At 38.7% G+C, this 70,775-nt stretch overlaps 6 protein-coding genes across 9 annotated transcripts; 2 read left to right on the top strand and 4 right to left on the bottom strand.

The window, feature by feature from the left end:
• The first annotated feature begins 26,260 nt into the window (after positions 1-26,260).
• Positions 26,261-28,944, top strand: LOC141616921 (cation/H(+) symporter 13-like). The gene is made up of 3 exons (XM_074434082.1): positions 26,261-26,482; positions 26,574-27,587; positions 27,680-28,944. Exons 1-3 carry the CDS (start codon positions 26,261-26,263, stop codon positions 28,847-28,849), a joined length of 2,406 nt encoding a protein of 801 aa, XP_074290183.1. The 3' UTR covers positions 28,850-28,944.
• Positions 28,945-39,787: 10,843 nt separating this feature from the next.
• On the bottom strand, positions 39,788-43,353 carry LOC141623005 (mitochondrial hydrolase YKR070W-like). 2 transcript variants are annotated; one of them, XM_074439038.1, is made up of 11 exons: positions 43,144-43,353; positions 42,918-43,024; positions 42,778-42,813; positions 42,621-42,694; positions 42,209-42,321; positions 41,920-42,121; positions 41,719-41,814; positions 41,561-41,628; positions 40,957-41,149; positions 40,714-40,797; positions 39,788-40,125 (listed from the first exon to the last, which is right to left on the bottom strand). In XM_074439038.1, exons 1-11 carry the CDS (start codon positions 43,242-43,244, stop codon positions 40,066-40,068), a joined length of 1,134 nt encoding a protein of 377 aa, XP_074295139.1. In that variant the 5' UTR covers positions 43,245-43,353; the 3' UTR covers positions 39,788-40,065. The 2 variants fall into 2 exon arrangements, with proteins under 2 accessions (XP_074295139.1, XP_074295140.1); XM_074439039.1 differs by having other exon boundaries at positions 42,918-43,026; positions 43,149-43,353.
• A 417-nt stretch (positions 43,354-43,770) lies between these two features.
• Positions 43,771-49,223, bottom strand: LOC141623004 (ubiquitin-activating enzyme E1 1-like). Of its 3 annotated transcripts, none has more exons than XM_074439036.1 (7): positions 49,023-49,223; positions 48,471-48,669; positions 48,140-48,357; positions 46,819-47,613; positions 45,847-46,715; positions 45,336-45,768; positions 43,771-44,760 (listed from the first exon to the last, which is right to left on the bottom strand). In XM_074439036.1, the coding sequence occupies exons 2-7, from the start codon at positions 48,601-48,603 to the stop codon at positions 44,164-44,166; spliced, it is 3,045 nt and encodes a 1,014-aa protein (XP_074295137.1). In that variant the 5' UTR covers positions 48,604-48,669; positions 49,023-49,223; the 3' UTR covers positions 43,771-44,163. The 3 variants fall into 3 exon arrangements, with proteins under 3 accessions (XP_074295137.1, XP_074295138.1, XP_074295136.1); XM_074439037.1 differs by having other exon boundaries at positions 48,471-48,653; positions 49,023-49,177; XM_074439035.1 differs by lacking the exon at positions 49,023-49,223 and having other exon boundaries at positions 48,471-49,001.
• A 453-nt stretch (positions 49,224-49,676) lies between these two features.
• On the bottom strand, positions 49,677-53,250 carry LOC141623002 (eukaryotic translation initiation factor 2 subunit alpha homolog). The gene is made up of 5 exons (XM_074439034.1): positions 52,656-53,250; positions 52,318-52,551; positions 52,133-52,237; positions 50,231-50,329; positions 49,677-50,111 (listed from the first exon to the last, which is right to left on the bottom strand). Exons 1-5 carry the CDS (start codon positions 53,094-53,096, stop codon positions 49,962-49,964), a joined length of 1,029 nt encoding a protein of 342 aa, XP_074295135.1. The 5' UTR covers positions 53,097-53,250; the 3' UTR covers positions 49,677-49,961.
• Positions 53,251-56,243: 2,993 nt separating this feature from the next.
• Positions 56,244-58,235, top strand: LOC141623001 (zinc finger protein CONSTANS-LIKE 16-like). The gene is made up of 4 exons (XM_074439033.1): positions 56,244-56,735; positions 57,506-57,655; positions 57,796-57,859; positions 57,961-58,235. The coding sequence occupies exons 1-3, from the start codon at positions 56,292-56,294 to the stop codon at positions 57,844-57,846; spliced, it is 645 nt and encodes a 214-aa protein (XP_074295134.1). The 5' UTR covers positions 56,244-56,291; the 3' UTR covers positions 57,847-57,859; positions 57,961-58,235.
• Positions 58,236-58,428: 193 nt separating this feature from the next.
• On the bottom strand, positions 58,429-63,431 carry LOC141623000 (uncharacterized protein At4g19900-like). Its single transcript, XM_074439032.1, has 5 exons — positions 62,243-63,431; positions 61,992-62,141; positions 60,885-61,019; positions 59,659-59,853; positions 58,429-58,948 (listed from the first exon to the last, which is right to left on the bottom strand). Exons 1-5 carry the CDS (start codon positions 63,361-63,363, stop codon positions 58,762-58,764), a joined length of 1,788 nt encoding a protein of 595 aa, XP_074295133.1. The 5' UTR covers positions 63,364-63,431; the 3' UTR covers positions 58,429-58,761.
• Between the last annotated feature and the right edge of the window lie 7,344 nt (positions 63,432-70,775).

Genomic DNA, 70,775 nt, shown 5'->3' with positions numbered 1-70,775 from the left:
TACGAGTCAACAGTTTGAGAAAGAAATAATAGAAAACAAGGTTTACGCACCTGTTATGCAAAGAAGTATACTACCAAGAGAAATTCAGCCATGTTTCCCCGTCTCTTTGAAGTATCGGGCAATATAGTGGGGAGAAAGTGCATGTAAAATTTTGGGATTCCAATGGATTATGTTGTAAAGGCCAATTACAAATATTAAAAATAGCCAAAGTAACACCACAGGGGCAAACAAGAAGGCCATCTTGTGGGTGCCACAATGTTGAAGAGCAAACAAGCCAACCAATACGATGCAGGCAATCACCATGATCTGACCTGCAACATAATAATCCATTAATGAAAGACAACCTATTATGGGTAAAAGTGTGGAACATACGGCTTTTGAGCAATAAAACTTCATCAAAAAATGCCTAATAAACCCCAGAGACAAGAAAGAAAAGATGAATATTGACTAACCTTGCCAGTTATTTTTAGAGAAAATTGTTGATTACAGCCTTTTAAAAATCACTTTTTGAAAATTACAGCCTTATAATTTTTTTTTTTGAAAATTACATCCAAAATATTACTTTTCTTCTAAAATTGCACCAACTTGAGGTTTTTGGTGAATTTTGATGATGTTTTTATGATGTACCCTTTATTATTTGAGAGCTTACTTACCCAGATTTCTTACCTCTCCTTAACACAAACCAATTATTCACCCCAAACATCATAAAAACATCATCAAAATTCACCGGAAACCTCAAGTTGGTGCAATTTTAGAAGAAAAGTAATATTTTGGATGTAATTTTCAAAAAAAAATTTATAAGGCTGTAATTTTCAAAAAATGATTTTTAAAAGGCTGTAATCAACAATTTTCTCTTATTTTTATTTGATTGGAATTTTAATACACAATTAGCTTTGTCAGCAATTTCTGTCCAATGTTAGTCACGATTCCTATATGGTCTTGGCCGACAACTTCCTCAAAGGCCAGTATGGTGATTGTTGCTCTATGTATCCCTCTGTCTCTCTAAATGAGTGAAGCACAACGCTTCTCTCTTTCTTCTTGTTTGACTCGGATTCAAATTTTGATGGCTTGGGGTCTCATAAATATCGAATGGGTTAGGAAAAGGCAGGTGATGATGTTTCTATGGATGGTCAAGTGTATGATACTTGCTTTCAAAATAAGTTCCATATTTCTGCCTCTTGTAATCCCAAAGGGCAGGAATTGGAAGATATTACCATGTCGAACGAGGAGGATCGTACAGGGCATCAAAATGGGATAGTAAGGGGAAAAGGTAACTATTGCCAGGATGAAAAGTTGGCTTCCTGAAGCATCCCTACGTAGTCTACTAAAGCATAAGGGAACGTGTAAGCCATTTGATAAGTGTTGCGGGTCTTAATTTACCGCATTCTGGCAATTGGCTTTACGTATTTAGTATATACTATTAGGAAACGATTATCTTTCTAATCCGTAACTTATTGTTCGTTGCTCGAGGATTTTTTTCTCTACTTCAAGTGGTACTCATCCTATTTATCATTTTAATATAAAAATATTCATAAGACAGAATAGATTTTTTTGTTGTTGAAAGTGGTACTAAATTAAATAAACCAAAGTCCAAACGATACAATCAGGGGAGTTGGGATAGGGAAAAATACAGAAGGTAAACTGAACATTTTAATATATAAATATTCATGAGACAGAATAATTAAAAGCCCTTAAAATTCTGCAGCTGAATTTCTAATAAAATCAACTATATATAAAAGCTAAACAGGTTACCCTCCATATACTTAAGATAAACTGAACAAAATCTTACCAGCAGGTAATGTGGTAGCAACCTTGTGTCAGCTCAATCATTATGTGGTAGCACTGCTAACAACGCCTCCATCTCTTATCCAGAGCCAATTGATGCAAAGTAACATCTAAAGCATCTCGCTCTTATAATGAGAGGTCCTGATATTCTCCACAACTCAAGGAATTATGCTAAGAACACCAAAATTAACACACAGATGGATCTTTCGCAAACAAGACATTCAACACAACTATCACTTGCTTCATCAGACAAGCATTGGCGAGGATCAATTAACGATATATAGATTAAGAAGGGTGCTAAATGCTAACTATATCCCAGGTGCACATGGCCAACCAAGCTGGCTCTAACATTTTGAGTACATTATATTATCCATAATAATATACACATGGGTAAAAAATCTGCTTTGAAAACGGCCATTCTAAAAGCAAATTGATTGACTTTACTTGGTGTAAACACCCATGTTGACATTGACGCTTGGACAGTATGCGTATATATAGTTTATGCTATAGCTACCAGTTTAATTGAATTCAAGCATACAACACGTGAAGCATGGTTTCGTCTCCATCTATAGAAGATGTGACCATTTTGACAAGAACAAATGACTATGTATAACTGATCTTGAAGAAAAACATAGTTCTAGATTAATGACTTTGCTTACCTGAAACTCTGAAAAAGGAATGCCCTACTGAGATTGTCACATGTGAGCCCGTCTTCGTGATAACCCATGTCAAATTTAAAACCGAATGACTGAAGAAATACGAAATAAAATTTGATCGTAAACAAAGTCGAAGGAGAAACCGGCAAGAATAAGATATTCAAAACAGTGGCTACATAATGCAATGCCCTTATATCTCTTTACTCTTTCTTCTACACCTCGAACAGGTGATAGCATAGCTATGTCCTTATGCATCTTGATTTTTACTGAAAAAATCCTTGCACTAACATAAACGTATGCATGTAGATTATAAGAAAGGTCTGTTAGAATATGTCCTATAGCTAGCAAGTTTAATTTCTATAAATTTAATTTCATCGATTGTTCCCATCTAAAATTATTCGCTATTTTACGTAATTAAATCAAGAAGTAATAATCACCAAGAATGCAATGACCAAAAATAAAGAAACAATAATTCACAAATGGTTGGACAGAACCTAAAATTCGCTTACCTAAATTTTATAAAATCATGAGGATGACTATGATTCTATTGCTTGAACCTCCGCCCGATTTGCGTCATAATCACATATATGGGTAATAAAACAAGAACAAGACAACTAAGATTAAATAAATAAAAAATGAGAAAGATCAAGGAATCAAGTGAGTGAATTTAATTTGAAGGGGAAATGTGGAGGAGAAGAGATAAATGCATTTTGAGCGCAACCAACCCACGGCCTAAAAGACATTTTAACAAGCATAAATTGGCTCAAGAGAGAAAAAGCAATAGTAAATACCGATATTTAGCACAATATTTCAATTAGTATGTGTTCGAAAAAAAGGAGGAATGGTAAGAAATATTACTTGCAATCTGAGTGTCCAAGAAATTCATATCGCTCTCTTAGTTACTTCACATCGGCACCGTCGTCATCATCATTTGTCACTCTCTTCAGAATGATCGTCTTCCTCGTACTAATCATCATTATCGTCATCATCATCATCATCTATATCGTCAAAATCGTCACCGTGAAAATTATCATCATTACGTAAATTTTGACAAGGATAATGAATCATTCTGTTTATTGTTATATAGCATTTATATATATATTTACTCTATAGTTCATCTTCTTTCAATTTAACTCGAAATCAAGAGTATATTACCTAAAGTCCTATACCTTGTAAGTTCATTATTAACTGATAAGGTTCAGATACTCAACTTGCTGCTCATGTATGTAATGAGCTGGAATATGTTTTGTTTGAAAACAAGATGGCAAAAAAGTCGAAATGAATCAAGTTAGAGTAGCGGGTCGATAAATATATAACGCCTCACTAAACTTTCTCGATTAACCAAACATACCATAAGATAAAGACTTAGTACTAAACTTGGGTAAAAGTACACTTACGGTAGTACCTGGCTTTCCCCTGGATGGAATGGAATGTCATTGGTGCAGCCAACGTTGGAACCCAGCAGCGGGATCTCCGAGTCAGAACAACAAAATCTACAGTAGAATTTATCAGTACTTTAGAACCAAAAATTCACGCTGTAAAACTTGTGTATACAACATGAATCCAACTTACCACTAAAATGCAAGACAAAACATTGAAAGTCTGCCTTGCTGCCCGAGCAACACCAACAGAAACTCACAACAAAGATGTGTAATGAACCACAAGAGGTGCACCTGCACGTGGGCTTTTCACTGTCAAATAGATGTACTAATTTGAAATTACAGTATTATACACGAAAAAGTAATAGAGATGTTAGAGAAGTGGAAGCTGAATCCTAATAGCTATCAAGTAGGAGTTCACACGTAAAATTCTCGAATAGCTTCAGCCATCAAATGCACAACTCTACATGTTTAACCAATCTAAGTGCAAGCCATACTAACAACAACTCGATAGCAGGAAGAATATATGAGGATTTTGATTGACCTCACTTTTGAGACCGTCTTATACTACCCTAACAGCATATAAATAGTCCACGCACAGCCAGAAGTGAACCATTCAAAGCCGAACTATAATACAAGGATGAAAGGCATAGGAATACAGGGGAAAAGATAAATAAATACAACCTACAAAATTATATTTGGTTTCATTCTAGGTAACAAAATGTTGACATAAGAACTACAAGTTTCTAATTACAAAACTGAACTCGGTGCAATCCCAAACTCTACATAATACGAAGTGACACACAAACAAAGGTTTGCAATATGCTATCCTTCGTCTGGCAGTTACGATTTCCATTCATGCATCACAGTGAATAATAGCCATAAGAAATTAAATTGGGCCCAAAAAATTATTGCATGCAATCAATTTAAACCTAAATAAAGCCCAAATTATTACATGAAATCAATTTAAACCCAAAAACTAAACCCTAATTTATTTATAAAAAGAAAATCACAATAATGAACATGGCTACTTACCTGCTGCGTTTTCGTATCAACCAGAGTCAATTCGTGATCGTCATTGTTGTTAACCTCTGACATGACACACATATGATGAAAAACAAATCCAAGAAGACCAAAAAAAATGCAGTGCTGAGGAGGAATAACAGGTTGAAGATCGTAAACAGTAGGAGGATGAGGAGGAAAAACATGTCGAATTTAATAAGAAAATAAGATGATCGCAAAGAAAATGAGAATTGTAGTCAAAATTTGAAGAGTACAGTAAAGGGAAAGAAAAGGAAAATTGATGAAAGAGAGAAGAGAAGCGGAAGGTAGGCTCGGGATGAGAAGGGAAAAAGAGAAGGGCATAATGGTCAGAAAGTGGCAAAGTTACTGTTACACCTACTGTAGGGGAAGTTTAGATTTTTTAAAGAGTATGGAAGAAAACAAATAGCGTCAGTTTCTCTTCTCTCATTGCTATCAAATCAAAGGGATATGGTTGTCGGATTCCGGAGTTCTTTATACCGTTGTGATTGTCGTATTGTGGTTAAGATTTTTGTACTGTTTTTATGTCAAATCGTTAATATTGTTTAAACCCTAATTGGGTGATTTGGGGGTTGTTGGGTTTGATTGCATTATAGATTATAATTATATGGTTGTTTGATTATAGGAGGTGATTTCGTAGAAGAAGAGTTTTGATCCGCCGCTTGTGGTTGATTATTGTAGGTAGGGTTTCCCTACTCAATTATTGTGTAAATGTTATAAGATGGTTGTTTGATTGATTGACATGTTATTGTATCGTAATTGATTTTGGCATTGTTTACATTGGTATTGTGGTTGGTTGTTGTTTGTCTGTGGTTCGCGAGGTGCGCCCTCGGCTATGTGGAGCTCATGGGTAGAATAAAATAAAAGGAACTGCCTCTCCTAACATGTATCACCAACCAAAGACCGAATGCGTACAAGTATCAAGCAGACTGAATTCATGTTTATGCAAATTGATGTTACATGCCTTATAGAGAGTACTACTCACATCCTACATGAAACTGGTCATGAATGTCACCAGTTTATTAAGCTCTAACCTTAGAATGTAAATGTAGCTTGCCAATATATGAGTCAAGTCTATTCGTTCAGATAAGAGAGAAACAAAAACTCGTAGATTATGCACATTACCATGCCAACAGAATGTCAAGAATATGCAGGGCAAGGGTAAGGACTCAAAGTGGCGTTAAAGTTCAATCGTTCCGACTCAACCTAAATACAGTAATAAACGTGAATTTTTTGATTTTTTTTTTGAATTGAAACGACAATGCATGCGAAAATAAATAAACGTGCAAACAGAAATGCAACAAAACATGCAGACATAGATATGGATGCATACCTCCCCAAACTAAACCGTACAATGCCCTCATTGTACTAAAAATAGGGAAAGAAATGCAAACTGATGAGAAAAGGAGAATTGGAGTCGGAAAACTTACAAGACAACGTAAAGGAGGGACCTCCCCAAACCGACCATGAACATGGGAGGTCATAAGTAACTGCATAGAATCACAACAGGTGAGAAATAGCAGCAGAATCACGCAAGTACTCGATCGAGTAGATCAGAGTGGGCCGATCGAGTGGAAATGGTGCCTGAAGTCCTCGATCGAGGAGATGAGGTACTCGATCGAGAAAAGTGGATTTGCAGGGATTCGATCGGGAGCAGCAGATGCTCGATCGAGAAGATATGCCAACCAAAGTGTTCGGTCGAGTAGAATTTCCACTCGATCGAACTAATTCACCTGCAAAAACGCACTAAAGGAGTACAAGACTAATTCAAGCGGCAAAAGTTCAGCGTATAAAGTTTAAACACACAACATAAAAAGAAAAAACAAGTTCAAACAAAAGTACAATAAAACAATCCGGGTTGCCTCCCGGAAAGCGCAGGTTTAAGAGGTCCCACACGACCTTTCTGGCTTCAATTAGCTGGCTCATCAGGATTGTCGAAGTACAGGACTTCAACTCGGTTATCTGCATCATTTGCCTCACGGTAATGCTTCACATATTGTCCATTTACCTTGAACCTATTTCCCTCGGAATTCTCCAACTCCACGGACCCAAACTTAGTGACAACCGTCACTGTATAAGGACCACTCCATCTGGACTTCAGCTTGCCAGGAAATAAGTGCAGTCGAGCATTAAACAGCAACACCTTCTGCCCGACATGAAATTCTCGAGGTATGATCTGTTTGTCGTGCCATCTCTTTGTCTTCTCTTTGTAGATGCGTGGGCTATCATAGGCATTAACTCCTCCAGTTCATCTAGTTACAATAAACGGTTCTGACCACACAACTTAGGATCAAAGTTAAGTTCACGAATTGCCCACCAAGCTTTACACTCTAACTCAACAGGTAAATGACAGGACTTCCCATAAACTAGCCGATATGGTGATGCACCAATCGGCGTTTAAAGGCAGTCCGGTAAGCCCATAATGTGTCTTCCAGTTTAAGACTCCAATCCTTCCGTGATTTAGAAACTACCTTAGCTAAAATATCTTTAATCTCTCAATTAGAGACCTCAACTTGCCCACTAGTTTGGGTGTGATACCCTAAACCACACCGGTGTTGGACACCAACCTTAGACAAAATAGAAGTTAGTTTCTTTTCTTTAAAATGCATTCCCCCATCACTAATGACGACCCTAGGGACACCAAATCGGGGAAAGATAATCTTTTTAAACATTTTAATCACGGTCTTGGCATCACAATTAGGTGAAGCAATCGCCTCTACCCACTTAGACACATAATCTACAGCTACCAAGATATACCTGTTACCTTTGCTAGACGGGAAGGGTCCTTGGAAATCAATGCCCCAGACATCAAAAACCTCAACCTCTAGGATACCATTTTGTGGCATCTCATGTCTCTTGGAAATATTCCTGGAGCGTTGGCAAGCATCACAAGCTAAAACAAAAACCTTAGCATCAGCAAACAAGGTAGGCCAGTAAAAACCAGACTGAAGTACCTTAGCCACGGTGCACGATGGACCGTGGTGACCACCATAATAAGAAGAATGACAGCCTTCCAAGATCACTCTGGTCTCCTACTGCAGAATACACCGTCTGTAGAGACCGTCTGCACACTCCTTAAATAAATAAGGATCATCCCAGAAGTACTGCTTAGCGTTATAGAGAAAACGCTTCTTCTGCTGATGAGAAAGGTCAGGTGGCAGCGTGCCACTAACAAAGTAATTAGCTAAATCTGCATACCAAGGATCCTGGTTAATAATAGAGGACAAAACAGCAAATAAAGAGTCATCGGAAAAAGAATCATCAATGGGCAAAGAATCTTCTCCTTCTTGCCGTGACAGTCGCGACAGATGATCAGCTACTACGTTCTCAGCACCTTTCTTATCTTTGATCTGCAAATCAAACTCCTGAAGAAGGAGTATCCATCTTAACAGCCGTGGTTTAGCTTTCTTCTTAGCAAGAAGGTATCTCAGCGCTGCATGGTCAGTAAAAACAGTAACTTCTGACCTTATCAAATAAGAACGAAATTTTTCTAGCGCATAAACCACAGTTAACAGCTCTTTCTCAGTAGTGGTGTACTTCACTTGAGCCTCATCCAGAGTTCGGCTCGCATAGTAGATTGCATTTAAAGCTTTGTCTTTCCTCTGGCCTAGCACCGCGCCTAGTGCATAGTCACTAGCGTCGCACATAATCTCAAACGGTAAATCCCAGTCGGGAGGCTGTATAATCGGTGCCGAAATCAAGGCCTGCTTCAACCTGTTAAAAGCAGAAAGACATTCATCAGTAAATACAAAGGGGGCATCCTTAAGCAACAGCTGTGTAAGTGGTTTAGCAATTTTTGAAAAGTCCTTGATAAACCGGCGATAAAAGCCAGCATGACCAATGAAACTCCTCACTCCTTTGACATTAACAGGAGGAGGTAATTGCTGAATCACTTGCACCTTTGCTTTGTCAACCTCAATACCCCTGTCAGAAACTAAGTGCCCTAAGACAACTCCCTCGTTGACCATAAAGTGGCACTTATCCCAATTAAGCACAAGATAAACCTCAATGCAGCGCTGCAACACTTTATCAAGGTTAGACAGACAGTTAGCAAAGTCACTTCCATAGACACTAAAATCGTCCATACAGACTTCCATAATAGACTCAATATACTCAGTAAATATCCCCATCATGCACTTTTGGAAGGTGGCAGGGGCATTACACAAACCAAAAGGCATCCTGCGATAAGCAAAAATACCCTGAGGACAAGTAAAAGTAGTCTTTTCCTGATCATCTGGATGAATAGGGATCTGAAAGAACCCTGAGTATCCGTCTAGATAACAGAAAAACTTATGAGAAGCTAACCTTTCTACCATTTGATCAATGAAAGGAAGAGGAAAGTGATCTTTCTTTGTGGCGGCATTCAGTTGTCTGTAGTCTATACACATCTGCCAGCCAGTTACTACTCTAGTAGGGATTAATTCGTTTTTGTCATTCTTGACCACAGTAGTCCCTCCTTTCTTAGGAACTACCTGAACTGGACTCACCCACTTAGAATGACCAACAGAATAGATAATACCTGCATCAAGCAACTTCATTATCTCAGCCATCATAACGTCCTGCATCTTCTGGTTCAGTCGGCGCTGACCCTGTCTGCAAGGCTTGTGATATTCCTCAAGCTCAATTCTTTGCATGCAAATGTCGGGACTAATACCCTTAATGTCATCCAATGAATAACCCATAGCTTTCCTGTTTTTCTTAAGCACAGCTAACAAAGCGGTTAGCTGATCATCATCAAGTTTAGCACTAACAATGACTGGATATTGCTCTGTATCATCTAATAAAGCATATTTAAGATGAGAAGGAAGAGGCTTACGCTTAGGTACCTTTACCTCTATGGCGCAAAGAGTACTGATCATTTGTTCCACTCTCTCTCCTTCAGCGTCGGTGAGTTCACGCTCATCTAAAGCAGCTTCAAGCAAATCCAACACAGCATCATTGTTATCTGGGTTATCTGCACACTCATCTAAAAGCATCAAAGCTTCTAATGGGTCCTTTATAAAAGTACCCGACCATAAGTCATAAACAGACTCGTCAACAATATCAACAGAATAACAAGCATCCTCTATCATTGGCCGAGTAAGTGTACTGGGCAGACTAAAAGTGATCGCGTCATCCCCTACTGCAAGAGTCAAACGCCCTTGTTTGACATTAATAATGGCCCCAGCTGTACATAAGAATGGTCTTCCTAGTATAATTGGGGTCCGGGTATCTTCAGCTATGTTTAGAACAATAAAGCCCACCGGTATAAAGAACTTGCCTACTTTGACAGGCACGTCCTCTAAGATACCCAAGGGTCGTCTTACAGATCTATCAGCCACCTGTAATGTAATGTTAGTCATTTTAAGGTGACCCATGTTAAGCTTCTTGCAAACAGAAAAGGGCATGACACTGACACTGGCTCCTATATCACATAGAGCCTTGTCTATCACCTCGTTGCCTATAGTACAGGTAATAGAGAAACTACTCGGGTCTTTCATTTTAGGTGGAGCTTTATTTAAAAGTAAATTACTAGACTCTTCCAAAAATACAACAGTCTTAAATTCACTAAGCTCTCTCTTACGCGTCACAATATCTTTCATAAATTTAGCGTAAGTAGGTACCTGGGTAATAAGTTCGGTAAAAGGGCCGGTTACTTGGAGATTCTTGACCACGTCCACAAACTTACCGTACTGTCGCTCGACCTTAGCATCCTTCAGTCGTCCCTGATAGGGAACCCTGGTAGCAATAAGTGGGCCCGCCGCCCGCGACCTTCTCTTTACCTTTATCAGCACGTGACACCTCCACAGCAGGGGAAAATGACACGGTAGCGGAATTAGATCTTGAATTTGAAGTTCCGCTGGCACAGTTGCTCGATCGAGCAGTATTATCACTCGATCGAACAGTTTCATCAGACAAGTCACTCGATCGAGTAACATTCATCTCTCGATCGAGTTTTTCTATTTCATCATGTTTCGATCGAGCTCCAGAATCACTCGATCGAGTAGTATTTTCTGCCAAGTTACTCGATCAAGAGGAATTAACTCCTCGATCGAATCCTTCAAATGGGGCACTTCTCGATCGAGCAGGTATTGTATTCGATCGAGTACTGGTGGAGGTTAAATCACTCGATCGAGTTAAGATATTACTCGATCGAGCTGCAGGATGATGTTCAGCAGGGATATCGTCAATTAACTCCTCCAAATCGCTATCCGGGGTATCATCAGCTGTCACAACCCCGTCTTCCGGCATTTTCGGTCCATCATAAGTAAGACCGCTTCGGAAATTAATAGCATTGATCGGGTCACATGGGGGTGATTGATTCGCTTGATCTTGCGCGAGTGAAAGACGCGCCACTTGATCTTGCAGTTCTACTATAACATTATCACTTTTGTCGGTCCTCTGGCCGAGCTGTAGTGTCAAGTTCAGCACCAGGGACTTCAATTCGGCGAGTTCTTCGTTTGTAGAAGATGAATCAATCGGTTGAGGTATTGGTTCAGAAAGGCCAGAAGTACTTGTTGATGTCAAATCTTCATATAGCTTAGAGAATGACACTCCTTGATTGAATTTTTTTTTTGAGAAAAAAAAAAAAAAAAAAAATTGTCTGTGCTTTGTATGACATGTTGTTGTAATTATCGTTGTCTGTTGATCATCGGAGTATGGAGGTTTTTGTGACAATGTTGGTGTGAGGGGATTGAGATGACTGCGATGTCATGTGATTGTGATTGTGGTGGAGTCACTTGCGGGAGTGGCTTCACACCCTAGTTCGCCCTCCGTGGAACCCGCCACGGGAGGGGATGTGCACATTAAGGGACATGGATCGTTGTCGCTCGTTGAGGAGCTGGACTAGGTGGGATCGGGATCGGTCACCCATTGGCGGCGAGGATTACCTGTTGCGATGGGTAATCTGGCAGGGCTACACACTTTGGTGTGTAGTCGGTTACTGTGTGAGCTTGGATGATTGGGAATTGGTGATGATCAGACAATTATTGCATTTGTTTGTCTTATTAGTTGAGTATTACTGACCCCGTTGTTATTTGTGGAATCTGCGGTGATCCATTCGGGGATGGTGAGCAGGCTTGACAGGTATTGCTAGTGAGAGCTTGGGGATTGTCTTGGGAGATTTGCCACCACGAGTCATAGCATCACCGTCTGAGTCTTAGTGGGTTTTCAATTAATGTTAAGACTTTGAAGTTGTATTTTGTTAAACAGTATTTGGTTTTGGATATTGTAAACTTTACATTTCTCAGTACTTTAATAATTGTGCTCAATTCAGACGCTTTTGGTATGTACTAACCTCGGGCAACCGAGATGGTAACACACTCTCATGGTGGGGTGGTCCTGGTAAGGCACCTTGGTATGAGGGGTGTTCTACAAAGTGGTATCGAGTCAAGATTCCGGCACCTAAACAAATGAAGTTAATGAACTTAGGGAGTCTAAATAAAATGAACCCGGGGAGAGTTGTTTGGAGCTACCGCAAAGACTCGGGAGACGTCCCGGAGTCGCAAATTGGCCCTCACTAACTCGACCCGGTAACATGGGAAAAGTGGTGAGAGTTAGGTTTTGTATGTACATGTATGTGATGATGAAGGTTGGTAAAGGTTGATAGTGGAAAGTATATGTGTTAAAGTTGTGAATGCGGTGATGGGAGGAGAGGGTAGATGAGACGGGTTGTGAATGGTTGTCATGTTAGAACTCGAATAAGCATGAACTGTATGCTGATATGATTACAATGTGGCATTAAAGTTTTAATATTTGCATTGTATGCTGATGTGATTATAACATGGCTTTTAAGTTCTTAAGATTATGTATTTGCTACGGGAATAGTGAGCATGATAGGGAATTGTAATCAGAAACTGTTTATAGCGTAACTCGGCCGAAAGCGGGCGGTACTCGACGAGTATGGAGTACTCGGCCGAGTAACCAAGAACTCGACCGAGTGTTGTTTGATGGAAAGTAGCGATCGCTCTCGTTTGTGATAACTCGACCGAGTATGAACGTATACTCGACCGAGTAGTGTCCACTCGGCCGAGTGTTGTTACACTCGGCCAAGTGTTGTTTTTTGTGTTTTGACGTTAAGCTTCCGGAGTCGATACTTGACCGAGTATCGGGGATACTCGACCGAGTTGACTTTACTCGACCGAGTATGATGTATACTCGGCCGAGTGTTCTTATGGCGGAAGAGTGTTAAATTTTGAGCATGTGTTTACGTTTATTTAATTCTTATCACTCAAATGCCGCCAAAAGAACTCTGCAGCAGATCCAAGCTTCAGAGATGACTCTTGACGAGGTTGCTCGCATGATTGAGCAACAAGAGGCTCTCCTTGAAGCTCTCAAAAATGTGGGAAAAGGGAACGAGAAGTCGATGGATGCAACCCAGCTTAGCATCAACATTGCTTGTTTCCACCCTCCCACATATGATGGGGTAGGTGAACCAAAGCTGCTCGAGAAGTGGCACCGTGAGATTGAAGCTCTCATGGAAATGGTTAAGTGCCCCGAGGACATGATTGTTGAGCGGTAGTAGTGTACTACCTAAGAGGTGAAGCTGCAGTTTGGTGGCGAAATGTCAAGGATGATGCTAGAGCTTACTACCGGGCGGAAGGGGCTATTCCGTGTCAGGTTGAAGAGTGCTATGAGGAGAGCGGTTTGTGCCGGAGCATATCCGACACAAGATGAGATCCGACTTTGATTCTTTCACCATGACGAGGAGATGACAGATCACGATTACTACCATCGGTTTTGGAGCTATCTCGTTATGTTGAAGATATGCAGCTCGGGCAAAGAGGTTTGGCTCTCCGTTTTGAGAGGGGTTTATCTGCTAAGATCGTGAGTCGTATGCCAGTGGGGTTGCTACGACCTCAAGGAAGTGTATCCGAGAGCGGGTAAAGGCGAGAGAATGGTGGATCTCTCAAGAGAGATCGAGGAGAGAATCAAAGAAAAGAGGAAGGGTGATGGTGGAAACAATAGTCGACCAACCAACAAGAAAGGGAATTTCAACCATGCCAAGGCTTTTTCTAGTGGAGCTGGTTTCTCCGGAGGTTCTCGTGGCTGGGGAAAGAATGGAGGTCGGGCTGTAAGTGAAAACACCAACCTTACGTGCTTCAACTGTGGTGGGATAGGCCACAAAGACGGGAATGCACGAGCTACAAGCCCGGCAATGGTTCGGGGAGCTCGATCGGGAATTTTTCTCGGGGGCCGACTCGAGTTTTGCTAGTAACCGACCGGGAGGTTCATGGGGCAACAGAGGTGGACGGGGTAACCAGGGCGGTTACAACCGCGGTGGTGGTGGATCTTATCGGCGCCCGAGAACAACAATCACTCGGGATTCTAAGCTAAGCCAAGTACCTCAAATGCTTGATTCGGGGTGGAGGACGAGAAAAACAGTGGAAAGCTCTTCATGATGGACAAGCGAAAGCACAAGATGATGCTCATGTAGTTACTGGTACCTTTCTTGTTAATAATGTACCGTCCTTTGTTTTGTTTGATTCCGGGGCTACACATTCTTTTGTATCTAAAAGTCATGCTGTGTCTATGGGTTTGGGGAAGTTTGAGGTTGTAAAAGATGATCTCTTCATACCTTCAGGGGAGTATGTGTCGTGTCTCAAGTTATATAAGGGTATATCCATGGTGATTGGAGGGGTAGATTTACCAGTAGACCTGTTAGAGTTTCCTATGGATGGGTTTGAGGTGATTGTCGGGATGGATTGGCTAGGTAAGTATGATGCCAGGATAGATTGTCGACAAAAGAGAGTGTCCTTAAAGGGGCCCAAGGGTGTTAGGGTGTCCTATAGAGGGTTTGTAGTAAAGCCTAAGTGTAGGTTCATAGCTGTGATGACCTTAAAGTCATGTTTAAGGAAGAAGTGTCCCTTGATTCTTTGTCATGTGTGAGAGATCACCGAGTAGAGCCGCCGACGCCTTCGAGATATCCGTGGTGAGAGAATTCGAAGATGTCTTTCCCGAGGAAATACCGAGTTTGCCTCCCAAGAGGGATATTGATTTCAGCGTGGAGCTTAAGCGAACGGTCCTATATCTAAGGCACCTTACCGTATGGCACCTAAAGAGTTGGCGAGTTGAAAAAGCAGATACATGAGTTGTTAGGCAAGGGTTATATCAGGCCTAGTGTGTCACCGTGGGGAGCTCCGAGTCCTTTTGTAAAGAAGAAAGATGGGAGTATGAGACTGTGCATTGATTACGAGAGCTCAATCGGGTCACGATGAAGAATAAGTATCCGTTGCCGAGGATTGATGATTTGTTCGATCGGCTAAGTGGAGCAGTGTGTTTTCTAAGATTGATCGAGGTCGGGTATCATCACCGAGGATAGCGGATGAGGATATTCCTAAAACAAAGATTCCGATCTCGTTATGGTCACTACGAGTACGTGGTGATGCCTTTTGGGTTGACCAATGCGCCAAAGCGACTTTTTATGGATTTGATGAACCGGATCTTTACACCGTTTTTGGATAGGTTTGTGGTTGTTTTCATCGACGATATCTTAGTTTATTCTAAGACTAAGGAAGGGAATGAAGAGCACTTGAAGATAGTTCTGCAGACCTTGAGAGAAAATCAGCTTTATGCCAAGTTATCCAAGTGTGAGTTCTGGTTAGAGGAAGTGGCTTTTCTGGGCCATGTAATATCTAAGAAGGGGGTATCTGTGGATCCTAGTAAGATTGAGGCCGTTACCAAGTGGGAATCGCCAAGAATGTTGCTTTGAGATTCGGAGTTTCTTAGGCCTTGCCGGCTACTACAGGAGATTTGTGAAAGATTTCTCTACCATAGCGCGGCCTATGACATCCTTGATGAGGAAGGAAGCCAGATTTGTTTGGGATGACAGTTGTGAGACGGCGTTTCGGACCTTAAAGGAACGCTTGACCACAGCTCCTATCCTAGCCTTGCCGGAGGGTTGTGAGAACTTTGAGGTCTATACCGACGCTTCAAAGAATGGTCTTGGTTGTGTCTTGATGCGGGGAGGGAAAGTGATAGCCTATGCTTGCGAGGCAAAATGAAGCAATATGAGGAGAATTACCCTACTCATGATCCGGAGTCAGGGTGCGATTGTGTTCGCTCTTAAGATTTGGAGGCACTACCTTTATGGCGCAACTTTTAAGGTGTTCTCTGATCATAAGAGGTCTAAAGTATATCTACACTCAGAAGGAGCTTAACATGCGGCAGAGACGGTGGATGGAGCTGATTGGAGATTATGATATGGAGATCATCTATCACGAGGGTAAGGCTAATGTTGTTGCAGATGCATTGAGTAGGAAGAGCGTTCATTCGCTATGTACAGCTATGTCCTTGTTGAAGTTGAGAGATGAGATGTCTAGTTTGGGGATCTTTATGATTCGAGAGGGGGATACCATCGGGGATTTGACGATCGAGCCAGAGTTGTATGAAAACATCAAAAGTAAGCAAGAGCTTGATCCTAAGATCCGGGAGTGGAAGTCAAAGGTAGAGAGTGGAGCGACTTCCGGGTTTTCTATACATCCGGATGGGAGTGTTCGTTTTGATGGGAGATGGTGTGTTCTGACGATGCGAGTTAAGGAGAATGATCTTGTCGAGGCTCATTGCACTCCTTATTCATTCACCGGGTGGTGACAAGCTTTGAGAGACCTTAAGAAGACTTTTTGGTGGCCGAACATAAAGAGGGATGTAGGCGAGTTTGTGGCTAGATGTTTGACCTGCCAAAGGGTCAAAGGTGAACAAAGGAGACCACAAGGTAAGATTCGGTCTTTGACAAGATGCTGCAGTGGAAGTGGGAGTCGATCTCCATGGACTTCATTGTGGGGCTACCTAGGTCACAACAAGGTAACAACATGATTTGGGTGATTGTGGATCGGTTGACCAAGTCGGCCCATTTCGTTCCCATGAAGGATACTTGGTCTAAGATGCACGGTGGCATTGGGTTCTGAAGGCATGTGGTTCGGTTACATGGTATACCGAAAGATATCGTTTCGATCGTGATGCGAGGTTCATATCAAAGTTTTGGCAAGAACTGCAAGAGTTGATGGGTACAACGTTGAAAATGAGTACGACTTTTTCATCCGGAACCGATGGTCGGACGAACGGACCATCAAGACCTTAGAAGACATGCTAAGGGCATGTGTTATGGACTTTGGGGGCGGTTGGGAAGACAGACTTGATTTAATCGAGTTTTCATACAATAATAGTTATCATACAAGCATTGGGATGACACCTTTTGAAGCTTTGTATGGCCGAAAATGCCAAGTCCAGTTTGTTGGGATGATAGTTCCGAGGCGGGTTTTAGGGCCACAAATCGGTTCAAGATATGGTTGAGCAAATCCAGTTGATTCGCCAAAAGATGAGAGCAACTCAAGATCGCCAGAAGAGCTACGCCGACTTACACCGCAAGGACATTGAGTTTGCGGTAGGTGACAAGGTTCTTTTGAAAGTGTCACCTATGCGAGGTGTTATGAGGTTTGGGAAAAAGGGTAAGCTAAGCCAAAAGTTTATAGGTCCTTATGAAATTTTGGACCGTGTTGGCGAGGTAGCCTACAGGTTAGCTTTACCACCAGCTTTGGATAGAGTGCACAATGTTTTTCACGTATCTCAACTCCAGAAGTATGTGAGTGATCCGTCGCATATCCTTGAGATGGAGAACATCGAACTTGATGAATCCTTGTCCTATGCCGAGATTCCTAAGGAAATTCTTGATCGCAAGGTTCGTAAGACCCATAATGGTGAGACGGTCTTACTCAAGGTCCTTTGGTCTAATCATAATGTGGAGGAAGCCACATGGGAACCTGAGGAAGCTATGCGAGAACGTTTTCCTAACCTTTTTGATCAGGTATGTTTGGTTACGGGGACGTAACCGTTGTCTTTTTAGGGGGTGGGAGATGGTCGCGATGGTGTTTTGTTTTGTTTTTCTTTGTTTTGGTTCGAGTCGGGAAATGATTTTGTGGTAACTTGTTGTGGTGCTTGTATAGTTCCTTGGAGTTGTCTTATGTAGTTGGTATAGTCTTGTGACGTAGTGTTGCGCTTGCTTGTATAGTAGAGTGTGAACTTCGGGACGAAGTTCTTTTTAGGGGGGAAGATTGTAACACTACGGATTTTCCTTGGTGACTACTCGACCGAGTAGAGCCTACTCGGCCGAGTAGTGCTATGGTTGTGTGTTATTTTGGTTCTGCCGAGGAATACTCGGCCGAGTATAGTGAATACTCGACCGAGTATTGGACACTCGGCCGAGTATGCACTTACTCGACCGAGTGTCCGGTTTGGCGGAGTGTTATTTCGACGGTTTGATTAGGGAATGTTTAGGGTATTTTATATTTCCGCGTCAATTTCTAATATCATTTTAAAAGCTTTATCATTTCTACGTTACCCTAATCACACCCAAATCATTCCCTAATCCTTCTCTTAAGCATTTCGTAGCGTCATTGTGTGGGTAATCGTCGTGATTCTTGCGTATAAGTTCTCGTTGCAATCGTTGGTAAGTTTTATCTTCGTGATTATTTGTACCTTTTTGGTTCTTTGTACATTTATATGAGAAGGGGATTTTGGGAATTGTACAAAGTGTAATCGTGTTGCATGATCATTGTATAGGAGAAGACTTCGTAGAGGAGCCTTTTTGATTGTCCGTGTTGCATACTGCTGTTGATTGCTAAGGTAGGGTTTCCCTACTCAGTTTACTGTGCTTTGTATGACATGTTGTTGTAATTATCGTTGTCCGTGATCATCGGAGTATGGAGGTTTTTGTGACAATGTTGGTGTGAGGGGATTGAGATGACTGCGATGTCATGTGATTGTGATTGTGGTGGAGTCACTTGTGGGAGTGGCTTCACACCCTAGTTCGCCCTCCGTGGAACCCGCCACGGGAGGGGATGTGCACATTAAGGGACAGGGATCGTTGTCGCTCGTTGAGGAGCTGGACTAGGTGGGATCGGCTGCGGTCACCCACTGGCGGCGAGGATTACCTGTTGCGATGGGTAATCTGGCAGGGCTACACACTTTGGTGTGTAGTCGGTTACTGTGTGAGCTTGGATGATTGGGAATTGGTGATGATCAGACAATTATTGCATTTGTTTGTCTTATTAGTTGAGTATTACTGACCCCGTTGTTATTTGTGGAATCTGCGGTGATCCATTCGGGGATGGTGAGCAGGCTTGACAGGTATTGCTAGTGAGAGCTTGGGGATTGTCTTGGGAGATTTGCCACCACGAGTCATAGCATCACCGTCTGAGTCTTAGTGGGTTTTCAATTAATGTTAAGACTTTGAAGTTGTATTTTGTTAAACAGTATTTGGTTTTGGATATTGTAAACTTTACATTTCTCAGTACTTTAATAATTGTGCTCAATTCAGACGCTTTTGGTATGTACTAACCTCGGGCAACCGAGATGGTAACACACTCTCATGGTGGGGTGGTCCTGGTAAGGCACCTTGGTATGAGGGGGTGTTACAGATACTGTCGTTTCTGTACCAAAAATAAATACCTAAATACACTAACAGAGGCTAGCAGTAAGTAGGGTCGATCTCCACAGGGAGATGGGAAAATGTCATCTTTAACTAAGTCTGTCGAGGTAACCAGTTCTTTGGGGGTTTGATTGTTTGTTCTAAACGGGAAAGGCTGCGGTCCCCCACTGGCGGTGTGGAATATCTGTTGCAATGGATATTCTGGTAAGGCTACACCCATTAGTGTGTAGTCATATATTTGGTGATGTGACGGTGTTGGAGGATTGTGATTGTGTAACTGTCTGTTGTATTGTCTTATATTGTGTAACTGACCCCGTTTAAATGTTTTGAAAACTGTGGTGATCCATTCGGGGATGGTGAGCAGTTGTTTAGCAGGCATATCTTGGATACACGCGGGATCTAGCTGGGGATGGAGTCACCACGTGTCAGAGTCGTAGTCTTCCGCTGTTTTATCTTAACACTTTTTATTTCTGTTGGATTTTGGTTTTTGGAACAGTTGTACTTTTATATTTGAGTTGGTTTTGATGTACGCACATTTAAACTTAATTACTTAAATACGTTTCTTGATGGTAACTTTTGATTACTATGCCTCGGGCAACCAAGATGGTAGCATTCTCATGTACTAGATGGTCTTGGTAAGGCACCTTGGTGTAAGTGGGTGTTACACCTTAGGCACCGTCGTACGCGAAGGGCCACCCGTGAGTCTCCCCTTGTGGGGCCGCCACTGTAATACCCGCCTTGTAGGGACCCGTTGACTGCCTGTTGACTGACCTTAGATACATGGTTGACCTCTTGGAACCTTTCATGCAAACGGACTTGGAACTTGGTGATCTTGGGGAATGGGAATTCGATCTAGCGTAGGCCACTCGATCGAGCAGCTTAGTGACTCGATCGAGTAGATGCTACTCGATCGAGTAGGTGACTAGGTTCCATACTCGATTCGATCGAGTATGACGGGTTTAGCGTTAAGATATAAATCGTGAAGTCGTAAACCCAAATCAGTTTTTTTTTTTTTCATTTCTCTTAAACCTAGATCGACGACATTTCTTCTCCCTCACCATCTTTCAACCTTTTGGGATCCCTCACACTTGGAGACACCATGGGGACGGAAGTTCAAGTCGGGTCGCGGTTTTGTCGCCGGAATGCCAGGCTTAGGTAAGTCATCATCATAATCCCTTAGGTTTCGGTTATATGATCATGGTTGTTAGTAATATAGGGGTTTCCTACTGGTTGTGATAGGTGTTGGTGGAGGTTGCCTTGCCTTCATATGGATGTATGCATTATTGGCTGCTGATTGCTAAAAGTAGGCTTTCTTACTCAGTACTGTTGATTAATGGTTGTGTGTATTGTGTGGTAATTATGATTGTGTTATAGTGTGATTGTGTATGTTCGGGGTGCGTCTCTAGCTGAGTAGAGTCATCTTCAGGAATGGCTTCACGCCCTTGTCCGCTCCTTGTAGTTCCCATCACAAGGGGGATGTGCATGTTAATGGTCCTTGGGTTTTCGCTCTATGGTTTTGAGCGGGGCTTCGGTGGTAAGGCTGCGATCCCCACTGGCGGTGTAGAATATCTGTTGCGATGGGTATTCTGGTAGGTCTACACACTTTAGTGTGTAGACAAGTGATTGGTGATGATCTGGAGTTGGAGGTTTGTGCTTGTGTTATACCATGTTTTGTATGATGATCTTCAGTTACTGACCTTGTGTGGTTTTCTCTGTGTTTCCTTCTTGTTATGTGTTTGCGGTGATCCATTATGGTGAGCGGTCAGTCTTAGCAGGTGTTGATATATGAAGCTTATCTGGGTGCGTTGGAGAGACGTGTCTTTCACCGAGTCTTGGCATGGAGTAGTATCACCGTAGTTGTTTTGTGTCATCAGTTGTATCTTTCCTTTTATTGAGTTAAAGCTTGTAATTAACTTTGATAGTTCTTTTATTGACGTTGTGATATACTATTACTTGGACAACCGAGATGGTAACGCCCGTATCTACTAAGGAAGGTCTTGTTAAGGCTACTTGGTAGATGAGGGTGTTATAGCCACAAGGGGGATGTGCATATTTATGATTCCGGAGAGTTTTTGTGGTCGAGCATGTTCGCCGTGTGATTTGAATATCACTTGTTTGCCGTGTGATTTGTAGCACGCTTATTAGGGCCGCCGTGTGAGTTGTAGCATGCGCCCGCGTCCATTTGGTCTTGTCAATCATGTGAGTCAAGAGTTGCCTTGTTATTATTATGTGTTGGTCGGAAATTGAGATAATGATGTTTAATTATGCTAGAAACATGAGTTGAGATTGTTGGTTATATGTATCGATCATTGTCACTTTGTGGTTTAATTGTGTACGGAATCTCTACTCAACCTTGTGTTGACTTGTGTGTTACTTGTGTTAAAAATCTTTTTTAAAACTATCTACCGTGATCAGCATGATATTTCCAGTCATGTGGTGAGTAGGTTGACTTTCAGGTGATTAATGATGGTGGATGCTTGTGGGGGCGTGGGGCCTTGAGGGGCGAGTTTGACATCGATCCGAGACTTAGCCTTAGCTTACTAGTTTTGACACTAGACTTTTTTATGTTTCCGCTTTTCTTTAGTTTGATTTTGGAACTTGTAATTTGACAATTGGAACTTGTTTTGTATATATTTTGGCATTAAACTTTGAGCCTTTAAATTGTTGCATGATTGTCGTTTTGATTATACTACCTCGGAAAATCGAGATGAGTAACATCCCCATTTACCTTGGTCGGGTAAGTGAGGGTGTAAGGGTGTTATAATTTACATCGTTCATAGAGTGGTACGTAATATGTACCAAAAAAATAGAGTGGTACGTAATTGGGTGAATGACTTACTTACTTACTTGTATACTTGGAATTGTATGTATATTTAGATGATGTATACACACAATGATATTTGAACTATTTTTAACTCAAATGGTTGACGTGTTGTATTTCTTAAAAGGGTTTTTGAAAGATCAATTTTTTACTCATGGATGCTCGACTTTGTACTTGGGATAATACTAACCTGCATTTTCAAAGAAAATAACTAGTTTTGTAACCCGTGCAATGCACGGGTTTTATCAAGACGCTTCCTTAAAACTTTGTTCTTATACGAAAATTTAATGAAGGGGAAGGAAAATGGAGACCAATTTTTTTTTTCAACGATAAATAAAAGATTTTAAGATAAAATGTAAAATGATTGACACATGTTGTGAAATAATCCATGTTGTGGTAAGATTTAAAATAGCGAAGAATGTAGTTTGAGAAGTAGGTAGTTAATACAGAGTATAATCCTTCTTAAAACTTATTCATGCATATGTTTGTTCAAAGTGGGTTGCGAAGTCAAAATGTACTTTTTTGTTAGTAAGTCGACGTGTACTTAATGTGATGACATTATAAACAAAGAAGGAACACATAGTTTTATTTACGTGGGAATTCTTATGTTAATGACAAAGTATGCAAACTTAAATTCATTTTGGTGGACTATCTTGTGAATTTGAGTTGTATTACAGTTATAATCTACATAACATTCTAAACATGATGATGTAACTTGTTGCCTCAAGTCATATGCATAATCATTTTTCATTGTATTTAATTACTTTGTAGGGTAACAACCGAATATTCTACATCACGTTTCAAACCAAACAATTGTTGTGACTAATTACATACTGCAAATCTGTCGGAATCTTGAAATATGACGAATTTGTCTTAGCAATGTAAATCAAACTACTTAATGAATGCACAACATCTTCCATATTGGCTTATTCAATTACATAATCTATACGTACTACCTGCATGTCAACAAAAAACTACATGTAAACCAATTAATCACCTTATAAGCAGATTACAAATACTAATCACGTGATTTAGAGATTAGCAAGGAAGGAATCAGAGTTGCTTATTTGACTTCATAACTATAAAGTTGAACTTTTTTTATTTTACGCAGAACTTAAATATTAATTTTTTAAATTTGTAGCTTTATACTATGAAAACTATGAACAATCAGGAGAAATCAACATACAAACAAACTAAAAATTTTAAACTTTAGTAGCAATGTAGCGCCTTTGAGATCCAAAATTTATATGAAATTGAACCACTGATTTTCAAAGCACAATAAAACGGAGGCGGATGTAATGTTTGTCTTCAATGTACATTTCACATGACCCATGGAGAATTAAGGCTGAGTGATATAATATGTGTTTGACTTTAGAGAGTTACAATATTGATTTTGTATTTGCTTGATTCTCTTATTTATCTATGAGGAGGTATTTATACAAACTCAGTGAGCAACTGAAAAGTCACCACTAATACACTTAATTATGCAAATTCATTGTATCACAATTTCACTAATAAACTTCATTATGATAATTCATTGTGTCATAATTTATACATACCAACTCATAGTCTCTTACTATTCCTAATAAAATATAAAGAAAAATAACATAAAATGTGGCACTAAAATGGCTTAACATGACACACGTCAAATAATAGTTAAGCCATTTATCATATTATATTTCGAAAAAACAATTAATTTGGAATAAATTTTAAAGGATAATTAAACTATAAAAGTGGAATGGAGAATGTCTCATTTAAATTCACCATGAACACAAAATTATAAATATAATTATTTTAGTTTTACTTACTAAATATATTGCTAAAGAATGCAATTTGTTTTTTTTTTTAAATTTAAAAAACCTTATCCTTTACGTGAAATAATAATTTCAAGAACTAAATACATGGTATTACTACACTTTTAAAATTCTATTATTAGTGTTTAATTTACTTAAGTATTTAGAGAATTTGTTTGTAAATTACTTAAATTAAATAAATATTTTATTTTCCATATATTTTATATTTTCCAAAACCTTATCCTTTACGTGAAATAATTTCATGAACTAAATACACGATATTACTACCCTTTTAAAATTCTATTATTAGTGTTTAATTTTACATATGTATTTACAGAATTTGTTTGTAAATTAATTAAATTAAACAAATATTTTCTTTTCCATATATTTTATATTTTCCTAAGAAAATACTTTATATGATCTTTAATACTCATTTGTCGATTAATTAGTTCTTTTGTGGGCTTCTCTTGATTTGGTTCTTTATTGGTGGTTGAGAGTTGAATGAGAGGGCTTGTCGTTGGTTTGGGTGGTAGTGACGGTTGGATCGGCGGTGGCGGGTTTTTCTTCTTTTTCGGTTCTGTTTGCTTGTTCCCGTTTTCGTCTTCTCTTCTTTCTTGTCTTTCCTTTTAGGTTTAGTTTTTTTGTTTGCTTTTTTGTTCTCTCCCTGTTGGAGAGTTGGTCCCCACTTATGGTGGGTTTGCTCCCACTTTCTGTGGGCGTTTTCTCGCTTTATGGGAGGCGTGGACCTAAGCGGAAGATCGGCGCTTTCTTGGTTTCTCCTATGGTGGTGCAGCTGATTTCGGTGCGTCGGATACAAGAGGTTAGATCAGAAAAAACTCGTCTTTCACAAAACTCGTTCAGATTCGAAGATCCCCTCCCGTTGAGCTGTGTGAAGAAACAGCGGTGTTTTCGAGGGTGTGCAAAAGCCTCTTACATTCTAATTAGAGATCTTTGTTTCGTAAAAGATGGTTTTCTTTGATTTTAACGACTTTGTATTTCGTCTTTTCTGACGTCTGTTGTAGATGCCGTATGACTTTTGTTTAATGAATCGATCTTTCCTTTCAAACAAACAAAAAAAAAGTTATAGTAACAACAATAGTGAATTAGTGCCTTTGAAAAAAAAGTAGTGAATTAGTGACAATACAACTTTTTTTTTGTTTTCAACTTCATTTATTGTTCTTAATTTCTTATGTATTCAGTTTTTTTATTTCGAATACATATAATACTACTCCATATGAAATATCTTGAAATTATTAACTTATAGTTAATGCGTATTTTTTTTATTGTAGTTTTTTGTAGTTAATTAAATTTAAAGCTAATTAAATATGGATGGATTTTTAAAGGAAATAAGTGAATTAAATTAATGTAATATAATAATAAATTGATAATCCATGTCATATTAGTTTACCAAGTCACATTGTTATTGTGCACGTGGCTTTTTTCATCCCATGTGGCATTGTCTACGTGACATTTTTAGGTTAGCCTTTTAATAATATTTTATAGATGTTAATAACAAAAACTCCCATATTTGAAATGAGGTAAAAATTAAATTACTAATTAGGTACTTCTTAGTATTTTTGAAAAAAAAAATGATAAAAGTCAAACATAGTTTTTTTTTTTAATTAAAATTATTAATGGCTTGGAGTATGGGTTATGAATTGTGAATTACGGAACATTTAATGATATAATAATTAATCAATAACTCGAGATCCTACATTATATTTTAGTAGAGAAAATGATTTCTAACACTCTAAAAAATTTCATATGTATATCTAATATTTCGTCATGGTACATCTTATTGAATGAGAAAATTATAACCATAAACAATGACGCCAACGTAAATGCATGAAATTTAATTTTATTAAATGTGTTTAATCTCGTTAGTAATACTTGTCATCATTCATCAATGACATGTTAATTGATAAAAAAAAAATAAGGCAACAGGTTAAAAAGTTTGCAAACGTGCATTAATCAGTAATTTAAATTAATTTGATGAGACAATGAACATGATCATTTTGGCATAATTTCAACCTAAAATATAGGAGATTGTAGCAAAAAATACATTTGGGAGTAATAGCATTTTTGCATATTTAGTATCAGCTTCTTTTAAGGAAGTAATCTACTATTTCCAATCATCCTTTCACATTTTCTCCGTTTTATCCTCAATATTTATTCATAATATCTACTTTTTTTTTCCTTTTTTCTTCTTTTTCCTCCCTTCCAATTAGTCATGCGCCCTGGATGATCTTCTTTTCGTGATGTCTTATTTTTTTCAGTTTTAATTTTCTTTCTACAAACTAGATATTATTCCATGAAAAGATTTCTTGTTAGTTTGTGTCGAGAAAATAACAATAATTGGTGAGAACATAAAATCCACGGCAATGTCAGAACAATGGTGGACAAGTGGGATGGTATTCAAGGACAAATTGGTGTGTCAAATTCAAAAACCAGAATTTACGGCTGGATTTTTATATGGAGATAGCCCTTTGGATAACCCAACCTCTATCGTATTTTTTCAGTTAACCATTATTTTCATCTTTACGAGAACCCTTTATTTCATCCTTCAACCTTTACGCCAAAGTATGATTGTCGCCCAGATTACTGTAAGCATTTTCATATTTTGATTTGGGTTTTTACATTCATAACTTGTATCCACGCATCTCTCCACATGATCTGTTATTGTTGTAAATTTAGGCAGGATTACTAATGAGCCCCTCAGTTGTAACACACCACCAAGAATTGGCAAACAAGGTGTTCCCACCCCCGGGAAGATATGTTCTAAAGACTATCTCCAGTTTCGGCTTCATGCTTCATTTATTCATAATGGGAGTGAAAATTGACATGAATGCCATTCGAAGTACAGGAGTCAAGTCCTTAGTGATTGGCTTATCAGGTCTTGTCTTCTCTCTTTCCCTTGGAAGCTTAGCCTTCTATGTGGTTCGACAAAACACTCAGCTTGACCAAAGTTTATTCACAGGCATACGTTTACTAATCACTTTTAATTCATTGACATTCTTCATGGTCACTAGTGGCTACAACCAAGATCTCAAGTTTTGCAACACAGAGCTAGGCCACCTTGCTTGTTCCTCTTCCTTAGCTGTAGATTTACCAGGGTTGGTGGGGGCCACAATATGCCTCACTTGGTTTGGTACTAATGACACATCATCAGATGAAGACATGGCTCCAAGGCTCGTGACAATTCTATCTGTCTCTTTATATTACGCCGTTCTCTTCTGCATCTTACGACCAATGGTGATGAATGTTGTTAGTAGAACCCCTAAAGGAGCCACCACCATGAAGCAGACACATCTCATGCTCATTTTAGTCATTCTTATGTTGGCTTGGTATTGGGGGGAGGCCTTGGGGCAGAGGTTTGCTACTTTTCTTTTTGGATTGTCCTTACCAGATGGGCCTCCTCTTGGGTCCGCCTTAGCCCAAAAGGTAGAGTTATTCACATCGGGGATACTACTTTCTATATTTTGCACCATGGTTGGATGGAGGACTAATTTGTCCTCTTGGAAAGGAAATCCTCAAATATGGGGAGTGGAGCTCATCTTTGTTATTGCCCATCTTGGTAAGTTGTTAGGCACCGTTGTCTCATCCACTCTTGTGGGTGTGTCTTTTGAGGATGCAATCCCCCTTGGTTTTATGATGTCTTTTAAAGGTATTATGGAGGTCGCCGCTCTTGCTGCTTGGAACGAACAAGCGGTATTAATTTTTCCTTTTCGTATCTTACTTTCATGTTTAAGTGTATTCATACTTTTATTTTATATAATGTTTTATCATTTGTGAATTGACAGCTATTGGACGATCGTTTGTTTAGCCTATCAATGTTGAACATTGTGTTGTTCACAGGTGTAGCGTTTCCTTTAGCACAACATTTATATGATCCTTCTAAAAGATATAAGGTGATGAGGAGAAGAAATATTTCAGGAATTGATAATCTTCAGGTTTTAGTTTGCATTCACAGTGAAGAATATGTCCCTGGCCTTCTCAACCTAATACAACTTATGAATAATATGAGTGGCAATATCTCATTATTTACCATCCAACTTATACACCTAAGTGGCAGTTCAATGCCAATTCTAGAGCCATTGTACAAGTACAAGAAGTCGGCATGCAACTTTGTTCATTTTGAGCATGCAGTTAATGCCTTTAACCAATTAGAGGATCAAGGGCAAGGACGAGTAAGTGTGCAACATTTTGTCTCAGTGACACCATACAAGAGCATGCACAACCATATATGCACACTCGCACATGATAAGAGGGTCAGCATTATTATAACCCCTTTTAATAAAATATGGGACATTTATGGAAATGTGGAGACTTGCTCCCCTCAAATAAGGGAAGTAAATAAAATGATGATTCCCAAAGCACCCTGCACAGTTGCCATTTTGATTGATAAAAAGAGTCAAGTAGCTGGCAGTTACCACATTGTCATGTTATTTATAGGTGGTTCTGATGATCAGGAAGCACTTTCTTTATCTTGTCGTATGGCTGAGCATCCAAGTGTAAGGTTATCCGTGATATGGCTTAAATCAAGTGTTGATAAGCCCTTGCTAAATGGATCTCAACAAGATGTTCGACTTATGGAGGATTTGCAGATGAAAACCACTCCGGATGATAATATAACTATTCGAGAAGAATATGTTGCAGATGGCATAGGGACAACCAAGGTGGTGTTATCGATGCAACATGCTGATTTGTTTGTAGTAGGAAAATACCATGAACCTCAATGTCCGGCCATAAAAGGCCTCACTGCTTGGAATGATAATCCTGAGATCGGGGCATTAGGGGACGTTTTGGCTACTTCTGATTTCCTCTTCTCTATATTGGTGGTGCAACGAGAACCTCTTACACATTCAAAGCTTCACTCTTCCGCGTATATTGGGGTTGATGATTTTTCGAGCTTAAGTAGCTTCAATGAAACTCCAAAAAGTAATCAATCCCATTGGAGTTTAGGCGTCTAGTATAATATACCTTATGCCTTTTTTATTAGTACTGTACAGTAATATTATTTTTGTAATAATATTACACGAGGTTATTGTCGAATGTGCATCTTGCATTAGATATGCCTGTGAGATACAAGGTTACTCAGAGCTCTTATTTCCGGTTAATGAAGAAAGGCCATGCATGATACTATGATAGTACACATACGGTATTTTAAACAAAATTGAAGACTATGTTAGGAGCAAATCACAATTTCATGAATAAGTCCTTACGATAATATAGAATGCTTTTAATCAATCCAGTCTGAGACGTAGAAACTAAAAAAGTAAAAACTTTCACTAAAATGAAACTTTACAAAATTAATTGTTTTTCTTCCAACTCGAAAATGAAAGTTTTGGACAATTTGCTTTTCCTAACAAAATATTGACATCCTTTTTAAATTATTCTCTCTAACAAAATAGATTATGTGTTTCCATTTTGAAGTATTGCAGTATGAACTTTACGTTTCCTATTTGAAATACTTTAATACGTACTTAATTACCAACCTAAACTTACAACAACCCTCATTTTTTCTGAAGAAAAAACCCCAAAGGGTTAATCCATTTCATTCATATCAGCAAACGCAGCTTCAACAATGTTTCGAGGGAAGCTATCAGACCAAGACCTATAACCATCGCACCAAGGAATCGCGTGCGCTAGTTCGTGAGCTACTTTATTACCAGTTCTACTAACAAAAAAAAATTTAACAGAATAAAAACTATTACACAAAGATAGAATATTGTCAAGAATAAGATGAAAATCATTATGTCCTTGTATCTTTTTCTTCAAAGCTTCGATGACCGAGAGACAGTCACTTTCAATGGTTACTTTCCTCATGCTCCTCTTTTGCGCCTCCTTCAGTCCCAAGAGCACCACCTCCGCTTCCGCCATCCGAGGTTCCACCACCTCCTTACGTCGCATAGCCACACACCACTCAACTTTACCATCCGCGTCCCTGCTCACCACCCCAAGTCCCACACCTACGCCTTCTTTGACACTGGCATCGACATTAATCTTTCATTCTCCCATCCTCGACCTCTCCCATCGTTATATCTGCCCACCTCCTTACCTCTCCCACCACCATCACACTCCGCCTCCTTCATCTCGCTAACTACCTCCCTCACCCTCCCCACATCACATCCGCTCTAGCATGCCCATCCTCAAACACCACCTTATTACGACATTCCCAAATCGCCCAACAACCAACCATGAAGTCGATGCACACTCCCTTAAACTCATCTCCCTCATAACAAGCTCCACCCACTCAACCCCAACCTCCTCCCTCACGTCCACCCCCAGGCCCTCTCATACCCCACTCACCCAACCACAGTCCCTTAAAAGATGAAGGTTCGTCTCCACTCGAGCATTACAAACAGGGCACAAATCATCCGTAATTCCCAGCCGAGCCGCAAGGTTTTCTTTTGTAGCAAGGGCATTGTTGCATAGTTGCCATACAAAGATTTTAATACGTGGTAAGATCGGCATTTTTCATATTCGATTCCACAACCATCTATCCCTCGATTCCTCCGACGGGCCAGCCTCCTCAATTCCACTTCCCATAAGCAAGTGATATGCGGATTTAACAGAGTATATACCATTCCTCTCCCGGGCCCAACACCAACTATCCTCCGGTCTCGAATCACTAATGCGAACATTGAGGATCCGCTCTTGTTCAAAAGGGAGAAAAATACAGCGTACCTTTTCTCTATGCTAACCACCACCGTCCATTTCCTCGAGCAAGTCAGCAACCAGCATGTGTTCTTCCAAGTCCCCTCTCGAAGTAATAACTCGCTTAGTTTGTGTTCCTGGCAGCCACGGGTCAGTCCAAACATTCGTTGTTTTCCCATTGCCAATCCGCTTTCGTAGTCCTAACAACAGCATATCCCTCTCTCCCCCATATGCTCCTCCATGTGTAGCTTGGGTTGTGTCCAATCCCCGCATCTAAAAACGATCCATTTGGAAAATATTTCCTTTTTAAAACTCGTACCATGAGGCTATCATCGTTACTCGTCAATCACCACGCTTGTTTTCCTAATAGAGCTGTATTAAAGTGATGAAAATCTCGAAAGTCGAGCCTCCCTTTCCCTTTTGGTTCACAAAGCTTCTTCCACGCTATTTACGGTATTTTAAGCTTCCCCATGTCAGCCCCCCACCAAAACCGCGAGACAAGACACCGTAAATCTTCACAGAAACTAGTCGGTAACTTAAATACACTCATAGCATAAGTCGGGATCGATTGGGCCACAACCTTAATGAGAACTTCCCTACCCGCTTTAGAGAGTAACATTCCCCGCCATCCTTGAAGTTTTTTACTTATCTTATCTCGAACAATTTTGGACACCACTTTTTTCAAACGCCCCACCACCGCGGGTAAGACCAGGTACCTCTCTTGCTCTTCTACAACCCAAACACCAAGAACAGCCGCTACATTCTGTCTTCTATCTGCTTGAGTACCCTTGCTAAAAGACACAGTCGTCTTATCGAAGTTCACCATTTGCCCAGAGGCCTCTTCATATTGATGTAAGATGTCCTTAACCCGCCTTGCTTCAACCTCACAAGCTTTCACGAAAAGGATACTATCGTCAACGAATAACAAATGCGATACTATGGGTGCACTTGGCGCAAATTTTATGCCATGGATCACATTATTTTCCACCGCTTTTCGAACCATACTTGATAACACTTCTGCGCAAATAATGAATAAGTATGGTGATAGCGAATCCCCTTATCTCAGACCTCTAGATGGTACGAACACTTCCGATGGGCTGCCATTAATTAAAACAGAGAACGACGTTGATCTTACACATTCCATTATACGATTTAACCATCCCTCATAAAATCCCATACTTCTCATAGCCGTCTCCAGGAAGGTCCATTCTACACGATCATAAGCCTTGGACATATCCAATTTAAGTGCCATGTGACCCGTCTTACTCCGATCATTTTTCATATGGTGAAACATTTCAAAAGCAACCAAAATTTTATCAGAAATTAACCGTCTGGGAGTAAAAGCACTCTGATTTTCTGAGACAATATCACCCAGGAACCGCTTCAATCTATTAGCAAAAACTTTCGACACTAATTTATATATAACATTACATAGGCTTATCGGTCAAAATTCGGTAATTTTATCAGGAGCTTTCATCTTTGGGATTAAAACAATATGTGTATCATTCATACCTTTTGGGAAAGGAGCTCCATTCAAGATATCCAGCACGGTTCTCGTCACTAGCGGCCCTAGGATATGCCAATAGGTCTGATAAAAAAGTCAGTTCATTCCGTCAGGTCCCGGGGCCTTAAGTGGGTGCATCTGATTCAACGCCTCCGTCACCTCCTCCCCATGGTATTCCCCTCTTAGCCATGTGGCCTCGATGACGAGAAGAGCTCTCTGAAGTAACCAACCGCAATATTAGCAACCCCCACATCTCCCTCATGCACCACTCCATTCTCATCCACAAGTTTTGCAATATGATTCTTTTTCTTACGTTGCCCCGCTTTTCTATGGAAAAACTTCGTATTCTTGTCGCCCTCTTTGAGCCAGATTGCTCGGGATCGTTGGCGCCAAAACATTTCCTCTTGTCTTAAAAGATGCGCGATCTCAGCAACGATAATTTTCCACTCACGGATTGTAACACCCCCATTTATTTAAGGGCCTGAACTAGGACTCCTCAGATAAATGACGGTGTTACCATCTCGGAAACCCGAGGCAGTAGATAACAAAGGAAAGAAACACAGTACTTTATTAAAATGTTTATAGTGAGATTACAACTGGAATTAAAACAAAGTCTCCAAAATACGTCCAAAAGATAAAGTCTGATAAAACTACTAATAAGACTAAGGCGGGCTAGGCACTAAGTCAGTCATCCAAGCTCTCTTCCCGGCCAGCTCCCATCAGTCTAAAATACCACAATCTGCTCCCAATAATTGGATCATCACAAAGTACACAAATACACAGGGGTCACCGCGAAGCCGAGTAGGTAATACAATAAAACAAAGAACATAAAACACATGCTCCTCCATCACCACCACCGCCATCACAACTCATAACCCGGACAACTCAAATGCCATACCGATCCCCCGTAGACTATAAATATCGACCGTAGCCGATCCGCCACCACAACCGAGGACACCAGGGCAAGTCCTGCAGAACCCGCCTGGGCCTTATCCCCACACCATACTCACCTCCACCTCCGCCAACTCCGATGTAATAGTATAATAAAACAGTTCAACAATACTACTTAACGGAATTAAATCAGACAATCATATTATAACATGTAAATCACCGATTCATCAATCCAAATCCACATAGTACTATATCAAGTCCAGTGTATTCCCCTACCTCAAATAGCGGTAATAGGCTAACTGAGATCGAAAGTACTCCACCCGAAACTCGCCACCTAAACATATACATAACATAATTAATTCACTTAACTATTCCCGTTCCCATACTCAAGAGTCACTATAAGTAGAAACTTTCCCAATTTAGAAGTTACTAAAAATATAAGTTACCCAAAATAGAAAGTTTCCTAAAATGGGAAGTTTCCAAAATAGCAATTACCAAAAATAGCAGGTTACTAAAAATAGTAACCTTCCCGAAATAAAATCCCGACTCAAAGCTTAAATATATTATTCCGTCACCGCTACTTAATATTAACTTAATAACTAAAACTAATAATGTAAATAATAGAAATAATAGAAAGATACATATTTCCCGACTTACTAAAAATAGAAACCGTAGCAAAAATTACCCAAAAACACCAAACCCAACCCGCACACAAACACACCCCTTCAACCCGTCACAACTCCCTCCAACAACCACCAGCCCTCACCGCCGACCACCAGGCCTCGACACTGTGTCCGCCTGGTCACCTCCAACCACCACCAACGTGGTCGACCCACGCCGGTGGTCGAACCACCACCACCAACACCCCTGTTTACAACCCACCCGCCACAAAAACGCCCAACAGACCCTTTTCTGACTCGCCTGCCACCACGACACAACCCCGCCACCTTACCAACCACCACCATTGACACCACCGTCGAAAGGCGACCCTGACACACGTGGCACCACCGATTCGACCTCCCCCGAGTCCACGGTGGTGCCACCCCATTACCCTATGTCTGAAATGCAACAAAAACCCCCATTTAAACCCGACACCTAATCACCACCACTGCAACCACCAACAGCGACGACAACCACTCAACCCACCACCACACGACTCGACTCACCACCTGCAACACATCCCACACCCCGACGACTACTACAACAGACCCTAAACGACGCACAACTCAGATCAAACTAACGTGACAAAAGGAAAAACAGGGAACCTTACCTATGACGGCCGTCGATCTGTGCTATTCCGGCCAGTACAACCACCCTCGTCCACCAGCGACGGCTTCCCTAGACTCACGGCAGTCCCTACTCCCTCCACACTCACTGGCGTGCACTCGTTGGCTGTAAATGACGGTTGTGACGTGAAAGAAAAAGGGGTTGATGATGGTGATGTGCAAAATGACAGTAGGAAGGGGGATTGGGTTTTAAGGTTGAACTAGTTTTGTGACCCGTGAAAATCACGGGTTTTATTGTTTTTGCTCTTTTATTTTTACGGCATCGTTCATGAATGTGTTATTCGGCTTGTTTGTCTTCTTGCTTATTATCTTGGAGATATGTTGGTAGGATACCTAAGTAAGGCAATAAGGAGGGTCCTGAGAATAAGATATAATATATCTAAGGGGGTTTGGGAATTTATTATATTAGAATAGTTGGAACTTGTTGGAAATCACAACCTCTTTATTGAACAATGACACCAAAACTCATGAATCCCTCATTTTAAAAAACATACGAATGTCCATTCTCTGATTTCGAAGGCTGGTATTGCATATAGATTAATGGGAAATTGTATTGTCTTGTGTTTCATCAGAGCACTTTAAACAATTTATTCACAAAGCCTAGAAGGAAAAGTCAACAAAAATTATGGAAAAACGTAAAATTGCATTCAAACAGTGGAATATTAAGTTTGCAAACTACTCTTATTTTGCTACGGTCCTCATTGTCTTTGTCTTTTTACTGATTGTTGTCTTGTTGTGTTAATCACCGTCGTCCCCTTTATATTTTTGTTCCCTGCTTTTTTTAGGGTGTTTAGATTGTCTCTGGATTTCGAGGGCGCTTAACTTTGTCACGGTGGTTATTCAGTTCACTCAACATTGACGGCTTTTGGTATTCTAGTACTTGATATATTATTTTAGTGTTGTTTTGGTGCGTTCTAAGAACATTGATCCCATTTTTATCCGGCAAAGAAACAAAAGGTTGGACACTTGAACATCTAATTCTATTCCTTATTAACTAATGTATTCTAATGAAAAAAGAAATGTAAAATAAAGTAAAAATGTAAAATAAATAAATGAATGGATAATAATGATATTTTATAACTAACTTTTACATATTGTCTTTAGTCAATTAGAGACGATATGAATAATGCATAGAAATCGTTCTGTTAAAATACAACTTATGTTTATCTTACTAATTAGGCTAAAATTAAAAGTTTATTTTCTTAAATGCAAAGGAGTTTGTTAAACTTTTTCAGCAAATAATACATTTATAATTCTTGTCGATTTGTCGGTCTTGCAACATCGTCCTTGTAAATTCAGTTGATTTCCAACGTATTGGGAAAAATATTATTGAAATGATTTTTGTATAACGAAAGACCTAAGTGATGTACTTAAATTATTAGCAAGGAGTTGAATTGATGACATGTGACTTATACAAATAAAATTTTAGAATAAATACGTATTCAATATTTTTTAAAATAAATTTTATGTGAGCAATTTTTGGGAGGATAGACGAGAAAATGTATTTGTTCAACAATGACATCATTCTATTTCATTTCTATCTTGTCAATTAGACTCATCTCTATATCTCCTTGTTGTTGATGAACTTTTATGTGAGAAGTTTTAACACCTATCCCAATAAATTCTAAAGAAATAAAGATGCACAATTTGTATTATTATACTTCCATTTTTTTAATTATCACCTCATTTGCTTGTGTGCAATAATTAAGATTAGGAAAAAGTTTGCAATTGGTGGAGTAATGTGAGAATTTAACTCTTAAACGATGACATTTATTTTGTAATTTTTTAAAAAGTTATAAGAAGCATTTGGTAAAAAGCACGTCCCAAAATAGAAATTAAAGAAAAAAGAGTGATAATATAAAAATAGACAAAAAAGAGAAGTGAGGTGATAATTAAAAAATATTCTTAACAACTGATTATGAGAAAAGAAAAATATATACTAATCATTACAAAAAAAAAAAAACAATTCTCGAAGAAATATTGGGAATGCTAGAAGAAAATATTTGATGGAAAACAAAAAATAATTTAGAGGCTTGAAAGCATTCAAAGTTGAAACAATGAATTGGAGAATGATCATCGGATTACAATCAAAAACCATGCAAAATATTTACCTTGATCTACATTAAAAGATCCAATTTATATCCTTGGAGCATATAACTTCAACACTTCCATTAAGTCATTTGATTTATAATCTGTTATTAACTAAGATATTTGATTTATAACATGATTGACAAAATACAAGTTGAAGAGTGCACGCAAAACTAATAAAGTGCACGAAAAGGTGTAAGATAATTTAGTACAATTTATTAAATTTGTTAATTAATATTCCAAGAGTTGAAATATACTCCCTCCAATTCTGCCTATAGTTCCCTCTTTCCTTTTTGATGATAGTCACGTTTTGTTCCCTCTTTCCTTATTTGGTAATCTTTGTGTGGTCCAAATTCATTTTCATGTGGGGTAGGGTGTTTTGTGTGGTCCATATTCATTTTCTTATTTTTGTGCCAAAAAGAAAGGGGAACTATAGGCAGAATTGGAGGGAGTATAATGTAACATGTCACCAATAATTAGATATTCATACTAAAATTTGATATTGCGCATACACCATAATAATAAAAAAAAAAGGAAAACTCAATAAAAATGAAAATTATATTCAAGCCAAAAGATAATTGCAAAGAAGTTCCATAACCATTATTTCTAGATTTCATGCAATGTTTTTGATATGCGAGTATGTCATCCTCCTGCAATTTTAATACAAACAAAACAATAATAATTAAATATAATTCTAACTCTTAATTAATTCAAAACATAATAAGAATAAAAAAGTTAAATAATTCAATTGGTTATATATGCATACTTTACCCACCAACTTTTTGGATGAAAATAAAAAATAGGATTGTTGTAATATTTATATAAGAAATTTTTTGTAATTAATTTCAAGAATTTATTTGAGAGAAGAAAAATGTTTTGTGAACTAAGGGGGAGATAAAAAAGTATGGTGAAATAAATACAAAGTATAATAATTATGAGAAAAAACCATAAGACCATCTATTAAATAGAAGAAATAGAAATTAAATGAATAGGTAGATTAATACCAAATTTATGAGAGGAAAATAAAGAGTTTGTATTATTTTTTTTTGTGTGTTTGCAACTAATATTTGTTATTTTGTTTGTATTTTATAAGTATGTAACACATGGTATTTAGAGATTACTTTTAGTTAGATAATCAAGTAATTAATATAATTGAATTATTATTAACCAATAGAAACATTACACAAAAATAATAATTAAATATGATTCTAACTCTTAACTAATTCAAAACATAATAAGAATAAAAAATTTAAATAATTCAACTGGTTATATATGCATACTTTACCTACCAACTTTTTGGATAAAAATAAAAAAGAGGATTGTTGTAATATATATGTAAGAAAAATTATATAACTAATTATCTAATTAATTTCAAGAATTTATTTGAGAGAAGAAGCATGTTTTGTGAACTAAAGGGGTGATAAAAAAATTTATGGTGAAATAAATACAAAGTATAATAATTGTGAGGAAAAACCAAAAGACTATTTATTAAATAAAAGAAATAAAACTTAAATGAATAGGTAGAGTGATATAAATTTATGAGAGGAAAATAAAGAGTTTGTATTAATTTGTTTTTGTGTTTGCAACTAATATTTTTTATTTTGTTTGTATTTTATAAGTATGTAACACATTGTATTTAGAGATTACTTTTAGTTAGATAATCAAGTAATTAATATAATTGAATTATTATTAACCAATAGAAAAATTATACGTGGATTAAAAATTAAATGCTTTAAGTATGTTTTTAACTATATTGTATATATTTTCATTATTAGGAAAATTTAATATAGACATAAATATAGAGTAATGAGAAATGAAATATAAAAGGTCTAAATTTTATTTTTATTTTTATTTTACAAAATACACATTGCATGAGAATTGTTTAGGGAGTTAACTTACCAACTAAAAAATGGTAGATATTTTGTCTTCCCTTTTATTTATAAATCATATTCATAGATTTACATATGTATTCAATTTAATGAATTTGAGCAAGTTTATTGCAATAATATTTGAGAAGGAGTTGCAAATATAAATAATTTAAGATTAGAGTGATGTAAATTTTTATTTTTCATTTAACCAATTGTAGTTTTAAAAATTAAAATGTCAATGTTTAATGTTAAGTATGTTATTATTTGCCCTTAATATTTATACATTCTTTGTTATTTCATAAACGGCGTAAAATTAAAATAATGTGATATTTATTTGTTACTTAAAATATTCTAAGAATAAACGTAGAAATTGAAAATATAGTATGAATTTTGATTCTTAATTGTTTTTTAGTTTATCTAGAAATTAAAAAGGCCAAAATTTAATGTTTCTTATGCTAATTTATTTTTTATGTAATTATTTTTAATTTGTGTATCGTTTTAAATGGATCGTTATACGAACATGAATTACCCTCTTAATTAAACACGTCATACTACATGGAGGATTTGTGACGTGGAATTTTGGTAATGCAAGGTGGCATTTAATAGTATGAGGTGGCATTGTCTACGTGGACTTTTAAGGTTTACCCTTTTAATAATATTTATAGATTAGGGTTTGTTTTAGGGTTTTGGTGAGGTAAAAAGGTAAATGGGTAAGTGGGTAAATGGGTTATAACACCTTGACCCAAAATGCCACCTAAAACTATAAACCCGACTCATCTTACAATATGAATCAATTAATTACCTTTACGCTTTTACCATTACCATAATAACATGATTTAATTACCTTTACGCTACAATTAAATAATAATATCTCGCTCACTCGATAATAAAATACGGGGTATTACACGGATATTGTTACCCCCCTATCCCCTTCATTAAGCCTTGCCAGCCTCTTTCTTTTGATGTTAATATCCTTCATAATTTTCCCTATATTAACACCCTTCCATTTCTTCAGCTCCCCTGCACATTTGTCAATAGAATCAACCAGGCTATCTCCTACGTCCCAGACCCTTCGAATGGTCTCCTCGCATCCATCCTCACCAACCCACGTGTTCAAATCTGAAAATCTTATTACCCCTCCCCATCTCGCACTCTCTCTTGTTCAGGTACAACATCACCGGAGCGTGATCAGACCACTCATTTAATTGAGAGATATTGCAGCAAGTGAGGTTGGTTTTCAGGGCTAAGTGGTGCTTTCAATGGATATGGGTGGTTTTTGGCATTTTCTCGTGGGTCTATAATTGTTTGGTGGGATAGTATACTCAAGTGTATGGTTGACGCGTTTGATTGGGTTAAGCTTGTAAGTGGATAAAAAAGAAGGTTAAAACTGAAAATGACTAATGTATAATTGTATAGGAGTATACTGTATACTCCGAACGATTTTGGAGATGGTGTTAGCTTATGACTTTTTTCAAATTTTATTAACTTAAATTGAAATTACGCATCTCTAGTTTGTGATTTTACTTGTGTGAGGTAAAACTTAAAAATGAAATTAACGTATCTCTATTTAGTAATAAATGAATGAATAGAAACAAAAAAAAAACACAATATGAATAAACCGAGAAAATGTTGTAAGATCACTCGATGAAGACTAGATTATTTTGTCATAAGATCACAGGGGAACAAAGAAACAAAGAAGAACGATCTCGCATTATAGAACAGTCAAAAAGGTTGTATTCATACATAGAGGGGCAGAATCAATTAGAGGGGCTGAATTGGATGAATAGCTCAGCAGTCACAGCGGTCACAGTCCTGTAAACAGAACGTTGATGGAATCTAAAGACAATCCGGTATCAAATCCTCATATGTATCCTGTGAGACAAGGCCAATTCTCAGTTAACTTTTTCCTTGTCTAAGATAAATTCGACGGCCTCTTCCACTGTGTCAACCACCTATCACAGACAAAAGGACATGTCAATCATAGAAAGTTCAACAACAATCTCGGAATGAACTATACCATTAAGAGTACGGTGTGGACGTGTCTCCAAAACATTAAATGCAGACTCGTCCTTTATCGCTGGGCAGCATGTGAAAGCTAACTTTACTCGGACTTGTCTTAAAGGGCTTGTTTGGATAGCAAAATAGAGAGAAAGGGAGGGGAGGGGGAAAAGGGAAAGGAAAAGGAAGGGAGAGACTCCAATCTTTTCTTGTGTCGGGATGTTGGATACTCGGATGGTAGATGTTGAGGTGTCAAACAGACAAACATATCTATTTTGTGATGTAAAGTCTCATGTTTTTGGACAAACATGAAGAGTCAAAGTTTGTCGTGTCAAACTGTTCGAGTGTCAGACACGCAGCCCAAAGTGAAGTGTTGAAGTGACAGTGGCAAATACACTAGAGAACAACTAAAAAAACCCGTCAAAGTTAACATTCAATTCGGACGACCACATTCAAGAGCGCTTCAAATCATAACTTTAGTAAATATGAAGTGGTGCGGCAGACACCAACCATCTACAGCGAAATATTCACAATATACATACCATGTCTGCCTGGAATTCATGATCCTGTCTTTCTCCTCTAAAAACCCCTGTCCTGGTTAAAATAGAAAACCAGGGATGTCCAGCCTGAAATGATAACATTTTAGAATTTTATTGACGATCATCATGATGTAAAAATTCAGAAAGCCTTTGAGCAGGCATTAAAAGTATGACAGCCAGAGCCACATATGACAGATGAGCACAAAAACTCATACTATAAGCGTACAGAAGAGAAAAAAGACCAACCTGATGTGCACCTTTTATGTCAACTGAAGGGTTGTCCCCAATCATATAGAGAGTTTTGAAAGGATTATACCCACTTAAATGTTGACCGGAAAATTCATGAGTGCAAAGTTCCCGAAGTGCCATTTCAGCATTCTTAAATGCAAGTGGATTTGGCTTCCCAAGGGCAGAATACTGTAATGGATGAGGATGAATGCTGCACAATAAAGCTTGCTATCAGCGCTATACGTCACCACAAAGAGCCAAGAAAGACTAATTAGAGTGCTGTTCAAGATGTTGGGAGTAAAAAATGTTCAAGTCGTCCCAAATTATTTGGCCCCTTCTATATGTGGTAAAAAAAAAGTGATTGGAAGAAAGATGAGTTTTCAAAGTTTAACCACAAATTGGAAGAAAAAGGTCCTACAGAGAGAAGCCGAAGAAGCACCTAACGCTTGGAGCTTTTCCTTTACCAGATATACAAACTACGTACTGGAAGCTTGAATATAAAGAGAAAATAAATGTTACTCCGTAGTTTCAAAAGAGAAATTCTTAGGCTGTAGTTTGTATTTTTGTAAATACACACTTATTGTGTCCCATGTTTTAAGAGATTCGACCAGCTTTACATTACCTGTTGTAGACGGACTGTAATGATATCCTAAATGCACCCATACCAAACCGTTCTGTGGGAAATGCACCCTGTCTTTAAGAATAGCACATTAGCGTTAATACACTCGGGAAGAATTTTGGGATGGAAGTTACATAGGCCCAGATGTACGGCAAACTGACCTGATATTTAAGATCGTCATGGGCAAAGTACAAATGCGGCTGAGTTCCAGGTTCACCCCCAGGAAGACCCCCAGTTCTTAATATGTCACAGAGAACCTAAAACTATTGCAGCATTAGTAGAACACAAAGGAATCATAAGAAATTGCTTAAAAGTGATGGGAAGCGTTAAGCAAGTAGCAGAAGAGAAATTATGGGAACAACCTGAATATCCCTACTCCAGTCAACAGAATCACTAACAATGAAGACTGCTTGGACCCTGTTGGAGGATACGTACTTCTTTCGGGCTGCTGATGGGAAGCTGATTCCCTGGTCTGAAGTTTGGTCAACTCTCCATTTTTTATGAGGTGCTAGAGGATCAATGTGGTCGAAACACAGTGCATAGTCATCTATTGAAATCACATTTCTGCAAATATATAGAGCAAGGCAAGTATAAAACAAAAGTGAAGCACAGAGGATGAGGCATTTGAGATAATGAATTAATGGGGCATACTTGAAGCCATATTCGGAGAGCACTGCTGCAGGTTCTCCTTTGCCTACGGCGACAACAAAATCATTCTGAAACCTATTAGCAAGTTGTTTGAAGGGTGAATGTCCATGCAAAACCTGAAAGAAACAACGGCAGATGAAATAAGAAGTCCGTTCTGGAGATGAGAGTATATATTAAAACTTAAAAAGTAATACTCTCTCTGTCCCGGTCATTTGTTGTCCTTTTTCATATTGGGGTGTTTGTTATCCTTTCTATTTTAAGAATGAACTTGAAGAACAATTTGATCATTCTCACTCAATTTGTTCCACTTGTCATTTAGTAATTGACTCCTTCCTCTTCCCTGGGTCTTTGTGCCAAAACCAAAGGATAACAATTGACGGGGATGGAGGGAGTAATAAATAAAGAGGAATAGTACCTGAGATGGTAAAACATTGATGGCAAATAATTTGGTCAACTGAGCAGCCCTGATAGATTCACGAACTCCGCCCCCTACGGAAATATAAAATGGGAATGCAATTGATAAGAGAATTGAAAAGGGATTATATAGAAATAAGAAAGGGGTAAACAGTTACCATTAGTGAGAAAGACATAGGGTATCTTCAAGCAACCTGCAGTGTATTGCAGTGACCGAATGAATACAAGAAGAGCAGTTGTTTCTTTATACGAAAGAAAAGAGAAAAGAGAGAGAGCAGTTAGTTAATTAGTTAGTTACCTTGGGGATTGTATAGTTTGCTCAGAGCGCGGGGGGAACCACCAATGGGAGCATTACCGCGTAAAAGCACGCCATCAATGTCAAACGCGATCCCAAACCCTGGATTACTGTTATCGTATTTTATTATTCATCAATCAATCAATCAATCAATATTCATATTCAATGCATCAATAATATAATCAGTATTGATATATTATGATGAATATTACGGAATACTAGTATTTACCTTGGAGCTGCTGCTGCTGCTGCAATGCGGGAGAAGCTACGCCACAAATATCCCTTCCTCCTCTCTTCTTCCACTAACAACTTCTTCACTATTCCCAACATTCTATCTCTCTCTTCTTTATTTGTATTACAGGTTGCTCCTAAATCCAATGCCTTAAATCATGTACCGCTTTCCATCTCATCTCATTTCTTTTTATTTACTTTTTGACGACGACGAAGACGGTCGCTTAATATGTAGGTTAATTTTTTTTTTTTTTTTTTTTTTTTTTGACGAGTGAACCTGCAGCCGCTATCTGCACTGAGTTACCAGTATATCAGGTAAGCCACCCGAGGGTGACAGACTCAAAGTCTATTAGGCATAGGTTAATATTGTTTTTTTTTTTCTTAAAAAAAAATACTCTATTAAATAACCATAAAAGTCGACATAATTATTGTGTGAGTACCGTCCATGTTTAAAAATCACCCTTTTATTGATAACAATAAATGAATGAATTTTTTAAAAAACTTATTGTGTGAGACGGTCTCACTCTTTTATTGATAGTAAATCGGAATGACCGAACCTGATCCGGGCAAACTTGTGTACAAGCTCCAACTGTCCCAACAAAACATTATTCATTAACCAAGATGCTTAATGACCAATCCGCGACTTTCAACTTTCAACTATGAAATTAAGCCGATTAACTTCGAGTCTTGAACCAAGTATAATTTGAATTGGTTACTACTGTACAATATTTACTCTTTCATATACATTTTTTCCATACGGGGTATGGTGTTTGCAATAGACAGACAGCAAACAACCGAGTGATTGAATATACAACTAGCTTCAATACACTTACACATACACTACCTGCATTCGAAAGTGAGATACATCTCCGCCCTCTGGCATAATAATATTATCATCACAGTTCACAGTCTTAGAAGAGATCGAATCAAGCAAATTTTATCAGAAGAATATCCAACGCTGTAGAGCATAATACACCACAGTTTACAACTCAGCTTTCGCACTCCGGCTTCTTATACATTATCGGAAGCGTACAGAAACCAGAGGGATGTCAATATCATTATCATCATCGTCCTCACATGCCACAACAATATCTAAGTGCCTGCGATAAGGTGGAATTTCCAACTTGGCGATATCCTTGGCAAGATCCACAACCTTCTTATCCATTCTGTCTTTGTGCAGGGGGAACATACTGTTGTATAGCAAGCAATTTCCACAGGATATGCTGTAAGCATTCAAACCCTTATCCTTGAGCCACTCTACTACTTCCCTCAGTGTAGGGTTCCCTTTCAAGACCCACCTATCCCACACAGTCCACCTCATGTCACGGTGCTTAAACACCTTGGCTGGGACCGGCTCAGCCATAGAGAACAGAGGCAATGCCAGATTGGCAAATGTATTACGGTAATCTTCCAGCTTGTGGTCTCCATTCAACACCTTGTACAGCTCCAGGCACACCAACCCAGTCGCCATTGCAGTTGACGTGGCAATTGCAGGGATTATCCTACCTGCGATGAATTTCGCTTTCAATTTGTCCACTTCAGGGATGCTGTAGTTTCTCGCCCTCATATTAGCCAGAGCGGATATCAGGTCCATATGGTAGTTTGTGTCATCATCCTGTACAAAGTCGTAAAATGTGGATTCCCTTAGCACCCGCTGAAAATAATAACAGTCAGTCTTGGGTTGGTGTGCCTGGAGCTAATGTGGATATCAGGTCCAAATATAATGCACTACGTGGCATTCCCTCCATCCCATGTCCCTATTTCCTTCTTTTGTCCATCCCAAAATAATCGGCTCCACTCTATATCTCCCCAAATAAAGAGAACTTCCCGGAATATCCCTACTTAAATAACACTCTATTCGGAAATGGTAATATGGTGCTCTAAGTCGAGGGGAAATTACTTCTTAAATCTAGCCTCTAGTCATCAAAAGGAACAATATACGTGGGATAGAGGGAGTAACTTTAAGTTAAATTATTCTATAAAATGATGAGGATCACCATAGGTTTTAGACAAACTTAAACTCAGTGGACTGACAGTAATGATCAGTTGATCAAACTACTGCGGACTTCTAAAAGGAAATAAACTTCTCACATGCTGGAATCTTGTGGCATGTGGGATTCAACCTTAAAACTACAGTGGACTCAACCACAATGACCAAGTTGACGCGGAAATCACTAGAAAGAAACAAACCTTCTCAAACTGGATTGGTTTCATCCTGAAATTAGGTGGCAGATTGCTGCGGCAGCGCTCCAGCCTACTGATGAGCTCATCAATGACTGCTCCATCATCAATAGAAGAAGAAGACAAGGTTGTGGCCTCGTCATCAGTCACAATCTTTGCATCATTCTTTGGCTCAAAGTCTCGGATCAAAACTTTGTCAACAGCCTCAGCCAGCTTCTTTGGATGTGTAACCCAGTCGGGCACAGGGATACCAAATGTTTCAGCTCGTAATACAGACCCAGACAAAATAAAATGTAGATGAGAAGGATCAGAAGATGAAAACTGCAAAGGGCGAGGAAACCTCTTTGGGGCAGACCAAAATGGAGCTCCAGTACTGGTCGCAGCGTTTTCGGGGAAGGTATATGTCAGCTGCTTCACACGGTTGGTAAAGTAGTCTTCAAACCTGTTCACACAATGAGATCTTCAGAAATAAACGCGGAAGAAGTTTAGGAGTAAGCATCATCTAGTTGGTGATACGTACTTCAATCTAGCCCAGGCAATACAATCCTCAAATGTTTTGCATCTCCCTTTTTCCAGGCACTCGAGAACACGTTCCAAAGTATCCCTTGCCTGAGCATCACCAGCATTGCTCATGGCTGATGTGTATTCGTTAGGATTTGAAATATAAGCGTTCACTTCAGCAGGCGTTTTCTCTAGTAACCCCTCAAATTCAGAGCGAGCCCAAGTCAGACAATGGTCAATGTTGTGCGGAAAAGAATGCACTGTGCACATAGGTGCTTGCTTCTCAGGCGGATCTCGAGAGGCCCCATAATTTTCAGTAAGGTGTGGGATAACCATCTGTGTATTGCACTTGGCACCTAAAGTTCCTGATTCAAGTAGAGGTTTCTGGAAATATAAGCACCTCTGATCAACATAAATTCTGGCATTTACATTGTCCAGTGCGTTGATTACAACACTTAGACTCTCCCAGTAAGTGTCATCAAACACATTTTCGGTTTCAGGGCCAACTCGATTCTGCAATGCTTCAACACAGAACTGTGGATTAATTGCAGCAGCAGCAGTAGCAGCAACGGTGGATTTAGCTTGTCCAATGTTCCAGTCACGAAACAAAAACTGCCTACTAAGATTGCTTTTCTCTATTACATCATCATCAGTAACTGTTAGCTTCCCCTGGCTACCACAAGAAACTCCCATCAAAGCTAAATTCTTCAAGAATTCACATCCAAGAGCACCAGACCCTACAACAAATACTTTAGCATCTTCAAGTTTCTTCTGAAGTTTTGATCCAAATACTGATATCTGAGCATCATAGCGACTATTCCTTGGCATACGCTCGCAGGGTTCCAGTGGTTCAGAAGGAAGAGATTCAACTGAATCAAAATAGAAGAACTACAAACAGAAAGCAACTATTGAAGGTCAAGGTTAACAGAGCCTCAGTGGAAGAGCAGACAAGAAAAAAGTAATAAATGATGCCAAGTGGAACAATACCAACCTGAAAAAGAGGGTGAAACTTCCCAGAGCAAGCCTTGACAACTTCTTGGCCGACAAAACCGCCAAACATAGCAGCCATAGGGTTCAAAATTGCCCTGGCCCCAAAAGCAAAGTGACGCAGAATTTTGGGGTTAATATCTTCAAGCTTGCCATCCGCAAGACCCTCGTTCATTTGGCTAGCTATAGATATCAGCTTCTGTGCATCGTCCTCCAAACCGGGATTGGGATAACGTCCTAGCTCATCAACAAACTTGTCCAAAGCTTGAAAGGCCAAATGTAGCACAGGGGGGCGATCAAATTTCGAAAAGTCACTCAACAAAAAGTCACCAGGATCACTGAGTGCTTCTCTTAAGGGCTTAAACCGCAGAACTTTTGGTTGCTTGATTTGTGTCACAATCCCACCTTTTTGGTACACACCATAGTTTGTAGTGTCCTCCTCAAGCGTAAAAGAATAAGGCCTTGCATTTGTAATCTTTCTGGGCTTACCATCATTCAGTTCCGTCATTCCATGAACCTCTGTGAAGACAACAAGGTCGCCATCTTGGAATTCTAGCCTTTCATCATCAACACACGATACAAGAGCAGGGTTGTCATTGCTGATTGAGGCAATTATACCAGTGTGTGGTTCCTCACCGTCAACATCAAAAACAGTAAATTCGGGTCCAAAGTCACAAAACACACTTCCAAAGAGACCCCTAACTTCAGCTTTAATGAAAGCAATTGGGGGTTGATGATTGTGGCAGTAATCATCAAACTCAATAGCTTTCCCCAAGCTGACATCAGTGAACACAACAGCCTACAAAAAATCGAATGAGGCCATGATCATTGATTAATTCTTCCCTCTCAATACACATAAAAGTAATCAGTAAATCCGTAATAGCTACTCACATAAAAACTGAATGGCACATGATGGACATCACCCACCTAATTGGACAACAGCACAAAGGCAGAAAATATCCCAAAAATCACAAGAAAAACCCAAACACTGATAAGAAAGATGGTACGGAAAATTCACAATCTACCCCTTAGGTTTGACACATTTCCCATATGGTACATAAAAGATTCTAACTTTTGTGAGGCAGTACCTCTGGATATTGTATTTCTTGCCCACTGTGATCAAATCATAATTTTTGTGAACTTTTTAGGTTAAACTGATGAGTCTTTGATTAATGCCAGAATTTAATTTGGAGGGAAAATTAGTTAGAAAATGTGCAAAACCAGAAACCTCAAGAGTAGCATGTACATAAACCAAAAAAACACAAGGATAGCATGTGAATTATGGGAAGATGGTTTAAAGGCGAGAGAAAAGAAGTAAGTTGTACCTGGAAATGAGAGAGTTGTTGGGAGGTTAAAGTAGAAGTCAAGGTTGTAACATGCACAGCATAATTTAATTCTTGCAACTTAGGCATAGCAACAAGAGCCCTATTGTTGCCAACATCAGTTTCAGAAAAAAGAAAATTGCTGGACAAGTCCCATAACTCGACGGAACCTTGATCATGCAACGTCACGGATTTGACACCAGCAAGGATAAGATTCTTTGCTGAAATTGAGAAGAAATAAAAACATGTTTATGCAGAGATTATGATGGATGGAATTGATGAGTAGAGCATATACGCAGCTGGAAAGGCGTTGGGTTTGAAAAGAAAAGCGTACCGATTTCGGCACCAAGGCCTTGCAAACCAGAGATGAGAACATTAGAGGCAACAAGACGTCTCATGGTATCACGACCATAGACAGCAAGCTGCCTGCTGTGCAGATCCTCGTCGATATCGGGCACTGCCATCATAATAGGAACTTGTTTGTTGCTGCTGCTGCTGCTGTTGTTGTTATCGGCACCTTGAATGCGAGATTTCTTAACACAAGAGTTAGTTGAAGAAGAAGAAGAAGAGTGGTGGTGGTGGTGGTGATGGTGGTGAGCAGCTCTGTTTTTTGGAAGAATATATTTCAAACAGCTGTTGAATAATCGGCGCCCCCACACCATCACCATCACCATCACCATCGCTTTAGTCAATTCAATTAATATTATAATTGTAATTGTAATTGTAATTGTAATTGCTAATAAAAAAGTAAAAATAAAGAAGAAATGAGAGTTGGATGAAAAAAGCAAGCGAAGGCAAACACAAGCATTTTTAATTAATAAAGAAGAATGAAGAAACCGGAAGAACAAGAAAAGAAGCAAAGGAAAGGAACGGAAAGGTAGCTGACCTGATCAAGTATGGGATTTCAGATATGATAACTTGAAAGAGAGGCAATTCACTTTCCAGAGTTTAACGACAATAAAACCAGATTAATTAATGATTAAAGATAAATAAATGATTTAGTTCCTCCTAATTCACTTCCCTGCTCTATTGCTTTCTGTTATGTCAACGGCAACTCTGTATTCATCTTTGCATAAGACCGTCATACACAAGATTTAGACCCTGTTCCTTTCTGATTTATTTTCAGCTCAACTCAGCTTCGTTCAGTTCAGGAAAAATGATGATTTGAGAGTAGAACTGAACTGAACAGAACAGAACGGAACGAAATTAAACTGAAGTGAGCTGAAAATATGCCAGAAAGAACAGGGCCGGAACGAAACTGAACTGAATTGAATTTAATAGAGCCGAACTGAACTGAGCTGAGTTAAAAATAAGCCAGAAAGAACAGGGCCTTAGTGTACTATTTTAAATCAGCCCTGACATTTCAACATTTTCACTACTATTTTTTTTACCTTTGCTTGTAAAATTAATCTCAATCCTAACTATGTACAACACCGTCGTACACGTGACTTAATCGTATGTCTGAAGCTCATTGAACATCAGCTAAAGTTTTTAGCTGTGGAAAGACAAAGCCAAAACCACAAGGCACAAGATAAACAAATACAACGCGAAATATTCCAATGCATTCACACTCCCAAAAGTTATAAACTCGGATTATAAAAAAGTACGTCAGTGTAACAGACGAACTCCGGCATACCGGAATCATTGAAACTACTAGTAAGCCAACAAACCAAACTAAAAGTACATGAAAATAAAGTAGAAACAGTTACTGCAACATAGCTGATACAAAAATAAAAAAGATCACTTGTAGCCATGTACAAAGCTCAACCAAATTAGCCACATAAATGGAACACAAGGGTGTATTACTCAGGACATCCCTGACGCCCTAAACATCAAACCCGGCATTTTCAACATCAACATCCCCCATTCCAGTCTCATCTTCATCTTCGCTGTCATCATCACCACCCCTCTCTTCATTATCTTGCCGCAATTTTTCCAACTGATCTTGGAATAGTTTATCATCCCTTTCACTCACCTGTGTACATAGCCAAAATGAAGTTTCATTAACACTTGCAGGAACAGAAAGAAAGGGAGAGGGGGAAGAAGGGTTATTTTACTCTCTTCTTTATTACTGTACAATCAATAGATACTTACAGTTCTTGGTGCATCCTTCACAGTAAGCTTTCCATTATGACGTTCAATTTCTTCAGTACAAGCAACGATAGCCTTGCTAAGGGTTGAAATACCTTGATCCTACAGTTGCCACAAATCATTATGCGGAATTCTCAAGGGTACTCAAATCTAATGAACAGAGGCTAATATATGAAACAGACACTTTCTCATCGTCTCAGGTAAAAACGTTTTACACTAAATTACTGTTAACCATCCACTAAAGACAAATTACCTCTGCCACACACTATAGTAGCTATTCAAGGTGGTTTAAAAGGTTATTTGAGTAAAATATAATGCGGTTTCACATAAGAAATAGCGCTCTCTTGGGGGAAAGAGGCTACAAGAACTCAAGCATTCAAAAAACTGAGTTGTATCAGCAAATTGAGACCGAAAGTAAATAAGCAACCCAACAGAGATTGGTGGGGTACTCTGGGGACTGGAATGAAGCCAATACATGAAAACATGGATACGCAGTTCTACAAGAAAATTTGATATGAAGCAGTGTCCTAGATGAGATGCACGCACTAATGAGATTCCAGTAGTCTTACCACACACTTCATTTTTTTTATTAAAGTAGCTGAAGCGGATTATATTTCCGATGGAGCCAAAGACTCATTACTCTTTGGTTATGGATTATAATGGAATAAATCAAAATGGCTCACTAGAGTGGCTGTGCTTCTTTCTTTTGTGAAGTAGCGGTCATTCGATACAGTTCTCGACGCAATTTCCATCTTGGGTCATTCGGAAACAGCCTCTTTGTGTTGCTAACACAAGGGTAAGGGCATGTTGTCAGGATCCTGGATCGATGGGGTGAGTAGGATCGAATCGGATCGTAGAATCGTAAGATTCTACAAACTCACTAAATATAATTTTTTATTTGGTAAAAACATATAATTGAAAATCAAAACATTTATTTATTAATATTTATTCATAAAATATTGGTAATTAATGATTTTAGTATCATTGTATGAACAACTTACACGAAATTTGGGTTTTACGGTGTCATTATATATAAATATATATATATTAATTTTTTTTATTATGGAATCGGATCGTAAAATCGTAGGATCGTATTATGATCCCATCTCTAGAAATTTTTAAATTAATAGGATCGAAAGATTCTACAACTATGATAGAATCGTAGGATCCAGGATCGGTCAAGCATTTTTGGATCGTAAAATCGTAGAATCGTTGGATCGAATCGCGATTCTGACAACAATCTAAGGCTGCGTACATCCGACCCCCCTTACCCCGCAATTTGCGGGAGCCATTGAGGCACTGGGGTAATGTTGTTGTTGTTGTAAAGTAGCTGAACAAGAAGCATAAATAAGGGAAGGTAGGGAAAGCTCATTCTCACCTCCCTCACTAATTTCACGAATATAGCCTACAGGAAAAATGAGATGCCTCGGCGTCTCATGTCAAGTAAACAAAAGAAGCGACCAATACGGCATTACATCTCATCTTTCAGAACACTTTGATTTTAGTCAGATTCATGCAGATTTACGCATTGTTCATCACTTTTCACCTGGTTTTCCTGTTTACTATTCTTTCAAGTAGGGAATCTACCAAAAGACCCACATTATCGTACCCTCTTTACCACAACCAGCCACCAGTCACCTTTCTTTATACTATATGCAAGAAGCCTTAAAAAGTACTCTTTATAGCTCATAACGTGCTAAATAGTTCACCTAAAAAGGAAAGTTGATAAAGTAAAGCAATTCACAGCAGCAAAATTAAGCTAACAGTTTAACTCAAGTTCTAAAAACACACACATTCAAGAAGCAAACTCTGCGTGAACCAGACAGAAACAATGTGTCTTACAAATACACGACAGCAAGAAGATACTACGGCAACAAACTATAACTGGAGGAAGAAGAAACTGACTTTATCAAGGGTCTGAGTGGTCAAAACATAGAGAGGTGGTGCCACAAGCTTAATTTTGACAGGGCAATCTTTTGTTCCTGCCGCTTCAGCCCTACGCATTGCATCCTGCAAATGGTGGTATCATGACAAGTACAGAAGAAAAGGGCAAAGTAATAAGAAGAAAAGGGCACGAGTTGATAAGAGACCTTAATATGAAGCACCCCATCAAAGTGGAAACATTTAAGTTCAATATCAGCACGAATTTTGAGAGGGTGTGGAGTCATTCTTCGACGAACAATCTTAATCAATGCATCCTTGATCTCTGGAGTGACAGCAGGGAGCACCTCAGTTACCTCCTTACCATCAGGACCGGTCGTTTTGACTTGATAAGTAAGTTGATCCAAAACAGAGTCAGGGTCTGTCACTACTGTTTTGAAGGCCTACAGCAATTGCATAATAAACTTAACAAATGATTGGAACGGAGGGAATAGTTAAAAGAACGGAAAATACGAAAGCAAAGGAGTAATGAATGTGGTTCACATACTTCGAAAGCATGGCCATATTTTCGATAAAGCGGCCAAGCAATGCGAACATACAAATCCTCCAAATCAATGGAGACGGTCTCGGCAACATGACGCATAATAGAATGAACAAGTTTACTCTTATTGTAACGCTCCTCACAGTTAGCAATATCTTCTTCGGAAACACGACGCTTGCTGAGATCAATATAACCTTTATCCTTATCAACCCTAAGCACCATGACAGGTTCAATGCGACCAACCTTGATGAGACTGTTGACGCTCCTAATCCTACGTTTAGACAGCTCCGACAAGAGTATCATACCTTCAATGTTGTTGTATTCAATCAGTGACACGTATGCACCCAATTCAGCTATGTACTTGACCTGTATCATCACTGCCATGTCCACCTCTGGGTACTTTGCCTCGTACATTCTGCACTCCAGATTCGGTCCCACTCCCGCCATCTTCAATCAATCAATCAATCAATCAATTGAATTAGGGTTTAGGGTTTGGTTTTACCCCTCTTTTCTTGTCTCCTGAATGCTGCAGGAGATTCTTCCTTTCTTCTCTCTTTTATAACGCCTATTGCTTGCAAGCCCACCAAATAAATAGCCTCTCGCTTTCTATACTTCCGCGGCCCAATAAATAACTTATCTTTCCGCACTAAAATTTGGGAGAGATCAGACTTCCATAACCTTTTATTTGTATTTCATTACCTTTTTGTTGTTGATCGTGACATAGTAATTTCGTTCCTAATTACATAATAAATGTACCCATTTTATGTTTAATCATGATTTGTACCTATTTTATTACCTAAAATAGTCTCTTAATAAATTTATTAAAAAACCGTTTCTCAGGAAACCTACTCGTCAATATTTTATGTTTCTCAACCATAAAAAAATTGAGATTTATTTCTTCTAAACAAACACTGGACTGAATTTTGCAACGATCTAACGAATTTAATTTCATTGTGAAAAGTCATATACATATATAAAAAGAATAATAAGGACTTGTTTGGTTGTCTATCAAAAATACCTGAATTATAATTCATGGGAACTGTAAAAATAGCTTGTTGTTTGGTTGCCCCAATTCACATGAATTTGAATTTCATAGGAACTCTAATTCCTCCATAATGGAGGAATTCACATGAATTTGAATTTCATAGGAACTCTAATTCCTCCATAATGGAGGAATTCACATGAATTTGAATTTCATAGGAACTCTAATTCCTCCATAATGGAGGAAGACCTTAGGTAAGTGGAAGTTTCTATGGAATTGGAGTTCCCACATGCAACCAAACAACTCTTTTCAAATTCACATGAATTAGAATAACATAGTGTAATTAGAACTTCTCGGGCATTGCATTTTTCCGTTGCGAACCAACGACCCCTAAATATATTTAAATAATCTATAGTGAAAAGAAATAGTCTTTTTAGGAAATGTAGAGAATTATAACGTGCTTTTCAAATTTTCGTGTGGTCATGTAACAAATGTATAACGCTTGTGCAAAATAAAGGACGGAATAGAGCTTTGCTACGGTCTTTAAAGTGCTTACAAAATTTTATATGAGACGTCTCAATAATTTAAATGAAAAATCTTTTTTATACGATCAAGATCACTCCCGAATGAATGAGGTGACGGGAGGATCCGAGTATATTTTACACTATAATTTAATGTGAAACGGTTTCATTTAAAGCATGTGAGTAGCGTGACCACCAAGTGCATGCATAAAAGTTGTGTTAATTGAGTAGCCCACAAGGGCCACTTGACCCTCACACAGTGTCTATTCCATGTTGTGGTCTTAACCAATCAATAATGTAGCTAGTCTTTAAACAAGGATAAGTTTCTAGATCACATATGGCTTGTGTACAATTTTTTTTCCTTTTTTTTTTTACGACAAGAAAGAAAGAGTTTTACATTTTGGTTGTACGGCTCACTAAATCATACTTATAAACTACAACATAAAACACCAAAGTACTACTAATAGCATAAACTAAATTGACAAGGTAATTGTATCGGCTAACAGCAACGTATTGATGGCGTACGACGGATGTCTGAACACGGACTTCAAATTCAACATCCATAACAATCTTTAATGGACGAGCAGCGCTGACCAAAGGGAAACACCCATCTTTACTTGTCTTAATTGATGAAGTTTCGGAGAAATACATGCAACAAGACCCAACAAAGCGTCTCGGAGATTCATCTCCTTGGCTGTGACACACGTCATCTGGAAACCAACGAGCCCCTTGACCCACCGAGAGAGAACAAAGTGCACTTACGCCCCAAGGACGTAGAAAAAAAAGACGGAAATCAGACCACAAAAATCTGTCTCCAGATGAGTGTAAACTCCTACACTCTAGAACACAACCCCCGCTGACCAGGGCCTCGTAGCTAAGAGAAGCGAGTAAAAAGATGGGTAACAAAGGAGAAAACCACTTGAACATCCCCCGTACCAAAACTATCTCTGGAGACCGCAGAGATCTAGGCGCAACACAAACCGCATATAATGTACCAGTCGTCCTACTTAACCCAAGGATAAGGGGACAGGACACCCGAAACCAACAAGAGCTTATTATTTGAAATAGCAAAAAACACGATAAGCTGGAAATAAACATTAGTTAGAGATGGATCCACCGCATCCGACCCAACCAACAACACTGCCACAGACCCTGAATCCACCCTACCCAGCACGCCTCAAGCAGACCGAAAAGAAACTCAGTAGCCATGACTTCAACCGAACCAGAGAACGAGATGGACTCGACAAGCCATCCCCGAATGGCAAGATAGACCCAGCAGACAGCAAAACCCGAAAAGACCCCAAGACTCCAAATTCCAAAACGAACCCTCCCAAGACCATCGGCTTACATGCAACAAAATAAACCAAGAGACCGACGCAGACCGACACTAGACAACTAGGGATTGGGACCAAACGGTGGGGGGGAGGGGGCGAGGGGAAGAGGAAACACCAAAATGTCCCAAAACCACCACGACATACCAAAAACAGCAGCACAAAGATAAGTTATACTCATCGACAAGACCGTCGAGCTCAAGGAAACGGGAATATACTAGGAGTGGGAAAAAGGGCGAGGGAGTGGGAAAGGGGCGAGGGAGAGGGGAAACACCCCTGGGTTGCATGCGAGGCTTTCGATGAGAGGACAGGGGAATCGGAGGAACGGAAGGACCTCAGAGCAAAGCTACTTGTCGGACGATGTTATGGGACAAGATTCGTCGCCAAAAAAGAGGAGTGAAATCAAACCTATGAGGACCGGAACTCAGAGGAGACGTGAGCAATCGCCGGAGATAGGTTAAAGGATGAACCCATCTCCGGCGATAGGGTAAGGGGGAGAAGGAGAGGAAGTGTGTGGAAAGGTGAGGCGGCGACTCAACAAAAATTAGGATTGTTTTGTTCTTTTTTTTAGAGAGGGAAGGCGTTTTTTTAGAGAGAGAGCCTAGTAGTATTTTTTCTTTGAAATTTCCTTATAGTACAAAGAGAAAAGGACAAAAATACAAAAATGAGCATGTGACATTGTTAGAATTTTGGCAAAAATGAGCCTGTGTACTATATAAATGCTTCTTGTTGCGTTACTTAGCTGCTGCCTCCTACTTCAACAAAATAGGAAATATCCTACAATTCAAAACCATCTCATTATTCCTCCATGAGTCCCAAGAAAAAAGAAGACGACCAACAAGTTGTACCAGTCACCAACCAAGCTAGTATAGAAACTTTACAAGACTTAAGAGGGTTTCCTGGCATCAATAACAATGTCGAAGAAGACGACGAGGACAAAAGTGTAAGCAAGCACGACCAAATGATGCATAATTCTGATGCTCATGAGTACTGTGTTGGTTGGGACTTGACAAGTTCAATTAGTTGGGAGGTTGATCAAGCTGATCACAACACTTTAATGAAGAAACAAGAGGTTGATAATTCTCTTGGGTTCTGGGGTGAATGTAATAACAATGTCGCTGAGGAAACAAATGCAAATTTGAATCTGAACTTGAATCATGAGCAGGTGCTTGAAGCTTGGTCTAATCGAGGTTCTCTTTGGGCGTATAATAATGACCATCATCCTTCTTTTTCTGCTTCCAAATTTCCTTATGTTAGTATTCTCCTCTCCAAATTCTGCATATAATTTATGCTATTATTGCTTCTCACTTGATGTTGTTACTAGTTTAGATCTCGTGCAATATATGTACGGTATTTATAAAATTTTACTTTTCAGTGTACTCCGTATTATTTATGGATTTTAAATTGATAATTCACTTATTTTTTTTATGTTTCTCATCACTTTATTTTAATTTGAGCAGTAAAAATTAAAATTGTAAAAAGTCATGAAATTAGTATTTTAATGAAAATTTTCTTTTTACTGAGAAATTAATGATTTATTTTTAGAATATTTTTACTATTAACATTTTTTGTGCAACTTCTTATCATTAAAGGTCAATGAATTTTTATCGTACAATTATTTAAAAAACAAAGTATACAGTTTTTTTTATCATATAATAATGGAGATAGAATTTATGTATAATGTGAAATAATATAGAATGTTTTAAATATTAAATTTATTAAAAGATTGTGTCATTAAAAGATTGTGAGATAATATATGCTAAAAATACTACACTTTATTTTAGAAAATACAATATGATTTAGGCGGGAAAAATAAGAATTTCACCTATTTATTTAGTAAATAGGGGATTGTATGACATTCACGTACACAACATTATAGGAACTCGACACAATGCAAGACTCAAAATGCTTACTGGAAATAAAAATCGTACAAAAATGGTTTAAAGAAGATGCTATGTATGTGTGTGCTTTTACTCCATAGTATTTAGTGCTCTAATGAACTGGAACCATATACATATATAGGTGGGAGAGGTCCCAAATTTAGAAGATGAGAGAACCAGCAGAGAAACAAGCGTGCTTAGATACAAAAACAAGCGCCAAACTAGATTATTTGCCAAGAAGATAAGATATCAAGTTCGCAAGAAAAATGCCGACAATAGACCTCGTCATAAGGTCATTTTTTCCAACTTTTTTTCTAAAATGTGGTGATTTTATTAGTAGTTTCATGGTTTTGTTACCAAGTCTTTCAAATATTCATCGCCTATTGTGCTTCATTGATAAATTTGTTATCGTTTTACTTTTATATATTGTAGGGTCGTTTTGTAAAACTAGTTTCAAATGATGAAAAATCAAGAGAAGGATAATATTGTTATAAAGGTACTCAGTACATTTTCTTAACTTTCCCGTTATGTTTTTTTTTTTTTTTTTTTTTTTTTTCAAATATAGCAGTAATGCATTTTGTTAACGATTTTTTCCAGGTCATGAACTGATGATGGAAGACCAGGATCATACATGCATAGAAATATCCTCATCAAGAAAAAAATCTAAGGCCAAGATATTTTTTTTGCTGACATGTATATCCTTTATAGCAAGAGTTACTAGTATTCACACATTTCCTATGAAAATATCAACACAGATAATTTAGTGTGGTCGGTGGACCTTCTTCACTCCCATCATTTGGCAATTTGTAAAAAGGTCCCTTCATTTTCAAAGTTGAATGAATTGAGTAAACTCCAAAGTGTAGTTTACAAACCAATCCCATTATCATGCCCGTGTCTCGCTTTCTCTTCATTTGACACATAAACATTAACCATTATAAAGAAATGTGTGAATATCATAAGAGGATGATGTGCCAGAAGATTAATGTAATCTAACACAAGATAAGATGTCAGATGTGAAAATGGGAGAAAGAATCCGCTAATTTAAATTTGGGAATCTAAAACTGATTTTTCTTGAATACAAAAATGATCATTCCATTTCCTTTTCAATATATAACCTACAAAAAGTTTGCATCATTACAAACAAAAAATATGTTTATCCTATGAGGCTTTGACTTAAAATCTCGGTTCCGTAATGTAGCCACTATCACAAATGGAACCCAAGGAAGCAAGAAAGGGGGCAGAAGCGAGAAAAAACACGAGTATATTACCTGAGCTCCCCAATATCGGAATATAATGGGACTTCATCAAACAGCAGCTCTTCTTCGTCCCAAATCATTAGGAATCAGTGACGTTGATGATTACAGGCTAGAAGAGATAGAATTAACCGAGTTACAAGATTCAGAGCAGATCAGAGCAGCGAGTACAATAACGGTTAAGAATCCTGGCTACAAGGCTCTCTGCTTCTGGAACTAGAGCTGATGTTATGCTATTCCATAAATGGAAAGTGTATGACTCATTCAGTATCTTGCTATACAAACCATCTTGTTCACCTTTTTCACTCTCATTCAATGGTGACAAGAAGTACCTGTTGCAGAAGATTATGTTGAGAGACCAAGGAAAGAAAGACACCAGCATCATCTCATATTTGATACCACAGTACATAGCCTTTACTATCTTTTCTACTTGGACGTTAAGGGTGTGTTTGGATATCATTTTAGGAGGGAAAGGGAGGGGAGGGGGAGTGAGGGGAAGGAAAGGTAGGGGAGGGAAAATAAATTATGGTTGTTTTGATAACAAAAATGATGAGAGGGTGATGGAAGGGGAGAAAGAGAGGGAGATGGTAGAGTGGGTGGAGGATGTTGATGAAATGAGAGTAAAAAAAAGTTTTTTCTTCCAAATCTTACCAATGATGGAAAGATTTTAGTTTAGTCTAAAAGAGGGAAACTAAATCCTCTCATTCCCCTCCCCTTCCATTTCCTTCATTCCATATATTGTAACCAAACAAAGGAAATTAAACCCTTTTCTTTCCCTCCCCTCCCTTTCCCTCTAATTCTCTCAATCCAAACACACCCTAAAAGTCGCACATACCAGTTCTAACATTTTAGACTAGACTAGAGAGAGCTAGAGGTCCTGTCAGAACAATAGAACATTTAAAAACACGGCCCTAATATTTTAGTATGAACAAGCACCCAGAGTAAGGTCTTCCAAAAGGGGGTGAATAAATTTTGATACAATAGGTCTTGGTATCTATAATGAGAATTTGTGATTTTGATAAACTTCAGGAGTCAGATGTACCTCTGAATATCATTTGAACCAATGGGAAAGAAAATAGATGAAGGTTGCACTTTAAGCTCCTGCTGTGTATTAGGATCAGTTGCTTTTCTTGAAAAGTTTCTCGCTACTCTTGTCAAAAGCTCAGCACCATTCCATCTCTTCAGGGTGTCATCATATGTGGAATAGAACTCTGACATACACTGCATAAGAAAAGAGCTGCACAGAAGAAAATACAGACTGTGATTGCATGAATATTATCATTGATATGAGTAACTACTGGCATTTATAACACGGCCTTACCAGCAGCTCCAGCAAAATCACGAGAATCCTAGCGAGAAAGAGCTAATATGTTCCCAAAAAAAAAAAAGAACATTACTACTCTTTTTGTGTTATATTATACAGTTGTGTATTGCTCAATAGATCACCTAATATGGCAATTGAGAGAGAGGCTTGGGCAGGTAAGAGAGAAAAATCTCGGCAACCAAAAAACCAAAAACAGAAGGAAAATCTAGTTTGTTTGCAAAGACTCAAAATAACTTGCCAAGCTTCATTGTATACCTTCCAATAACATGAAAGGATTCTACACGAAACAGGCCATCAGCGATGTATATTGTATACCTTCCAAAAGGAATGTATCATCTAAGCCTTTAATTAACAAAATAACATGCACAAACCAACAGCTAGAGGCAAAGTTTTTTCCACTAAAGTATTGTGAATTCTCATATATAGACATCTCTGCAACTCACATTACCATAGACAACTTGATGACCACTGTGCCATTGGAACAGTAGTGTTCTTTAGAGACGTGATAATTTATATGGGATATTGAATTGGACAACATAAGCATGCCACATTCTACTCCTTATCCGGATTTTGCAATTATACATCATTTTGATGCCGACCCAAGACCCTAATTTTCTATTTACAAGACCATCAATCTGAAAAAAACATTCCGAGCAAGAAGAGATAACAATGGAAAAAGACTTTTCCTGAACGACTGAATATGTACACTCTGTTTGTCTTTGCAGAAAGTCAGAAACACTCCCCACTAGCATAATACTCTCTCCATTCCAATTTTATTGTTGTCTTCTCCCTCTCAGTTTAATACAAGAAAAGAAGCACGCAATATACAATCTACCTGGTGCTATTAGCCTATAAAAACCACAGAGAATATGGCAACAAGCTCTATAAAGTAAAGCAATAATATAAAATAAGGCAACTTATGCCGCAGAACTGCAGAAGTATACCTGTGCTTTGTGAAAGCCATAACTGCTCCATTTAGAGGACTTCCAGGAGATGGCTCTTCCATGCCAACAGAATTGCTGAAAGGAGACAAAGGCTTCAATACAATCATGTCAGAGTCCAGATATATACCCCCGTACCTGTGCGGAGAAGCAAACATAACATCAAATTATATACCTTATATGTGAGGGCATGCAATTAGACTTAAAATCACCTGAAAATATTAAATTTATAAAAGTCTTTATCAGTGTTAGGGCACAGACATTAACATTCTCAACATTTTTTATGAGAGAGGTCTCATTCAGGTATACTGAAATCTATGAGCTCACAAGAGGCAGTTTCTAATATACTGATAAGAAATGACGTCAGTGCCTGCTACTTCATCGCATAGATAATTATATATAAAAGGTGCCAGCAGTTTAATAAGCCACTTCGATTGATTCCTTAATGCTCTGAAGTTTGACGCCTACAAACTAACATTTAACCTTGAATTTTCTTCGTTGCTCCACAACACGAAAATTGACTAAACCTTTGTTTAGATGAGAGTCTAACAGAAGGGAGTCATGAATCCTGAAAGGGTCCAAACCCAACCCAAACGTAGCAACCGTAATTGACTGTGCTGATAATTATGTGGTAGTTGCATAGTACTACCACCATCTGTGAACTTTGATTAACATCCCGGAGAATGGTAATAGGACTAATAAGTGTTCTTTTTGCTTGGTATCATCAACTGACAGATGTAACTGTAATACAAAAAAGTCTTCTGGCAGCGTATACATTTCAAGGTTATGAACCATATGAGCTCAAGAAAGTTTTTTGCTAGCAGATGAATCTTAGAATCTATAGCTCCTAATATGTACACCAACCTCAATGTGTTACTAACATTTCTAACCCTTGCCTTAAACTGTACACATCACTTTCTATGTACTATGGAGAACAAGAGAAGCACAAATCGCAAAGGTTCCATCTTACCCCTCCATAAGTTTAGCTAAAACTATCCCTTCTTGTTCAGTCCCTAATGATACAACTACACAAATGCGAACTAGTTGTAATGACTAAGAACATAGTTTTAAACCAATTAAGATTAGATAAGTTGAACTAGCAAAGCTTACTTATAAAGAGCTGAAAGGCGAATAAGCTCACTGTAGTGAGTAGGATAAAATGTTGTGGTCCTCCATTCATGCCAAACAGAAGCAAATACGGATGTTGGCGTATCTTGTAGCAGTTGTTCTAAATTGGGCATGGCTACGGCGACTTTGAAGCTGATAATAACAAGCAATATACACAATGAACAAAGGGAGAGGTGCATGTATAAACATCAGAAGACGAAAAGGAAGAGAGAAAAGTGTGAGTGGGTGGATACCTACGATTGACAAAATCTTTGAAGAAATCAAGTTCAAGTGTCTCAGAGAAAATAACAACACAAGCATTAGGATGATGATAAAGCAAGCTTTCAAGTCCCCTTTGGTGTCTAACAGTAAACATCCAAGACGGCGAATTCCATACCATAAAAACCCTCATACTACACTTGCATTTCCTAAAGAAAGAATCCATGAAGTTAGAAAATGACAAAAAGGGAGGCAATCCAGGAAAATAACCCCATTTCGACTTATCCATTGGAACAGATGATGTATTCTTGTTGTTGTTGTGATGTATTTGATTTAGCTGGGGTGATTTGTCGATACGACGACGAGCAACCAATCCCTTTTGCACAATCTTGTCACCTTTGGTAAGAGCAGTGAGTCCAATAGAATCAGGGTCTTGTAACAGCAAATGATGAAATGGATTCAACAGATGGAAATTAGACCTGAACATCTTATCCTTCCTTAAGAAATCAGTCTTAGCATCAAACCAGGGACCCCATCCTTTTCTAAGTGGAGATGATTTTAACAGCAGCGCATCCTCAATGCCGCCGACTTCCATCATTTTCATCCTTACATCTTCATCCACAGGAACATCATCGGAACCAATCGCATCGCAATTATGTTTGGGATGTTGTTGGGGTTGAAAGGGGTTTTGATTATTGTTGTTGATGGTGTTGGCATAATCAATTTCGTCAATGGACCGTCGATCGATTGAGTGACGGATGACAAGCGAGACATGATCAAAGAAGTATCCACCAGCACCAGCAGCAGCAGATTTAGTATCGTCTTCGTCAGAATCATCGAGAGCTCGCAAGATCTCCTCCTCATTGGATAGTTGAGTATCAACATCCTTATCATCATCAAGTACATCAATTCTGTCTTCAGAAGTAGAAGTAGTGGTTCTGGGATCGGGTTCAGGATCCGAATCTTCAAGTAACGGGTCCTCAGATAATGATAATGATAATGGATCTTCAGTAGAATCAATGGGGCGGTGAGTATTAGTACTACTTAATCGAGTATAGAGGAGGAAGATAGAGAGGAGAAGTAGGAATGCAGTTGCAATACCGCATAATTGTGCTCCGTATCCCACACCACGCCGACTCCTATGTCTTCCTACCATCTTTTTAATTCATTCCTCCCTCCTCCCCTCGCTTCTTTCTTTTTCTCTATTCCTCCTATCTCTCCTACTAGTATTTACCACCTTTTTTTTTTTTTTTTTTTTTTTTTTTTTTTTTTTTTTTTTTTGGGTTCCGCTTCATTCAGTTCAATTTAGTTTATTCTCTTCACAAAATAACTTTTTACTCCATATCCATGCATTCGGTTCAACCCCATTAGGAGGTGTTTGGTTCACGCGTGGGGTATGGATTTGGAATCGAGAATCATACCTGGGTGCTATCGGGTTGGAACTTGATACCTTATACTTTTGTTTGGTTCAATTTTGGGGGTGGGTTATAAATTAATCAAAGCTAAAAAATCTTCAAAATACAATATTTTTAATAATAATTTTTATACTATTAAATCATGTAGATAAAATTTAATCAAATAAATATATAAAAAAAATTTTTTACAATTGTTTTTATCACTTTTTAATATTTCTAATTTGATACAATTTGTATCAATCTCATACCCACCTCCCTCCCTGGGTATGAGAAACTCATGCCTCATGAAACCTTCATTTTTGTCAAACAAACACATGGTATGAGTTTGGTTCATTCCAACCTCATACCTATATTGGGTGAACCAAACACCTCCTTAAATTCATTTCAGTTCAATTCAGACGGTTTTAGTCCAAAAGAACAGGGTCTTAGGCCCTGTTTTTTCTGGCTTTTTAGAGTTGAACTTGATATGAAAGTTAACAAACTTTCGTGGTAACGGAAGCAAAAAAAAAAAAAAAAAAAAAAAAAAAAAAAAAAACTGTAATACTTGCAGCGGAAAACTAGCAGAATGAACACACAGACGGTATGTTTACTAACCTGGGTCTGACCCAAAGCAACAGTCTTGACGACTGTTTCTAAGAGCAGCAATAACGAAGAATAAACAACAGCGAGAAACGGAGATAACGAGAACAATAATGAAAGCAACAAACAAGAACACGAACACACGGAGTAATCTTTTTTGGTGTTTTGAATTATTGTGAACAATAAAATAAATAGGATATTTGCGCGATCTAGACCTATAGATCGAACAATATTGATTGAATTGCAAGACCTATTGCTATCAATCGGCTAGAGTTTGAAACGCGTCAAACAATAAAAGTTTCGGAACGAAACGCTTCGATCCTATGTTTACAGAACTTGCAAACACAAACAAAGCAACAACTTTAATTTTAATTCAATCTTCAACGTTCTGAAATGAGCAATACAAAAGCTCCTTATATAAGAGTTAGGACCGACTCAAAACTGACCTAGAATACGAGCTAACACATGCCAAAATCGGGCAAATAACCAGCTTTAGAATTTCCTAAGAGAGACTGAAACTCACCTAAAACCGACTATGACAATATTGCCTTATTTTGTAAATAGGAAGTAAAATAAATTACCTTATTCTATAGTTAAGAAATAAAACATTGAACTAATTACTTGGAAATAAGATTCTGAATAATAAGACTAATTTACTAAGATATAATTTCTTTTAGGTAAGAAATCTCGACACCACTTCCTTGGGCACCAAGTAAAGCGTGAACCAATGCTTCTTCTGGACGTTCAATTGAACAATCACTCGAACTGCTCATTTTGATCACTTCCAGTTCCAGCATTATTTTCGTATCAGAACTTAATTGAGCTGACCTGAATAGAGCTGAGCTGAACTAAGCTGAACTGCACTAAGTTGATTAAAGATGTTAATAATAATAATAATAATAATAATAATAATAATAATAATAATAATAATAATAATAATAATAATAATAAATTATTATTATTATTATAGTTATTAATATTAATATTATTACTATTATTATATTACAATTTTTTTAATAATAATAATAATAATAATAATAATAAATTATTATTATTATTATTATTATTATTATTATTATTATTATAGTTATTAATATTAATATTATTACTATTATTATATTACAATTTTTTTTAATTATTATTATTATTAATATTATTATTATTATTATTATTATTATTAGAAGAAGAAGAAGAAGAACTTTAATAATAATAATAATAATAATAATACTAGTAATTATACTAATATGAGTGATTAACTAGGTAGCCACCATGAACCACCGTTCACCATCAATTTAATTAATAATGGAGCACCGATTTTGTAATACTACGGTTTTAAGTGTCTAAGGGTACTCTATAGAGTAAGTAGTTTTTGACGCAAAACAGTAGACTGCCTGTAGGGTACTCGATCGAGTAAGCTTGACACTCGATCGAGTAAGGGTCACTCGATCGAGTAAGTGAGTTTACGGGTAATATTTGACGGGTTTTGTTAATAATGCAGGATTGGTATTTAAGGCTTTCGTCACTTTTCTTAAAACACTTTTACACCCTAAACCTTTCCAAAGAGAAGATTGGAAGTTACGTTGAATTGTTCTCGCCGCATTATTAGCAAATCCCAAAGCTACGAGTGTCGGATTTCATTGTTCTTTACGCCGTTGTGATCCTTGTGTCGAGGGTAAGCTTTTCATATAAATTTTATAATGTTTTGTTAAAGTTGGTTAAACCCTAATTGGGTGATTTGGGGGTTTTGGGTGATTTATGTGAATATGGTTGTGATTGTATGTATGTATGTATAGGAGGGGGATTTGTTGAGGAGAGATTCTGATTTAGCTGCTTGATCGACTGTTGGTGTTTGATTTTCAGGTAGGATTTCCCTACTTAGTATTAGCTACATAATGTGTGGTGATTGTTGTTGTGATTATTGGTTAATTATATTGTTGGTTGATCTTGACGGTTGTTGGCTGTATATTGTTGATTGGTTTGTATCTGTCTGTGATCTTCGGGGCGCGTCCCTGGCTGAGTGGAGTCATTTGCGGGAGTGGCTTCACGCCCTTGATTCGCCTTTTGTGGAACCCGCCACAGAAGGGATGTGCACATTAATGAACTTGGGTTTATCGCTCAATGGAGATGAGCGGGGATTTGGTGGGTACGGTTGTAGTCCCCCACTGGCGGCGTGGAGTACTTGTTGCGATGGGTACTCTGGCAGGGCTACACACTTTAGTGTGTAGTCAGTTGTATGGATATTGGAGATTGGAGATGGAAACTGGGGACTTGTTGAGCTGTTTGAGCTGTTTGTGTTCTTGTTTCATTGTGGCATTGTTTTATGTAATTAGTACTGACCCCATTAAATGTTTTAAAAACTGTGGTGATCCATTCGGGGATGGTGAGCAGTTGTTGAGGAGGTATGATGGCTTATGCGAGGGATAGCTGGGAAGGAGTCACCACCAGTTTTAGAGTCTTCCGCTGTGATTCATTTAGTAGTTTGAGTACTTTGGTTTTTGGAGAACATTTGTATCTGCTTTTATCAGTTTTGGAGTTGGACATGTAACACTTAAACTTTATTACTATTTAAGTATGTTTCCTTATTGTCATTTGATTATCATTGCCTCGGGTAACCAAGATGGTGACGTTCTCATACCTTAAGTGGTCCTAGTAAGGCACTTGGAGTATGGGGGTGTCACAAAGTGGTATCAGAGCGACGATCTTGAAACCTGTAACCAATAAACCTGAACCTAGGGAGTCAAATTAAAATGAACCCGGGGTAGGAGTTGTAGGAGCTAATGAAAAGACTTGGGAGATGTCCTAAAGTCACGAACTCGCCCTACAATTTTGAGCCGGACACATGGGTGTGTGTCGAGAACGTTATGTGTTTATCTTGTGCTTTGTGTATCTATATAGTAATGCGTGGTATGAATTGGTGGATGTATGTATGTGGAGGATGGGAGATGTGAATCGGAAGATGATGATGATGTGAATTGTACGTTGATTGATTGAAAAGCATGATGTTTGATGTATAATGTGGCATGTTAGAGATACGAAAGGAAAAGTGTTTTTTTTTAATATATATAAAGCAATACATATGTATATATGTTGTTGTTTGTCGTTTTGCATAAAGGTATAAAAGTTGGGAGTGTGAGTTTGAACATGTGGGTAGTGTACGAGTCTACATGACTCGATCGAGTGGGGGACACTCGATCGAGTAAGTGAGAGATTCGATCGAGTGGGTGTGACTCGATCGAGTAGGTAGTTTTTCGTTTCTGGGCAGAAGTCAGTTTTTGGGCACTCGATCGAGTAGGTGGTGGCACTCAATCGAGTAGGGTCAGCTCGATCGAGTGGATAGTTGGCTTGATCGAGTATGTTTTTGGGAGCTTTCTGGTCAGGTTCTGGAGTCGAGACACTCGATCGAGTAAGTGGGCAACTCGATCGAGTGACCTCAACTCGATCGAGTGGGTTATGGGGCTCGATCGAGTAGGTTCAGTACAGGTCGTATGCGTGTTTGAGATGTGGGATGTGTGTTTATATTTATCTTTCTCTTATATAGTTTCCAGATGCCGCCAAAGAGAAACGCGTTGTATGCCAGGGCAGAGAATATGAGCATTGATGAAATCGTAAAGATGTTGGAGCACCAGGATGCTCTCACAGAGGCTTTCAAAAAGTTGGGAAAGGATAAGGAGGCAGGGCCTGATCACTCAAAGATCAGCATACACAAAGCGAGGTTTAACCCTAAGGAGTATATGGGGACGGGGACGCCAATTTTGCTAGATAATTGGCATAGAGAGATGGAAAATATACTCAATCTGGTTCATTGCCCAGATGAGCTTCGAGTGGAACAAGCTGCGTTCTACTTTAGGGAAGCAGCTGGTGAGTGGTGGGACATGGTTATGGTGAGTGCTTTGGAGATATATCTGAAATAGGGGTTATCTGCGATACCTTGGATGAGTTTAAGAGGGCGATGAGGCGAGAGATTGTGCCAGAGCATGTGCGTAGTAAGCTGAGAGAGGAGTTTGATGATTTTAAGATGATTTCTGAAATGACAGTTGCTGAGTACTATGACTTCTACCACAAGTTTAATGAGAAATCTAGGTATGCTGAGGATATGGGGCTGAGCCAAGAGAACTTGGCATTGAGGTTTGAGAAGGGGTTGACCCCCAAGATTATGGAGAAGTTACCGGTGGGAGCTCTTACTGATGTTAAGGAGGTCTACGAGCGTGCTGGGAGGGCTGAGAGGTTAGTTGAGATGGCCAAGGAGAGCCGGGAGAGAGCCTCTGAAAAGAGGAAGGATGAGAGTGAGGGAGGTGGTCAATCTAGTTACAAAAAGGGCGGCCATAACCATGCAAGAGCGTATTCATCAGGTTCGGGGTTAAGTGCTGGAGCTTCTTACGGGCGTGGTCGTGGGAGTGGTAGTAACAGTTGGGGTATGACCTGTTATAACTGTGGCGGTGTGGGCCACAAGAGGCATGAGTGCACCAGTGCTATGAGTGGGGGTTTCCAGAGACCGTCGTAGGGGAGTTTTTCTTAGGGTCCTTCGCAGAGTTATGCTAGTAACAGGCCGACTGGGTCGTGGAACAACAAGGGTGGCCATAGTAACAACAACGGTGGAGCTAACCGCAATGGCGGTAATTCATACCAGAAACCGGCAACCAACAACAACAACAACCAGGGGTCGGCTGCTAAGCCGTCTACCTCAGCTAGTACTATCCAGGGAGGTGGGCAGAAGACCAGTGGTAAGCTGTTTGTGATGGAGAAGAAGGCAGCTGAGGATGATGCTCACGTTATCACCGGTACTTTTCTTGTTAATGGAGTATTTACCTTTGTTTTGTTTGATCGGGAGCGTCACAGTCGTTTGTATTATCGAGTCATGCTAAAAGGTTGGGTTTGAGTATGTATGAGTCTGTAAAAGAGGAAGTTTTTATACCTTCGGGTGAGTCTGTATCTTGTGGGCGGTTGTATAGAGGGGTGTCTATGATAGTTGGGCAGGTTGACCTACCAGTGGACTTGTTAGAGTTTCCTTTGGAAGGTTTTGAGATGATAGTTGGTATGGACTGGTTGGGTAAGTATAAGGCTAAGATAGATTGTCATCCAAAGAGGGTTTCTTTGAGAGGTCCTAAGAGGATTAGTGTGTCTTATCGTGGGTTTGTTGTCAAACCCAAAGTTAAGTTGATTGCAGCAGTGACCTTGAAATCCTATCTGAGAAAGGGGTGTCCGTTGATCTTATGCCATGTAAGAGACCATAGAGTGGAGAGTCCATCAGTTGAGCAGATACCAGTGGTGGGAGAGTTTCCATATGTCTTTCCAGAGGAGATACCGAGGTTACCACCGAAGAGGGAGATAGATTTCAGTGTTGAGTTGAAACCGGGGACGGGGCCAATCTCTAAGGCACCGTATCGTATGGATCCTAAAGAATTGGAGGAGCTGAAGAAGCAGCTGGATGATCTGATTGAGAAGGTATACATTAGACCTAGTGTATCACCGTGGGGAGCACCAGTCTTGTTTGTGAAGAAGAAAGATGGAAGCTTAAGGTTGTGCATCGATTATAGAGAGCTGAACAAGGTTATAGTAAAGAACAAGTATCCTTTGCCGAGGATAGATGATTTGTTTAATCAGTTGAACGGTGCAGCGGTCTTTTCTAAGATTGATTTGAGGTCGGGTTACCATCAGGTGAAGATTAGGGAAGAGGACATACCAAAGACAGCTTTTACATCGAGGTATGGTCACTATGAGTATGTTGTGATGTCGTTTGGGTTGTCTAATGCACCTGCAGTGTTTATGGATTTGATGAACCGGGTCTTCAGTCAGTTCTTGGATCGGTTTGTTGTGGTCTCTATCGATGATATCTTAGTCTTTTCTAAGACTAAGAAGAAGCATGAAGAGCATTTGAGGATAGTGTTGCAGACTTTGCGAGAACATCAGCTGTATGCAAAGTTGTCTAAGTGTGAGTTCTGGTTAGAGAAAGTTGCTTTTCTAGGACATGTGATTTCAAAGAAGGGTGTAGCTGTGGATCCTGCAAAGATTGAGGCAGTTACCAAGTGGGAAGCACCAAAGAATGTGGCAGAGATCAAGAGTTTCTTGGGTTTGGCAGGGTACTATCGACGGTTTGTAAAAGTTTTCTCCAAGATAGTCAGACCTATGATAGCTTTGATGAGGAAAGAGAACAGGTTTCGTTGGAATGAAAATTGTGAGACGGCGTTCCAGACATTAAAAGAGCGTTTGACCACAACTCCAATCTTAGCATTACCTGAAGGGAGTGAGAACTTTTAGGTATATACAGATGCTTCAATGAATGGGTTGGGTTGTGTATTGATGCAGAATGGAAAAGTGATTGCCTATGCTTCTAAGAAATTGAAGCCTTATGAGGAGAACTATCATACACATGATCTAGAGTTGGGTACAGTTGTGTATGCTCTCAAGATTTGGAGGCACTATCTTTATGGGGCGACCTTTAAGGTGTTTTCAGATCACAAGAGTCTCAAGTACATCTTCACTCAAAAGGAGTTGAACATGAGACATAGGAGGTGGATGGAGCTGATTGGGGATTATGACATGGATATCATTTACCATGATGGGAAAGTTAATGTGA

This window comes from Silene latifolia, chromosome X (assembly GCF_048544455.1).
Source record: "Silene latifolia isolate original U9 population chromosome X, ASM4854445v1, whole genome shotgun sequence".
Classification (NCBI taxonomy): Eukaryota; Viridiplantae; Streptophyta; class Magnoliopsida; order Caryophyllales; family Caryophyllaceae; genus Silene; species Silene latifolia.
The sequence above is the reverse complement of the archived record's forward strand: the minus strand, read 5'-3'. Positions and strand labels throughout refer to the sequence as shown.

Bases quoted from the DNA above. Each gene is read 5' to 3' on its own strand.
- LOC141616921 (XM_074434082.1), top strand. From the start codon at position 26,261: ATGTCAGAACAATGGTGGACAAGTGGGATGGTATTCAAGGACAAATTG. The intron at 26,483-26,573 runs GTAAGCATTTTC...TTGTAAATTTAG, and splicing joins TGATTGTCGCCCAGATTACT to GCAGGATTACTAATGAGCCC. The intron at 27,588-27,679 runs GTATTAATTTTT...GTGAATTGACAG, and splicing joins CTGCTTGGAACGAACAAGCG to CTATTGGACGATCGTTTGTT.
- LOC141623005 (XM_074439038.1), bottom strand. From the start codon at position 43,244: ATGTTGGGAATAGTGAAGAAGTTGTTAGTGGAAGAAGAGAGGAGGAAG. The intron at 41,815-41,919 runs GTTGTTCCCATA...CAATAGTTTTAG, and splicing joins ACTGGAGTAGGGATATTCAG to GTTCTCTGTGACATATTAAG. The intron at 41,629-41,718 runs GTCAGTTTGCCG...TCTTAAAGACAG, and splicing joins ATGACGATCTTAAATATCAG to GGTGCATTTCCCACAGAACG.
- LOC141623004 (XM_074439035.1), bottom strand. From the start codon at position 48,816: ATGGTGATGGTGATGGTGATGGTGTGGGGGCGCCGATTATTCAACAGC. The intron at 48,358-48,470 runs GTACGCTTTTCT...TCTCAATTTCAG, and splicing joins AGGCCTTGGTGCCGAAATCG to CAAAGAATCTTATCCTTGCT. The intron at 44,761-45,335 runs GTTTGTTTCTTT...GACTTTGTACAG, and splicing joins AACCAATCCAGTTTGAGAAG to GATGATGACACAAACTACCA.
- LOC141623002 (XM_074439034.1), bottom strand. From the start codon at position 53,096: ATGGCGGGAGTGGGACCGAATCTGGAGTGCAGAATGTACGAGGCAAAG. The intron at 52,552-52,655 runs GTATGTGAACCA...CAATTGCTGTAG, and splicing joins AATATGGCCATGCTTTCGAA to GCCTTCAAAACAGTAGTGAC. The intron at 50,330-52,132 runs GTCAGTTTCTTC...TGGCAACTGTAG, and splicing joins CCACTCAGACCCTTGATAAA to GATCAAGGTATTTCAACCCT.
- LOC141623001 (XM_074439033.1), top strand. From the start codon at position 56,292: ATGAGTCCCAAGAAAAAAGAAGACGACCAACAAGTTGTACCAGTCACC. The intron at 56,736-57,505 runs GTTAGTATTCTC...ATACATATATAG, and splicing joins CTGCTTCCAAATTTCCTTAT to GTGGGAGAGGTCCCAAATTT. The intron at 57,656-57,795 runs GTCATTTTTTCC...TATATATTGTAG, and splicing joins ACAATAGACCTCGTCATAAG to GGTCGTTTTGTAAAACTAGT.
- LOC141623000 (XM_074439032.1), bottom strand. From the start codon at position 63,363: ATGGTAGGAAGACATAGGAGTCGGCGTGGTGTGGGATACGGAGCACAA. The intron at 62,142-62,242 runs GTATCCACCCAC...TGTTATTATCAG, and splicing joins AAAGATTTTGTCAATCGTAG to CTTCAAAGTCGCCGTAGCCA. The intron at 58,949-59,658 runs GTACATCTGACT...CTTCTGCAACAG, and splicing joins GGTTCAAATGATATTCAGAG to GTACTTCTTGTCACCATTGA.